The 71848-nt window shown below is 40.0% G+C and overlaps 3 protein-coding genes across 5 annotated transcripts in view; 2 read left to right on the top strand and 1 right to left on the bottom strand.

Annotated features, from left to right (window-relative positions):
- Positions 1-4830: 4830 nt before the first annotated feature.
- egfra (epidermal growth factor receptor a (erythroblastic leukemia viral (v-erb-b) oncogene homolog, avian)) lies at positions 4831-45872 on the top strand. The gene is made up of 28 exons (XM_075483153.1): positions 4831-5101; positions 25624-25775; positions 26275-26461; positions 26606-26737; positions 26858-26920; positions 27220-27338; positions 27685-27826; positions 28374-28490; positions 28950-29076; positions 29187-29260; positions 29348-29435; positions 29588-29787; positions 29923-30055; positions 30482-30572; positions 31163-31320; positions 32115-32153; positions 33298-33442; positions 33531-33653; positions 34019-34117; positions 35279-35464; positions 35748-35903; positions 37504-37579; positions 38431-38577; positions 39115-39212; positions 39314-39481; positions 41842-41889; positions 42008-42101; positions 44026-45872. The coding sequence occupies exons 1-28, from the start codon at positions 5023-5025 to the stop codon at positions 44361-44363; spliced, it is 3579 nt and encodes a 1192-aa protein (XP_075339268.1). The 5' UTR covers positions 4831-5022; the 3' UTR covers positions 44364-45872.
- Positions 45873-49316: 3444 nt separating this feature from the next.
- Positions 49317-67299, top strand: npc1 (Niemann-Pick disease, type C1). The gene is made up of 25 exons (XM_075483152.1): positions 49317-49480; positions 51844-51972; positions 52108-52214; positions 53637-53782; positions 54118-54285; positions 54380-54629; positions 54777-54859; positions 54975-55345; positions 55532-55758; positions 56129-56229; positions 57289-57391; positions 57510-57699; positions 57857-58039; positions 58231-58345; positions 58526-58653; positions 59625-59759; positions 59911-60000; positions 60170-60360; positions 60619-60734; positions 61291-61420; positions 61593-61778; positions 62329-62560; positions 62936-63049; positions 63283-63445; positions 63550-67299. The coding sequence occupies exons 1-25, from the start codon at positions 49403-49405 to the stop codon at positions 63630-63632; spliced, it is 3819 nt and encodes a 1272-aa protein (XP_075339267.1). The 5' UTR covers positions 49317-49402; the 3' UTR covers positions 63633-67299.
- Positions 67300-70665: 3366 nt separating this feature from the next.
- The window catches only part of cables1 (Cdk5 and Abl enzyme substrate 1), a 19356-nt gene continuing 18173 nt past the window's right edge, over positions 70666-71848 (bottom strand). For 2 of the 3 annotated variants that reach the window (XM_075483154.1, XM_075483156.1), the window contains one exon: positions 70666-71475. In XM_075483154.1, the coding sequence (XP_075339269.1) occupies positions 71335-71475 (141 nt within the window). In that variant the 3' untranslated portion in view covers positions 70666-71334. The other variant, XM_075483155.1, reaches the window with a different exon arrangement.

Here is a 71848-nt window from a genome sequence, read left to right on the forward strand (position 1 = left end):
ATCCAGGTTCATTGCTTAAAGTTTTCATGCACCATGGCTAACTTCTGAAAGACCTATCTTAAATCAATAGAATACTTCATATTTTATACATTTTGTCTTGTGGACAACTTTTCAGGCTCAAGTCTTTTCTTGCTTGATTCCCTGCAGGTTCCAGTGACTGAAAGGACGCAGACTTTCTCCTGACACAGTGAGGGACCTGTACAGGAACACATATTTCCGTTGATCCTTATTGTTGTGACCTTTGAGTTAGAACTTCTTTTCATACTTTAGCATTGACACAGAAGCAGTTTAAGTTAGAGCAAATGGACAGAGATCATTTAGAATTTTCCAAACGTTAGGTCATGGCACCCCACTGTGAATATAAATGCATAAACAAATTTGTAACACTTTGCATGAACCATACAATAATGAAAAGTTTGAGTTCAAGTTGTGTTGAATTGTTTAATTATTCATGTTTTTCTTTATGTCTTTATTGGACAAACATATTTCTTCAAAGGCTACTTACCAATCTGAAATATGTTCCTGTACTTTACTTTATCCTGCTGCCAGGTAGGCTTTTGGCTGTTAAGATTGCTCCTGTTAAGATGTAACAGTGAAAAAATAAAATGTAGGTCACACACACAAACGATAATATAGTCACAAAGTATGATGATGCGTGTCGATTATTGGGTTATTAATAAACTGAGCAGGGCCAGTATATTTGTGCTGTACATCTCATACAGAGACAATTCAGCATGCTTTATGTAAACGAATTATAACACAAAGAGGAGAGCATAAATACATGAGGACAGTAAAATAAATGTCATGACATGGCATGAAACTTACGCGTTCAGTCTGTCGGCAGTTGTTTGCCATGCCGTTTCCCTCGCTTTACTGATCACAGCTGTATTACCTCTTGTGGTGATGACACTTCTAAAATCCTCATACAGCTCTATCAGCATTCTTTGTTCAACTGTTGAAAAAATAACAGCTCTTGTCTTGCTCTCCTTTTCTGCCATCTCCGTTTTTCTACCATCCACTCGTTGTGGCTTCCTACGTTCCTCGGGCACTAGCACATAGCCAGGCTATGTAAACCTCGCTTGAATTAGCCTCACTTAGATGCAGCTGAAACGTCTTAGTGGAACGACTTGAGGCTTAATTGGGAGATGGCGTTAGTTTAAGCGAGGCTTTCCTAAAACAGCCTGGCTTTCTTTAGCTACATTCGTGGAACACCCTCCTGATTTGGACCAATAATGTATCATATATTGTTAGTCTATCATATTTCTTTCATACTGTACAATATAAGGAGGAAAACATTACATCTTCACATCTAGTTTTGTTACTGCTCGAGCTATCGTCAGCTTTGTTTATTATCTCACATGTTCTCTGAAACACAGCTAGTGTGATGTTTGTGAGTGTGCATTCAGCAGATGCTGTGCCTTCGAGGGACAGTGGATCTTATAAGATCCCATATGCTGTTCCTTTCTGCCTCTCTGCTTTCTCAGCACAGTCTCATCCCTACCATGCCCAAGAAAAGTGCAGGAAATTAAAAATGGCAGCAATGGTGGCAGTGGCTGTTACTTTTCTGTGCATGTTTTCACAAGTAGTGAGATGCTGCTGGTTGATCGGGGGCTCTGTCATACACCTCAGACAGCAGACCATCAATAACAAACCACCTCACCTCCCCCGGCTGCATAACTGTTCTGCCTCACTGAGCCACTTAATAAGACTCCTCGCATAAACATCAGTTAATCAAATGTTATTAGAAGTTGTGTCTTATACAGTTTGGCCTAGATTGTGATTCGTTCCTAAATAAACTACAAGTATGGGCTGCATTGATTAACTTATTGTTAATTGACCTGTTCTTTCAGGTGATATATACCTGCACGCAGCTCTTGTCAAAAATAAAAATGGAAAATTTGAGAGTGTTGGAAGATGAGATGTTCATTTTCCCATCCAGTAGCTGCAATCTCTCATCTCACCCTAGATATTTTTTGCTAGTGTTCTGAATCCTCAGTAGTCTAGGCATTTTTTTGTGTTTGCTTAGTGTTTTTGCCTGTGTCAGCAATGCACAGACCCCTGCAGTAGGAGTTGAAAGCACAATGAAACACTGTAGCATCTGAAACTTTTCTTTTCTCTGTGAAATATTTCATGGAACATTGGCCAGAGGTTTAGAAACTGGCTACTGGTGAGATGCCGAGGTGATTTCTTTCTCCCTTTCCTTTCTCAATCCCTGTACCCTTTAATGAGCCTCCATTGTGGTTTAGTATGTGGCAAACCTTGGTTTCAAAATGTCTGAAACCAAACCCTCAACTGAATATATGACCCTGAAGTGAAGCTGAAATTTCTTTTTCGTTAAAAGTAAGACAGCGATATTTGACCTCTAATGATCTCCTATAAATCTTAGACTATGCCTAATATTTCAACATCATCTTAGTTGCTTCATTTTAGTTTAACATTTTACTCCTCAGCTACATTGACAACATGCTTTTTCTGTTTAGCAATGATATTAGTTAGAACAGTCAAACTGACAGTTGCATCACATCCACAGCATTGAAAATAGCTCTCTGTGCTGCCTCATGTGAAACGTTAGCCACACATTAGGTAATTTCTCCTCGAGGACAATGGCCATAATTCACTCAACACAATAACTTCTTCCTCCAACAGCACAACCAACAACAATTTGCTGAGCCATTAGGCTGTGCTAATGAAATAAACACCAGTGTGAAAAATGATTTCTATCAGTCCTGTCACCATAGAGTCTGATACGCGTACAACAACAAACGCATTTAAGCAGGTCGACGTCCGCTTAGACTCTGGTCCCATAAGGCCGAAGCTCTGTCAACAACACAGACATTTTGTCTATTCAGCCCCTGCTTGACGCTGATACTGATGACTGCCCTTCATATGTGCACATTGACAAATAAATACGGGTAAAATTGTAATAGGATGTCAGAACTCACAGTTGGCCTTGTTTTTATGGGTCAAATTCAATGATGCCTTGGGAAGTGAGGTTTGACATCTTGGATGAGTCATCATCATGTTGATTTTTTTACATGTATTCATCAAAAAGGGCTCCAGGGACATCAGATTTTACTTGTAGTTATGACAAATTCCCTGAAAAGCAGAAATTTGTCCCAAAACCGTTACTCAATTTCATGTGTGACTCTATACAGTGTGGCTGCAGTATTTCATATCAGTAAGCGTCACTGCTAGTCAGATCTATTTTTTTTTTGTGGAGTTAAAATCAGTCAATGAAAACCAATATTACATTGTAGAAGAAGACCTGCCTTAATGACCTATAAGAAAAAGTATTAGCTGCACAATCAAGTCAAATATTAAAGCAAAAAAAACAGTTTTTTTGTAACTTTGACTGATAGAATACAATTTAACTATTAACAGGCCTGCAGAAGCATTGGTGCCAGTTTGAACTGCTTTATGCACAGTTTAATGAGCAGGAACATCAGATAAATCAGAGGGGTCGGTCATCAGATTACTAATGGAAAAGTAAAGAGAATAAGAACAAAGTTGTGTACACAAATCTTTTTATAGCTTTTTCTTTTCTTTTTTTCATGAGCAGCTAGATAATTTCAACATTTACTGAAACAAAACTATGTAAAAAGTTTGAAGGGGGCAAAAAATTATCTCTGGTGGAGATTTTCCATCCATCCATCCATTTTCTATATCTGCTTAATCCGCCGGTCGGGTCGCGGGGGGGCTGGAGCCTATCCCAGCGGTCATCGGGCGAGAGGCGGGGTGCACCCTGGACAGGCCGCCAGTCCATCAGAGGGCCACACAGAGACAAACGAGACAAACAACAACACACACGCTCACACTCACTCCTAGGTACAATTTTAGAGACACCACTGTTGAATTCTTTAAAACAAATATGTATTTTAAAAGCCTGTTGTATAATCCACTGTGTAAAATCTTCTCTTCATCTTTAAAGCAACTTAGTGGAATATAAAGTACAACATTTCCTTTTAAAATGTACTGATTGTAGTAAAGTGGAAGTACAAACTTTCCAAACATGGAAATACTCAAGTGCAGTATGTGTATTTTAAAAATGTACTAACTTGCAACACCTCAGTTAATAACATTTACTCACCCTTCACCTCTGCCAATATGAATACCATCAGAGCATTATGCCAAAATGAACAATACAGAAAGAATGTGAAGCTTTGCTGGCAGGAAATGAAGGACAACTTGTTCAACCTGAACTAAATCACAAATCTTTGGTTTTCCAACAGTAAAAACAGGAAAGAATATGTTCTTAAGTGAATATTCTTGAAATTAAGTAAATTAATAGACAACTCATGCACTGTAACTGATGATATATAAAATCAATGGTTCATCAAAAATAATTATGTAATATTCTAAAAAAACAAAAAGTTTATAGGATTTATTACTTAAACGTATATGTTAAAGGCGTACAGGCTGGACTTCTCCTGGTAAGTGCTGCCAGTGTTGATCAGATCTATCTCATCCTTCCCTTCACTCAGCAGAGTAAACAGACTATAAAAGCAGTACTTTCTGCTCTTGGTGTATGTTGTTAACTTCAGGAAGTTTATCCAGCTTTTCATTTCTCTGCATCACTAAGCTTTATAAGCTTTTGTAGCACTTAAATGTGATGTGTTCTCTTCCACGCTGGGTTCAATTTACTGAAAACTGTGTGCTACCACACAGCTGTAAAATAAAAAGAAAAAAGAAAAAAAGCCAAATGTTGATTTTTGTCTTGTGTTCACCCTCCGTGTGTACCTGAGCAGCGCGTGAGGCGCATCTGTCCTTCCTCCTGCTGACGTCAGAGCAGCCAGAGGTTTGTGCTCGCTGCCTGTGCCCGTGCTCGGACTTCTGAAGATATCTGCGAGGAGGAGGAGCTGTCAAAGTTTGAGTTTCTCTGAGAAGGAAAAGTCTTCTACTTTACGCGGTTGGAATCAACGAGTTTTTTTTTGTTGTTGTTTGTTTTTTAAGTTTCGTCCCAGCGGAATATTGCGTCTTGTTGGCATGGAATGACATTCACTCCGCTGGACCTTCCAAAACACGATGGCAAACAATTTTCTCAAATGGATCGGTCTCACCTCTCTGCTGTGGCTGGGCTCCTGTGTTCTGGCGGAAAAGAAAGGTATGTTAGGGTGCTCGCAGCTGGGTCGTAAGGGCAAGCAACATTCTTTCGCTTTCCTCTGTGCTTGTCCAGCATTTACATAAATCTCAGAAAATCACAGCCTGGTCACGAAACCGCACAGAAACTTGATCCTGCACGAGAGAAAAGTTTCTCGCAACCCCGCTGCTACAGGCTGTGACCTGGTTAAAGCCTCAGAAAAGGCTGGATTAAAGTCTAGCCTGTAGCGAGAGTCTGGGTCGATATTGATTACGAATACCACCGCTTGTTTGTTGCAGAAACGTCGTTATTAAGTGGCCACTGATGATGAGATGATGATAATCGAAGTTGACCATGAAATTTCGCACCACATTGATGATGATGTAGGTGATGGGAGGGGATGTTGGTTGAGAAATTTGCTGGCATATTTTTTCCACTCCTCTTTCTGCTTTTACCTGATTTGTTTTAGAAAAAAGAAACAAACAACGATACATTTGAGAGGGTTTTGTTTTTGTCTTGTGTTTTGAGTGTGCGCACGGACTGATTTTTATCTGAAATCAACTGCTGCCACTTTAAAAATATCTGGCCACACCAAAAGTGCACTTGGTGAACAATCTTACTGTCCCCCGCTCATTCCTTGATGATGCCACGTTTTCTTTTTGAATCCTCTGTTATCTTTTAGTATCTCACTTTAATGATAATGTTCATTTTTGCAGTATGTATCTGCGCATGCTGTTGTGCAATACATATAAATAAAAGGCTGCTTGTGTTCAACTTGCATCTGGTCCTCAAAGGAAATCAGATCAAATAGTGAGGACAGTGTCTTCATCCTGCTCGCACAGATGAAATAAAGCAGACTCTGGATAGATTGAGTCTGATGAAAGAATGAAAACACATGTTGTTACTTTGTTTGATTAAGTGCCGCCCTTTGGCCCTGAAGTAAAGGACACTGAAATATTTTTTATTTGAATTACATTGTTGTGTTTTGACTGTCACCTCAATGTTCTCTTCTATTTTGGGGATGATGTCTTTCTGTAATTGTTGCTCAGAATGATCCTGCTTCTCCATAGCTCAGCCGAATGTTGGCACCAGATTAGAAACTCAGAAAAGCCTTCAAAAATCCTTCCCCATCGGTTTTAGTCACTCAGAACCTATGAATCCCATATGCCAGAGAAAGTGACCAGTAGTATCGCCTTACTCCCTAATGACTGTAACTTCCTCTTCTCATGAATCATAACAGTCCACACTCTTTGCAGCTCTTTACAGTGTTCCTCCTCATAAGCAGATAAGCATGTCCATTGGGTGCCAGCAGCACACGTGAAAGCTAAATCTTTCTTGTTTGGTCTGACAATTACCAACCAGTGCTGGTTTGCTGAAAGCCATAACAAATCAAGTGTTCGCGAGCTCAAATAGTAGAGCGCTCAGATATTCCTTGGCTCCTAAACAAATTGGTGTATGTCTCATGCCACAGAATGTGTCCCACAGTAAATACAGATTTTTCTTTAGACTATAAAAGATTAGCAATGAGCAGCTGTAATGACAGATAGCCGATGTTATGTTGTACTATTTGGTTTATTACTGTTCTTTTTTAAAAATATAATTGATCCCATTTCCATTCCCAGGGAAATGCCAGCTGTGCTAGTTGACAGTTTAAGTTGGTGTTGTCTCTGTTTTTTGTTTTTGGCCAGTGGGCCTGGGACAGATGTTTCTATGTGGCAGGCTGTGTTTCCCTCGCAGTGTCCAAATGGATTGCAGCAGGATGCAAACATCTATTATGTTCTTTTAGCATCAAAATGGACTTAGAAACCAAATTAAACCACATAACACATTAGGAGACGTTGTACATAACAAAGTTTGGGTAAGACTTAGTTTAATTATTGTTATTGATTAAAGCGGAAGCAGCTAAAAGGTACCAGTGTGTTTTATTGATTTACGCCATGCTCTTTGCAATTGGTTTATTCATTAGCTCTAACTGAAAATAAACTTAATAAAAAAAAAGATTATATTTTGTTTTTTCAAGTGGCACTTTCAAGGTCTAAATGGTTCATTTTATGTTGAAGTTAGTGCTCGATGAATGTCACTTGATGTACAGGTGAGATCCAGCTCTGTAGAAACTCAACTTGCCAGTGTTGTAAGATTTTAGGTTTCTTTTTTTAGATCTGTTTTCACGACCAGCTTCTAACATATTTTCAGGACACCTTAGAGTCAAGGTTGTTTAATAGAAGTTACTGAACCACCTGAAAATGAATCCTTGAGACCACGGTCAAATGATCTACGCTGATGACATCACTGATCCAGATGTCATCATCATGGTAACAAAAAAAACAACAAAAAAAAAAACTTACCGACCATGCTAGAGTCGTTAAGCTTTTGTGCATTGCTCTGTGTTTGGAAGTTTTCTCAGTCTAAACTTTGGCTAGCTCTTGTTTGTTTGGTTGATGACAGAGAGTCTGTCTATTCAAGTGGTTTTGTCTTCTGAGCTATCAGTCTGACCCAACTGAATGAAATTCCCAAAGACCTCAATTCTCCTCTTGTATATGGCCAATGTAGCTAGTATTTGCTTATTTGTTTCGTCCTTTAAGTTCTGTGTTAGGTCAGAGATCATAATCCTGCTTATTAAGATGGTGAAATGCAATGTTGACACAGTGCCATAGCTGTGGAAAAGCAGCTACAGTCTTCACTGTGTTGCTGAGTAATAAGACGAGGTCCAGGGGTGCAAACTTCACAGGTTAAAAAGGTGACAAAGATGGAACCCCCTGCGGAGCTTTTGATGCATAATCTCCAAACACCCTACGCACATGCCCCACAAAATACTTGAAGGTCGTGTTTTACGTCTCATTGTTGTGATTATAATAATTTTCCTCAAATTACAATATCTCAATTCTACTGTACTTGGACATATTTTAAAATTTTAAATATGGAAACCGTGGGCAGGGGACAAGTGATCAGTAGGAGCACTGTTGATGCTCCACATGAAGTTCCATGTCAAAGGAGCACGTTATCAACTAACTATATTAGTTTGCTGGGTCATAGATTGCAAAAACCCTAATATAATGTTGGCACATCCACTGTGCTGCATTTCCCTGCAGAGGGGTAGGCTAATGTCACAGATTTAGGGAAGGGGATTTGAGGCAATGTCAGCCACATCTGCCAAACACATTAACACACAGTAAGCTAGTAGTTCGAACAGATTGCTAAAGGCTCAGACTTTAAAGTAAACAGCAGGTCGGGACTGCGCTCTCTGTTTCTCTTCACACTTTACATCTAAGACCTCCAGTACAACTCAGTCCTGTCACCTCCAGAAATACTCAGATTAACCTGCAGGTGTGATCGACAAAAGGCTGAGCACAGGCTGAGGAACTGGTCGACCACTTTGTGGAGTGGAGTGGGAACAATTACCTCATCTTGAATATAAACAGGACAAAGGAGATGATTGTTGATTTTATGAAGTCCAGGAAAAAAAACAAAAAACACTATTTCTATCCTGGGAGAAGAAGTTTCAGAAGGTGCTCAGTATAGGGGAGTGTGTTCAGACTTAGACATCTTCAGCTTTTTGTTGCAACTGGGTGTCATTTCATTGTTCCAGCAGCAATAATTATTTTCTACAATGACTAATTCCCTATTGTTTTGGCTCTTTATGCAGCAAAATAATTTCCCTTATTGGGATTAATTAACTACTATTTTATCAGTTCAATTTAGTCCAGTTCGTTTGGGAATATTTTAGTTTTTCCTTTTTTTTTTGGTTTGTCAACCAACAAAAAGTGAAAAAAAGTTTGTTTCTGCTTGTTGTTGGTCTGAAATGACTGTCTTAAAGCTTGTAGAGAATTATAATTTCAAACCTGGCATATTTATCTTTTTAAACTTCATATTTGCTCCGCACATCAAAAATAGCTCTATTCAGTTAAAGGTAGGGTAGGAGATCCTGGATTTTGAGTCCAGCGAAGCTGCATTTTGAAAATACACCGGTAAAAAGTCCCAACCCTTTTCTTCACTTTCCCCCAGAAGGCACGCCTCTAGAGTACATGAATGCGCACGAGCACAACGGTGCACGAGCGCTGTTCTGACAGCAAGCATCGATCGTTGCCGTATTTAGTATTTAGTATATGCTAACTATACGTTTAATAATGCTAGGTGCTAGCCAAGCTGGCTCTAGTTTAGCCAGAGCCCGTCTAGTTTAGCTTCCTGCCAAGCTTCTGGACGTTCATGGAGCAGGGTACGCGCACAGGGAGAAGGAGGGGGAGGGAGGAGCAGATTGCAGTTTGATAGACGGCATCAGTATCCAATCATTGTGAACGGTCCGTTCACAATGATTGGATAGTGTTTTTCCTAGATTGTACGTTCTAGAGGCCACTAAAAAATTTCATATTTGTGTCAAAACTTTTAATTAATTGGTTGCAATGGGGGTGTGAAGAGTATTTCAAGCAATATGTAAAAAAATGTTCCAGAAAAAGATCCCCTACCCCGCCTTTAAATCGGGCTTTTGCTGTTTTCTCCAGCTCATCATGGAAATTACTCATACTAATCATGGCTCTACCATTCAGCTCATATGCAATTGCAGACCTGTCATGGGCCAAATGCTGAAGCTTTTTGAAAATGTATTTGAGATTTGATAATGCACCTGGCAGCGAGCACCAAGCCCACCTGTCAGTCCAGTGCTCAGTGACAGCTTGTCAGGGTTTAATGGCTTCTGTGGGAGAGTCAGATGAGGGTTGACGACTATTAGAACTGATCCTCATCCTGTGCACTGGTATGCTCAGTTTATTAGCTGTCATCTTTGGGGAGGTTGCAAATGATGCCCACAGTTTCATCCAGCTTCAAATTGCTCGTAACAACTGTGGTGCTTCAGCTCCCCGATAAAACGCTAAATGGTCTCGCAATGAGCTGGACTTCAGTTTGTGGATTGGAATTTAAGAGCTGATGATTACTTTGTTTATTGTACACCTAGATATTTCTAAACACCTATATTTCTCTGTTGAATGCTGCCAAAGTGCAGATACACAGTGAGCTTGCCTTGGCCAATGAGTTAACCTGTGAAATATCAAACTAATAATCAGAGCCTGTCAACAGCTAAGTCCTTAATCCCTCATGCAAAGCTTGCTTTGGGCACAGAATAACCCGCTTATATCAATATCCTTTTTCAGAGGTAATAGGATATTCCAGTGCCTGACAGAATGAGATTTAAAGATAATGTATGTGTGAAGTTTACTTCCACTTGTTTTCATTTAAGTGTGCTTGCACACCTGCAAAAGCGGAGCTGAATCATTCAAAATTTCACTCCAGCAGTGCATTTCAGCATCCTGACTAAGTATTTTTCCCCCTGTCCATTGAACTGGAATCTAACAAGCCAGCTTTTCTCATAAGTCATCTGTTTTTTTCCATCTTTTTCAGAGAACCAAGCCTTTTCCTTTCATTAAAGCCCACTCTCTGGGAATGGTAGTGAAATATAGCTTATCTTCCTGTGTAATTCTAGAGCCCAGAGTGGTCCTGGTACTGCTACTACTGCCGCCGCTATGTTTTGCAGCTTCTTTGACGACCTTCCCAGACTTACATCTGCTGCGGCCATTGTCAGAAATAAAGCTTTGTAGGTTAGAGCCGTGGGAGCTGGAGTGTAATTTCTGGCCGCCCTCTCTGCTTGCTTTCAGAAACTGCAGCATGTCTGAGTGGTAGAGATTTTCGAGAACTACTGGCAAGGTGAAGGGTTTGGGTTTCACCCCAGGACAATAGCACCTCTGTAGAAAGCAGGTTATCTGGCAGCACTGATACTTTTGTAGCTCAGCAAAGATCTGTGCTGTGCAGCAGACGTGCCCAAGGCTAGACTTCTATGTCATCAAGAGGAAGTCCAGAGGTGAAGCAGTTTTCGTTGTGTCTGGTAGGACACCTTCAAATACAGTGGCCTCTGTCTTTTCTGTAGCTGTAAAATCAAGTAATGCTGCAGTTTCGTAACTGTTAATTATCTGTCTGGTTCCACTACAGTAGTTTGTATACCTCCAGCATGGAATAAGTGAGTGAATGTGTGGTTACTCATTGAACGAATTTGCACCCTTTGTTTGTACATGGTAACAAAGTCATCTACAGCATTTATGGCCTTTCCATGATCGGCCGGTTGTGCATGGAGTATCCAGTGGAAAGAGACCCAGCTGTTCAGACTGGAAAAAGGCCTTCTGCTATCTTCCATCTCATCGGGTGCAGTGTCGTGTTAAAAGGGAAAAGAGGCCACAGTTCCATGTATGTCTTTGTCTTAAAGAAAGTCTCACCGGGGGTGGTGCTGAAGAATGGTCTTTTCTTTTCAGATTTTGCTCCTTTGCCTTGTTTAAAAGAAGACTGAAGCCCTTATTTGGTGAACATAACATACTGATAATTCTCATTGTTTTAAGAACGCACATTGAATTTATCATCAGTGGTTTTCTATATTACATAAACCATCAAATTGTTAAAAGAATAAAACCAACACAGATGTTCTTGTTTTTGAGAATTTGCTGCTTTTGTTTGTTTGATCTTGTATACTAAATACAAAATCTTTTTACTTTTAACGGTTAATTGAATAAAATGTAATTTTAGAGGATAATCACTTGATAGTTCCTGCCATTTTAAAGACAACAACCACTCGTTTGTTGAGAAAATAATTTGCTAGAATAACAGCTGCCTGGAAATGACAAACTGAGACTTGCATAACTGAAAATCTCGACCTTATGCGCATGACACTGTGTTTAAAAAAAAAAAATGAACACAATGTGAAAAGGGCTCAAAACTTCTTACAAATACATATTGTTTTTTTTGTGTTTTGATGACCTGCTATTGCCTTGCTGGACTGAAACTGCTGAAACAATCAGTATGTTTGCGGGATGTTTTAGAAAACTAAATTGTTGTGTCTGAGTAAAACAGAACTTTTTAAAATATATGTAAAAGTTTTTATCTGACATAAATCATCTGAAATCAAACCTCTCATGGTCAGATTAACACACTTAGATTGTGCGACTGGAGGTCAAAATTCTGCTGCACCTTCAGCTCAACATCCACCAATTTGCTGACAGTACATACTGTAATCAATAAATCATGCTGGTTTACTGGGACAAGGACAGCATTACAATTAAATGACCGGATTGAGCTATGACTGTATCTCAGCTTAACTGTGGATATAAACTTTGGGACGTAGTCAGCCTTAGTATTGAAGATAAAGCTGGAGTGTGGATCCATGACATATTGCCATCATAGAGACTTTCAACTTGTACTGAAAGACAGCAAACAGACTTACTTTGAGGCCCGTTTTCTTCCAAACAAATATTTTTTGTTTGTACTCGATTCTAAGCTATATGGATCTTCATCGCCATGCAAATGTAGGAGACATCAAGGAGATGTATGGGGGAGGTGCCCTGATAAAAGCAAGAATTGCAACAGTGAAGTGTAACAAGAAAGTTCGAGATAGACCAATATACATCAAAAAGATGGGGCATGGGATCTTTGAGTTTGACTTTAGGATTTGTGTCATTCGTGTCCTTCTTTAATTGTTCATCTAAGAGGCCTGGGTCTGCTCCTTTTAGCTGCGGCTGCTTCACGTAAGCTTCCAAATTGCAGTCTTTCACCATCATCCTGGAGACCCCCCGCTAGTTTGTCATCTCCTCTAAGGATCTGCAGGTCATGCAAAGGAGCAGTGGTGCAAAATGTGCCTGCTTAAAAAAGAAATCCCCTACAGGGAGGAGAACAATGCCTTTACAAACAAATCTCCATTCCAGAATATTTTAAAAGAAAGCATTGTTTGAAGGGTGGTGACTGATCCCAGAAACGTGCTTCCCTAATAGTAATAAGCTTCTGCCTGTGTGGTCTATTTGCTAGAAAATGAATGTTGCATTTGAGTGGTTGGGCCGTCCCGGTACATCATGGTTAGTTTTTTGTAAATGAATCCTTGCATGTGTCAAAACTAAGAAGGTTCAGGATGTTTGATTTGTGATCTCCATTGTAGTGGGGGGCTTCCTGCTTCACATCCTGATTGAAAGGAACTTGAAGTATTAGGCCTTTTCTCATTAGTTTGGATGGGGCTCTGTTCAAGTCTGCTGCAAAACGGTTTTTGCTGTTTCCACACCTAACACCCGTGAACAATGGATCTTGTCTGAATGACATTGATAGCGCATTGGAGATTGTAGTAATGACTGTCACTGACACGGAAGTTGCAGCTTGACTTGAATTTACTTTGGGCATCCTACTGTGTTTAGCTTGATTTGAGACTGATCATGAAATCCTACTTTATCTGCTCAATTTACAGAAAACATATTTATTTATGCCTTCAGAAGGAATGCTGATCAGGCTTGTTTGGTTGCCAGTTTTCATCTTTTAACGACTCATGAGAAAGAGGGCTTTCTTTGCCAGAGTTATTAAGGCATTACATGCTTCAGTGCAAGGGTGTGTTAGAGTGCCAATCACGACCTAACTTTACAGTATTTACTGAAACTATAGTTCTAGCGAGTATTAACAGTCCAAATATAAGAAGAGGGTGTTTTGCCCCATTTAGTCTGAGGACTGACATTTAGTGTGTCCTTAAAAAAGCAGAAAAGCAGCTTCAGTGGTAGAATACCTTTTATCTTTCTGTGAGCTTCGCATGGATGGGAGCAGCAAGAGAAAAATGACTTAATAACCTCATGTTATTAGTGCATGTGATTAGTGCATAAGTACATAGGAAAATGGAAAACTCTCACATGCAGTACAAAGTAAACGTAGACAAATGTGATAAATCACTTGTAGTTTGATAACCTGAATGGCTTCCAGAGTTTTTTTTATTTAATTTTTTTTATTTCCCAGCATAGACCCCTGACCCACCTTTGAACAGTCCGAGTTGCACAGTTCAAAGTGAGTTGACAGTTTATGGTCCCTATTATGGTGAGCCTTAAGAGAAGTGTCTGGCTAAAAATTTGTGAATATACATAGTGGTTTTGAGGCTGGCCTCCAAATCAGATGATTAAAGATAATAGTTTACAGAGAAGCATGACACAAAGGAAGGAAAAGTTGAATAGACGGTGCAAATGAATGCAGAAAGCCAAAATCTCTGAAGAAAGGGCTTTTTATTGGGGACTCTGTTGTCTTTTTTGACACAGGCTTATCTGTCTTACTTGACCTGAGCTTGCCATGTAGACATGACTTTACAGCCCTGAGTCAACAGAGAGGAGAAAGGCATCCCTGTTGGCTAAAAGTTACGATGCTGGGAGGATAAAAGAATCTTTTTAGCCGCCTGCGCACAAAAGGATCATCAGAGAAACTCAAAATAGCTGTAAGCCACAAACACTGATGTGATGTGATGTGATGTGATGTGATGTTGAGCAGATGTATCGTTTCTGATTATGTTATCATGTAATCATTTAATGATTCTCCTGTGGTTTAGTGGTGCCAACAGTTAACATCATAATAACTGATTTATCTACATAAAAATCTATTGACATTCAGATTATCTCTCCAATTTTCATTCCAGCTAACTAGCCAATCATCCCACTGGTCATCCCACTGCTATCCATTGAGCAGCAGTGCTAATAAGACCAAAATTATCAGAAACTATCAGAAAAATCCAGATTTTCCCCGAAAACTACAAAATCTTTTTAACAAAACAAACCTATATATATATATATATATATATATATATGATAGCTATTTAAGTCTAATTATCTAAAATGAATAACCATCCTTCCTCCTCAAGATGAGGCTTCAACTGAATTATGACAGACAATAAAGCTAATGAGTTTATATTGGGACGTGGTGTCTGACAGAACCAAAAGAAGATGTCAGCACTTTGCTTTCTTTAGTTCTCTCATTTTACAAGCCAGCATCATCTCTTGGAGATCTCATCAGCATTGTAAAACATATTTCATTGCAGCCATTAGTAGATGAGCTGACAGCAATGTTCAGAGTGTTGCAGGAGCAGTAAGGCTGTGTGAAAGAGTTGATCTGTGATTTGTTAAAGTCCCGCAGTTCTAAAGCATAACATGCTCCACTCCCCTTGTGCTGTGCCTTTTGTAATTGACCAATAAATTTCAACAACACCATTGTTTCACTGAGCTCAGAGTTAATTTCCTGGAGGGACTTTGTGCGGAACATCTTCATTACTGCATGTTCCCTGCAAGGGAAACCAGAGGCTTGTGAAAAATAAGAAGGCATTTTCCTTGTTTCACTCGCAGGTTGACTCGGTGCAGTTGTGGCAGGAGCCCACTAAACCGTTAGTGAAGGCCACACATATCTACATATCCACTTCTTCATATTAAAGTCCAATGCCACTTTGAGCATCATCATTAAGATGATCAATGTCTACGGCTGTACTTCAATTTTCATAACAAACCACTTGAGCTTGATAGCTGTGTGGCCTGGTTGAGAATGGGTAGGTTAGAAATACCCTGGAGTGCATAGTTGAAACTGTGCCAGGAAGTAAGGATTAGCCCTCTAGATTTGCAGTATATCCACTAGATAAACAACCCTTCCCTGAGCTGATTAAGCAGCAGTCTGAGATTTTATTTTCAATATGACTCCACTTGTTTAATCTTTATTTGAGTATTATTGCAATAATCGGGCACCGAGAAGATTTACAGAAGATTAAAAGCACTGAAAACCATATTGGGTCTTCAGGACAGTTGACATGTAAATAACCAAGAGAATAAAATCCGAATGATCACTTTCTGTAATCACTAAATAAAAACAGCAAATCATTATATTTTGGAATGAAATGTCTGAGATTTATCCAGGTTTAGAAGGATTGGTGCGTGCTGTCCAATTGAAAAACATCTTTTTGGCGCTGGACACATTTGAATATTTATCTGAGCTTTTTAAATCTAGTTTAATAAGTTGAAATGCGTCTCCCAGTGGTCCAATAATGAGCTCTACTGGAGCTTCAGATTAAATGACACTATCACCCTTTAAAGAATGGAAATTATCATAAAATAGTAGATGTTCGTGTTCCCTAAGAATGCCTGTTTATGTTGGCTTAAAAGTTCAAGTAGTGTCACCTCAGGATCCTTTAAGTTGAATTATTTTACTTTGGAAGTAGAATTTATGTTTGAGCAGATTTCTTCTGTTTGGCTTGTTAAAGACTTCTAATCGATTTTGGCACATAGAAACTGAGAGTTCCAAATTTTACTTGACTTCGAAAATAGTGCTTAATTTACCAATTTCACAACAGAGAGGGCAGTTGAATCTAGTTTTTAAATGGACCTTGTGATGAGATTTTTATGTAAAGTGTAATGAACATTCAATCTCTAAATATTTGTAATGGCAGTTTCTAAAAGAGCTTAAAGGTTAGCCAATTTTTGCCTTCTATCCCTGGACTGGACTTGGGATAACCTTGATGTTGGACAGGTTTTCAGTCCTCTGTTTGTTCACTTTCTGGAGTCGCCATGAGGGATCTTAGTGTGCGTTTCATCCACACTCTATCTGAGACAGGGTTCTTGTGTTCAGCAGTATAGCTGATAGCGAGAAAAGGGTCTTGTCTGCCAAGTCTCATTCCTTTGATGACTGACGGAAAGCAGCCCGGCCTTGGGTTGTGTGAAAAGCTTCTATGTGTCTCTGTAGTGAGGGGGTGGCCTTGAAACAACAACCTTGTCAGTCATAATCGTCTTAAGCAAGCTTTAAACATTGTTGTGGAGCTGTGTTAACCATGTGCCTAATTCATATATATATATATATATATATATATATTCATTTTGTCAGAAACAGCATTACACTTCACATGCAAACAATGGATGCAATCTGAGCCGTGGGGACTTTGGGGAGAGGTTCTTTGATGAAAAACTAGTACAGTTGTCTCTCGGTCCTTGCTGTTTATAGTGCTATTGAGGGGATAGAATTGTTTTGAAGATACGCAGCAGATTGTGACTGAGCTCCCTTGGGCCCCAAGTACTTGGCAGTGGTACCCTGTAGCATTTCAAACATTTTAGTTTTATCAGGACGATGTAACTAAAATCCTCCAAGCTTTCCTGTGCAAATTAAATTGGTCATGCTTTTAGTGAGAACAGCAAAACATGTAGTAAAATACCCTTTCACACCATCAAAAATGACAAGAAACTCCTTTTAAAGTATAAACTCATTCAATGAGCTTTATCTGCCCCTGACTTTTGGCCTCTGCCAGTGTTGAAGAGGAAGAAACTACTCATCAGTGGATTTAGGGGCTGGCTGAGTAAGAACTGAGCAACAGAGTTAAGCTTACTAACTCAAACCCTGGGGCTTTTGTGGAATATTCCTTTTATGGGGTCACTCTCTGAAAACTCCAGTGGGAAGGAGTTGCTAGAGATATGACTAAGGTTGTAAGAGAGATGTTGGCAGTCAACGCTGTGAAACGGTGGTTAGGTCGACATAGAAATTGGCCTGTCAGAAGTAAGGCTAAAAATAAGAAGTCCTTAAGCAAAAAGCCTGCCTCAAAGAGTGTCTATCTCTTTTGTTTAGATGAAGTGAGAGCTATCTGTACTCTGCTTTGGGATGCTCCAACCTGGGTCTGTTGCTCTACACTGGGAACGCTTAAACCAACAGGGAATTCCCGAATCACAGCTGGTTTCTCTTGCCGGAATTATGTGTGAAATGTGTGGGTCTCTTCGCTTGTGGTTGTTGTTTTTCTTTCTTTCTGCCTCTCTCCCTCTGCTCTTCTTTTCCAGGCATGGCTCAGTGATGGTTGCTGGAAGGAGGGTGAGGGTGTGTGTCTGTGGGGGGGGGGGGGGGGGGGGGGGGGGGTATGGACTATTGAGTTAGCAGCAGTGTGCTCGCCGCCCACTCCCTGTCCAGTCTTCCTCTGAGGCTTCCTGTGGGATTGAAGAGGAGTATAGTTTTAACAGGGAAGGAGAAAGAAGAAAAAAAATAGGGGTGTTTGGGGGAGGGGGGGGGGGGGGCTCTTGGCTAGAATGGGCTTCAACGGGGAGAATGTCTGGACTCCAAAGAGGAAGTGGGTTGAACATTGGAACATTTCAGGGGAATGGTGGCTGCTTTATTGGAATTCAAATGTGGCTGCAGTTATGTGAGCTTTTAGTAATAGGAGGGGGATAGTGCATAGCCTTCACAGAGCGCTAATGGACTTTTTAACAGGTCATTAGGGAGATTTCTTTAATTGTGACTTGATTATTTGTTCTGTTCTGTTAGGCTCGTCAGATGACTGTTGAAGCATAAGATTAAAAGCAGAACAGTTGTGTTTTAGGCCTTTTCCTACGCATCATATACCACACGTCATATATTTATTGTACTGTACAGTGGACAGAAAATTTTTGTAACTATTTTTAATGGAAAGTCTAACTTAACTTACAATAAGTTTTCCAGCTCACAGAGTATCTTTTATGAACAAATAAACCTAAATTCCAACTGAAAGTGAGCTGCCGTACATCCCACTTATCCAACATGAAAAATAGCGGAAGAATCTCTTTTCGATGTTGAATTTTGTATCTGGTTTCTGCATGCGCGTCCCACAGCAGGCTCTGCATGAAGACCAATGTTCTTGGGAAGCTTGTTGGATGAAAGTTAGGTGGTATCTCTTTGCTTTAACAAAATTGTAGATTACTCATGTTTCAGTAATGTTTCACTGATGTATTTTTAAACCAAGTAAGTAAGCTTTGTGAGGCAGGTGCAGTACACTTCTGAAGAAAGGCTGCTCTGTTGTGCTAAGTCTGTGTATATTAGCTGTTTCAATACAACCCCCTGAAAACCCGCTGGGCCTCGGCACAGACTTTCTGCTGCTCTGGACCCAGCTTTCAAGGCCAAGAACCGTCTCTTTGGCTGATAAAATGCAAAGAACTCATTTGAAACAAGGTCCTGGCTCCCAGCCGGCACTGCAGCTGTTGAAAATGGGTAATTGTGGACTGTCTAAAGGTCTTAGAAATGCTGATCGCAGTATGGAGTGTGAGTATACATACTTTTGTCTAGTGTTTGTGCAGAACCTAAATTCACAGTTTCCTCACTCTGAGGTGTAGAGTAAACATCATGATGGGCCCAGCCACAGGTATCTGGAGTGTCTCACCGACTGGTAGAGAGCTCTCATCAGAGGCAGGGAGTAAACATCAGCCTTTTTGGTCTTTATTTGGTCACTTTGCTGAGCTTTCAACAGACTAAACTTCACTGACTGTCCTCAAACTCAGGCAGGGCCAGCATGTGCAGTCTCTGGTGTTTTAAATGTTTACAGGACCTGTGACGTATTCAGTAGGATGCTTCATTTGCTTGTGTTCCTCAACTGACCACTCCCAAGTTTTGTCCCCATTGTTGGCCTCAAGGGAAAGGTCATCCACGTTCATGCGTCAAGTGTGAGGCTTTACACCCCCTTTCCACAGTTTGACCCCATTGCTGGCTGCCATGTCCCACATCAACAACTGCTAGCTAAACCACAAACCACTCCCAACTCTTCTTTTTTTCTTTGGGGTTTCCGTTTCTGTCTCACTTCCTTTCAATCAGTTCTCCTTCACAAATAGTACATTGAGTTAATTTAAACTGTCCTCACGTCCTCCCCCCTGGAGACGACAATCAGCTACCATCTGCTTCAGCATTGCAGGGTAGCCATCTGAGCCGACCCTGTGTAAAGATCAACTTCCTGAGATGTCAGAGGGGCTTATAGGGATGCATTCACAGAGGATGGTGGGGGGCTATCCTCCAATCTTTACTGGCCCCTCTTTCTTTTATGAGGCCCCAAGATGTTTTCTCAAAGGAACTGAAGCATCTCCCACGCAAAGGAAGACTGCATTTCCTCTGAACAGAGAGCGGGATATCAGGACTTTTTTAAGTCCTGACCACAAAGTATGTTTATACAAATGTAGCGCACCTCATAGAATACACGTATGACTGCTGATTTGTCTTGAAATGACATTTGACCCCTCATGTCCTCCTGAATAGTGGCCATACGGAAAATATAGGAGCAGGAAGTATGAGCTGAATGCACTGAAAGAATCAAGGAAGTGGCTTTCCCCCATTTATTCACCGAATGCAGGCTTTGGGAGATTTATGTTTCCCTGAAGTCTGAAGGTTTGGGAAGTGGGGAGAAAGCAACCCAAGGGAGCCCCAACTTTAAATCAATAATAATAAAAGATTGTGCATGCTTTTTCCTCATATCACCATCCTTTCAGCATTCACTGGCATAGATATGGAAGGGAGTTAACCATGTTTTTCTTTTAAAAATGGAATTAATCTTGGCATCGATTTCTTATCAGCGGAGGAACACTGCAGATTGAGTTACATAAGATTCTTTGCTGTAATACTGTTGACTTGGAGAGAGAAATAAACAAGTCCTGTCAGTTAGCATTGTTACTTCCCTTTAATCGTGTATAAGTTTTCAGATAATGTGATCACCAGACTCTGGACACAGCATAATTGAATTGCTGGTAGTGAATGAGAGGAAGAGAAAACAGCAGGACCATTTCTGCTGTCTGTGGAAAGGTATAAAGCACAATGATTTAGATGCACAGTGGATGGCTCACTGGGCCTAAAGAAACCATCATTTGGGTTATTGCTAAGTTATTGCTGTAAGGTTTTAAATTTGTAGATGCTAACTCTCACTCTTTTCTCACATGGAAAGTTTCACCCTGAGATGAAATTGAGACCTCAAAATGGGAATTTTTGGCAGACTTTGACTTTTTTTTATTTGGTGGATTTTGTTACATGACACCGCACATTTGATTTTTCCATTATTAATTAATGTGTCTTAAATGTTTACTGTAAATTGTCTCCTGTTACTTTGGTTTTATGCTCTACTGAATTTGAACCCCTTTCCTCTCCAACATAAGTTTCTCATCTTCAACGTTCAAAAAGAAAGTCTTTATTTTATAGTTATGGAGCAACATAGCTTTCATAATGGATGCGGGAGATGTATTAACAAAAAGTTTAATATAAACGTGTACAACAGACTTACAAGACAAAAGTCTGACTGTTCCTAAGCTTAATATTTGCATTGCCTTCAGGAGATTGTTGACAACCTTCTGATTTTGTAGATTCTGTAAAATAAGATAAGACATAAATGTTACAAATTTAGATTTTATTTGTACTGTTTTATGTTAATGACAATATATTGTAAAGTTTTCCTGTGGTTTTTCTCCTTTTACATATACAACTTTACCTCATTTCCAAAATATTGTTGTTTATACACTACATATGGATATAAGTGGCAACTGTGGGTTATTCATCTTTTGAGAATGTATCTTGCGCAGTTTCAAGTTTCAAGTTTATTTATTTAACAAAGGGCCAGCATATATTACTAGCATTTAAAACAAAATGCAAAATATACAAGATTGTAGCCATAAGGCTAATTTCCATCTTTAGTCCCTTGACAGGTTTGATGTTCCTTAAAAAAGAAATAAAAAAACAAGTATTGCACACAATTGTAAAATTAAAAAGTCAAAGATATCTCATCTCATTTTAAAATCAATAATACAAAATACAAATACAAAGTTAAATACAGCAATAAGTTAAGAACAACTGCCAGTACCAACTATATTGAATTATGTTGACAGTATTGTTTATCCAGTAGCCATGATTTTACCTGTTTACTAAATGAATTTAATGTTGGCAATTCTCTAATTGTGCTGGGAATTATGTTCCAGGTGGGAGAGGCTCTGTGGGAGAATACAGCCTGACTAAAAGCGCTCTTCCTAAATGGTATAGAGCAATCACCCCTGGAACTGGCTCTGGTAACCCTGTTTGTGCTTTTTGTAATACATTTCTGTAGAGGAGGGGCCAGGCCATGAAGAAGTTTGTAAAGTAAAACTGAATCATTATATTTAACATAGTTATCCCAGTCCAACAGTCTATGTTTTTTCAGTATTTTACAGTGATGGTATGTTTTGGGTTTTCTATCTAAAATTTTCAGTGCTTGTTTGTATAATGTTTTAATGGCTTTTAAGGTTGTGGCATTAGCTGATGCCCAACTAGTTAGACAGTAAGACATATGTGACATGATCATTGCGTTAAAATACAGTGTAGCTGACTCAAGGGTTAAATTATTCCTAATGTACCTGAAATTAGCTAGGTTAAATTTTATTTTACCTATAGTTTTTTTAACATGCCTAAAACCAAGTTGTGAATCTATTATTACACCAAGGTATTTAAACTCTTGAACAACTTCCAGTTTCTCACCATGCACCATGATGCTGGGGTCAGGTTCAGTAGTACCTCTTTTTGATAAATACATACACACAGTCTTTGACACATTAAGATGAAGACGTGAGTGTTGTAGCCATGTACACACATTGTTCATGACTGATGTTAGCTGTTGTGCAGCTAGAAATTTGTCTTTTGCGTGGATTTATAACACTGCATCATCTGCGTATAACTGGCAGGTTACTGATGCAGGACAACAACTAGACAGGTCGTTAATATACAAGCTGAACAACAGTGGACCTAGTATGGACCCCTGTGGTACTCCAAGAGAGTTCATGCAAGTGCTTGATGTAGTATGTTGCACTCTAACACACTGTGTCCGTGATGCTAGGTATGACTCCATCCATTTCAATGAGTCAGCAGAAAAGTTAAAATAAGTGAGCTTTTGTAACAGTATCTGATGGTTGACTGTATCAAAGGCCTTTCTAAAATCAAGAAAAACAGCCCCTACAACACCGCCAGCATCAAGTTTTGATTTAACATTTTCCAAAAAGAAGCAGACAGCCTGTTGAGTGATGTTTTCTAAACCCAAACTGCATGCTGTTGAGCATATGACTATTATTTAGGTCAATGATATCACACTGTCAAAACTTGACTTCAGGAGCCTTTTTCATACCTGCCATTTGCAGCTAGTAAGATGTGAATGCAGTTTTTTTGGACTCGAACAGTAAGATTATTACTGATTATTTCAAATGATAAGCTGATGCCATCTTTTCTCTGCCGTTATGCAGATCCCGTAGCCTCAAGAAACAAATATCTACCCACACACCCTTGACTTCCAGTACTAGTCCCCATGTAAACATTACAAGAATGATGTGCAACCGCACTTTGCAACAAGCTTAGATGACTAATGATCGGATTTATCAAGTCTTTTGTCGAGCTCTGACTGGCTGCTGATCAGCACAACTCAATCCAGCCAATGTCATGTGCTGCACACGATGTTGCAGGCTCATGCTCATGCCAGTGCACACACCCATACACACACGTGTGCGGTACTGAGATATACCAGACCAGCCACTCCTTGCTGCTAGTTACCTCCTGGACATTTTGTGACGACAGTACAGCTGGAGTAAGTGAAGCAATCGGTAATTTGTCTTTGTCACAGTATCAGTTACGTCATTGAAATCTCCACCCTCGCCCCCACATTTAACAGACTGAAGGCAGTGAGTTGCATTTTAGTACGTTTGAGTCAACTTTTATGGAAAAATGGGTCTCCCAGTGAGTAAACATTGTTTTACTCACTACCTGTTGCTCATATCTGCTTTCATGCTGGTAGTTTATAAGTTGGGCAAACTTTTGTGAGACATCCAGGTCAGATATACGAGTCATTTTCATACTGAGATCAATATGTTGTTAAAGAAAAAAAAAATGATGAAACTATCTTTTAAACAAAACTGAAAACCTATCTTTTTTTCTCGTGTACTTCAGCAGAATGAGGAAGGCAGTTAATGGTTGTGGTATATCAGGTCATTCACCACCTGCAACAGAGTTATGAAATCAACAACTGGACAAGCTCAATGTTTACTGTGGCTGTACGCCTGCGTGCTTCAGCAATAAACTTTTTTTTTCCTTTCGTCCTTTCAGGATTCAAAGTATGAGCTTCGGGCTGAGGAAGTTGTTCCACCTTTAGTCACCTGCCTCATTTGGCCTTTACTGCTTATCGTAACTGTTAACGGAGCAAAACATTGGACGCAGGCTGTTTGACTGCTGGGAGTTATACATATATTGAATGTGGCATAGCAGAAAACAGATTAACTATAATCATGGTATGCATTAGCAAACTCATTTGGGATATTCAAATCGCTAATAACCACAGCTGCAATGTCTTGACAATCTTTTGTTTGTAACAGTTTGGTTTTGCAGTCTGGGTAATAATTATGGGGCTAATTACACCTCACATGGCTCCTCTAATTAAAACAATCAACTTGCTTTTTCTCATCTGCCTCTGTTGCCAGGGTGTTAGGCTGCCGGACACCAGGGTTCATGTCAGGGAGATCCCTCAGGGACAAATTAATGAGGAAGAAGAGGGAGGGCTATAGCCAGCTGTTTGTGCCTAATTCTCACTGATTAGGTGGCTCTTGTTTTTTGTATATATGCGTGCGTGTGTGTGTGTGTGTGTGTGTGTGTGTGTGTGTGTGTGTGTAAAGTCAACAACAAAGGGACACAATATTTTTCACAATAAAAGAGCTGCAACAGTTCACATCATTTCCTTTGAATTGTCAGTTCTGACATGCCTCAGGAAAATACTTTAAACCTCTTTTTTATGTGTTGTGAGGTGTGTCCCAGAATTTGGATTGCATGGTTTGCCTTTCTTTGCCCTCAAGAGCAGACATGTTGAAGAATGCGAGTGAGACATTCCAGCGGCACCGTCATTTCCAATAAATGGAGTTATTAATATTTAGCTTTTCTTAACATTTTTCTCAAGTTTCTCAGGTTTTCTCAAACCAAAAATCAACTTCTTGCTCAATGTATGCGCTTGCAGAATGTTTGCCTGTAACTATGGCTGTGTGTAGGATTAGAGGCACGGTTTTTAAAACAGCTGACTCCCTCTACATTGCCAGTCAGAACCTGTCAGACTAGCTCAGGATAAATGAACACGCACACCATAAGATGACATGTTCTCTAAACACGCACATTTTTTATATTAAGAGCAAGTCTATTGCGTCTTCTTTTTTTTTTTTTTTTTTTTTATCAGTATGACTGCCTTCCTTATCCTGATGGTCTGTTACGAAACACTAGACACACTATATTATCAGCACACACTTGTAATCCTTTCTGTCAATGTTGTTTATGTAAGTGAAAATTCAAAAGTGGATTGAACAGTATTTGATTCAAGCCCTTAAGTTCTTATTTTATCATGTCTACAATTTGCCCTGGATTGAATATGCTTATGCTGGGCCTGTTGTTGATTATGAGATTTACATAGTTGAATTTACCGTAAGAGAAGCACTCACAACTTTCATGGAATCTGTGACACACTGAACTTTTCTCTCTGAAATACCACAATTGGCCTTCATTTTCTGGTCGCAAGGGTTTTTTGAACTCGTCTGCATTTCCGTGCAAAGATTTTGGCCTTTGCCAGAATAAAAACAGCCACGGCTCATTTTGACCCATGAGCCAGAAACTCCTTCGTCACTGAGATTTGATTTCCATCCTACATGCAGCCCAGATCTGTTATTTTCACATTAAAGCTTGCCAAGTTATGACAGTGCAGACCTGATACACTAGTGAAGGTAACGACACACAAAGTCATACATTTAGCCAGTGTTTTTAATAAGCAGTGAATGTTTGTGATTAATCTCTCTGTGGACCTTTCATTATTGATAATGATAAGAATTTGTTTTTATGAAATTGAAACAATAACTAACAAAGTGCAGATAAAAACAACAATAAATCGTTTTGTGGCTGGTGATTTCCAGTTTGTTACCTTTGAATCAAATTCTCAGATAATGTTTTTGTCTTTCCTGCAGTATGCCAAGGTATCACCAACCGTTTAAACCTTCTGGGTTCTAAAGAGGACCACTACCTGAATATGGTGAAGACTTACAGCAACTGCACCGTCGTCCTGGAGAACCTAGAGATCACCTACATGGATGAGCACCGTGACCTGTCCTTCCTTAGGGTAAAGTAATTGCATTCTGTTAGTGATTGATTGGAAGCCAACAAATCTTATTTTTAAGTTGACTTTTTCATGGTTTTAAGTCAGTTTTCCAAGCAGTCCGCCTGAGTCTTTGCAGACTCTTCGTTGCTCAAATGACTGAGGTTCAGAGAGTCAAAACCAGTGGAGAATGACTATATACAATGTGTTCACGATGCTCTAGTTGGAGCATTGTTCAAAGCTCAGCTGTAGCTAGACGTTTGTGAGCATTGGGCAGATGTGATAAAGGACCACACACACTCATGCTCAGGCTTGCCTATACAAACACAGAATAACATGCAGTCAGCAGATATGATGCAGCAGTTCAGATTTTCCACTGAGAATGAGGGGACTTTTTAACATCCTATTCCACTCACATTCAGTTTTCTCTTTAAATTTTAACACTTTCCCTGATGGCTTAAACCAGATTAGGGACTCTTTGCATTGCATTGTTTTCAATGGGATTCTTTGATTTCCTCCGTAGTCTATTGAAGAAGTGGGTGGTTATGTCCTGATCGCCCTCAACAGTGCCTCTAGGATTCCTCTGGAGAAGTTGCGCATCGTTCGAGGTCATTCCCTCTATGAAGGAGCATTTGCACTTGCTGTGCTCGCCAATTATGACAAAGCTACAGGTCAGGGCACCACAGAGCTTCTTCTGACCAGCCTCACAGGTAGGTGCAGCCCTTAAAGAGCCCTTAATCAAGTCTTCCATGACAGGATACCATCCAAAATCTTGGTATTACTTGTGAACAGTTAAACAATTAAATGCACAACTGTTCAGTTTTACTAAATTCCCAATGCCCATTATTTTGCAGAAATTCTTAAAGGAGGTGTAAAGTTTGGGAACAACCAGCTATGCAACGTGGAAACAATACAGTGGTATGACATTGTCAATGCTGACGCCAAACCCGATATGGAGTTGCCAGTGGCGACCAACAACCCACTCTGTAAGTGTTTCTCAGCAAAAGGCAAGCTTTACTAAACTAGTCAATATGTGTGTTGATTTCTGTGTTTTTAAAGGACTGAAGTAAACATTTGTCATTGGTTCTTTTCATCTGGCTTTACAGGTAAAAAGTGTCCCTCGAGCTGCTTCAATGGTTCGTGTTGGGCTCCACAACACTGTCAGACCTGTAAGCTCTCATCTATCTTTTGATCTATTAAAAACAATAGCAACAGTAAAAAGTGGTATTTATAGACAATTTTTATACTTATTTGGCTGATTATATAACATATTAATTGCATATATTGATGCAGTATATATAATGAGGGTGGAACAAATTTTCACACATGCTCCATCATTTTTACAATCTTGTAAACATTTGAAACATTTTAGGATTTACAGTGCTGATATAGTCTCCAAATCAAAAGCAGAAAAAATGACTTTCTGTCGCTGGTCAACCCACTGAATTTGTGCTGCTCTCGTCTTTAGTAACCAAACTGAACTGCGCACAGCAGTGCTCTAAGAGATGCAAAGGGCCTTCACCGATCGACTGTTGCAATGAGCATTGTGCAGCAGGGTGCACAGGACCAAGGCCCACCGACTGTCTGGTGAGACAAAGACACCCTCATATGCTTGACAGGAGTAATGAGCACACTGAATAGTTCATACCAGTCCATTAAATCCAGCTGAGAATTCTCCTATAAAACAGATCTCTCACTCAGCAGTATCTGCTTTTATGATCAGAGGTATTGTTATTGGTTTTAGAACAAGTAAGACACGCAACTGCTGACTGAATCTTTTATTTGGCAGGGTCTTTGGTATCAGAGTCTGCTCTCCCTCTCCATGCAGCTTTGAGAATTAAGCCAAGGCTGCGATAGAGGAATGCAGTGTTATCATTAGTGAGGGGCTCTGTTTTGGTCCCAGTGCACTAGATGACTGTTGTTTGTGCTGCAGGCCTGTCGAGAAGTTCAGGATGGTGGGGTGTGTAAGGACTCCTGTCCAGGCCTCATGCGCTACGATCCCAACCTGCACCAGCTGGTTCCTAACCCACATGGAAAGTACAGCTTCGGGGCCACCTGTGTGAAAAGCTGCCCACGTAAGAATGGCTACAAACACAGATATTTTTCTCATTTCTGTGAAATGATCTTTCTATCCTTACAGAGAAGCACACACAGTATTTGTGTTGACAGTGAGGATGAATAAAAAGTAGTTGGGTTGCAAATATGAAATACATAATAGATGGTTAGAAGCATAATTTCACATTATGCTACCCTGAACACGTGATCAGGTTGTCCTTCAGGGTTGTTAGACATTCAGTGGTTACAATTTGTTCAAGTTTAATTATAAACTGTATAAACAGGGTAAGAAAATGATTGAGTTGCAGGGTGTGTTAATGCAACAACTTGTTATTGTAAGTTTAACTTGAGTTTAACATCTGTCCCTGCTTTATATAATGTATGACATATACTAAGTACCTCTTCTCATACTGGTGGGACAGCTAATACAAGTTATTACTGCTCAGATGTACATTTATAATTGTATATGTTTTGTCTCTGTGTCCTAATGCTTTATAATACTCAGCCTGTGCATGATAAATGTGATATAATCATGAAGTGACAGCTCATATTTTATAATCACTCCAGATAATTATGTTGTGACTGATCATGGAGCATGTGTGCGGACGTGCAGTGGTAACACATATGAAGTGGATGAAGGAGGAATCAGGAAGTGTGCCAAGTGCAACGGACTGTGTCCAAAAGGTTGGAGGCTAAGCTGTTACTGTGCAACCCTAAGGACATATTTCTGACCATATACAGAAAATAACTTGTAGTGGGGGAACTGATATATAGAGAACATAGATCTCTGAGGGTATTACTTTCTTGTACAACGTTAAAGGTTTTAAAAATGGCTAATATACACCTGAGTTATATCAGCACAACCTAGCCAGGTTGATGAAGTTTTGAATCGTAAATACATTGACACAACTGATCCCAAAACGAGCTGAAATCAGAAAATCTGCTTCAGCTTCAGAAACTATATATATATTATATATATATAATACTATATATATATATATATATATATATATACTATATATATAATAATATATATTTTCCCTCTCTTTCAATATAAACATTTTTTTCTCCCATTTAAGCATTGATATCAGTGAGAATAGCAACTGACTTCCAAACACTGTTTATTTCTTTTCTTGTTTACAGTGTGTAATGGACTTGGAACAGGAGACCTAACTCACACCCTGTCTATCAATGCCACCAACATTGATTCCTTTAAAAACTGCACTAAAATCAATGGAAACATTGCTATAATCCACACATCGATTTATGGGTAAGTTAAGTACAGTAACAGTGTTACAGCCTTCATGCCAGTCAAAACCAACTGCAGTAGACTGCTGCGTCTTTGCCAATTACCGTTAACACGTGTTTACTTACTCGTAGGGATACGTATACCAAAACGCCAAAGATGGATCCTGCCCAGCTGGATGTGTTTAAAACAGTTAAAGAAATTACCGGTGAGATCACATAAGACATGAGTCATGCATTACACACTTTATGCACACTAAAAATCTTCACAATTAACAAAACATTTGTTGCTTCAGGATATTTGTGGATTCAAACGTGGCCAAAGAACATGAGCTCACTCAGTCCTTTTGAGAATCTGGAGATAATTCGAGGGAGGATAAAACGGTATGTTCCTTGTAAAGACCCCCTGTAGATTCACATCTGTTGGATCACAAGGAAGACATTTGTTTCTTGAGAGTTGAGTGTTACTTAAGACAGTCATAAAACCTTTCTTTTTTCTCCATTTTGTCATCCTGTTCCACCTTTACCCCGGGTAGTGGTAGCCGCAGTGTGGTTATGACTCAGCTCGATATCAACTACCTGGGGCTTCGGTCCCTCAAAGAAATCAGCGATGGAGACGTGGTCATCATCAAGAACCAGAACCTCTGCTACACAAAGAAAAGCCACTGGAAGGGGCTCTTCAAATCAAAAAGCCAAAGTGCTACTGTAGAGGAAAATGCTGATGCTGACACCTGTGGTAAGTTCAGTTTCCCACAGTGAATTCAGTCAGATGCCTGCTGCTTTTGAAACATTTGCTTATGCAATCGACAAGTTCATTTCAAAATGGGATAATTATCAAGTACTCTGCTTGAAATTGTATGTCTGGTTTCAGCTCTGAAGAACAACACATGTGACCGAAAGTGTACCACAGACAGCTGCTGGGGCCCGGGCCCGAACATGTGTTTTGCCTGCCGAGACTACAACCGTGGTGGGAGCTGTGTTGACTCCTGCAACATCCTGGACGGGTAAGGGAGGAACTTGGGTTTGCTTGCCTTTTAAGCTCTGAAATGCACCGTTCTTTATTTTAAACAAACGGTCTAAACATCACATCTGTGTGTTCGACACTCCTTTAAAGTCTGTTTTCATGCCAAGAGCATTTCCAGACAGTGTCATTAGATGAATTTGGGGATTATTCAAAGAAAGGCTAAAATCCAAGGCATTTTGGAGTTACATGTCTGGTTGATAGAAGACAAACATTGTTGGAGAAATTGCAAATACACACACATCTGTTTATCTTTGGAGACCTTTGTCAAACATTGAATCTTGACATGCTTACAATTTAACTTCTGCCCTCAAAAAAAGCGATCAAGATTTTTTTTTGTCACATGTAAGTGTTTGAAATGAAGCTGCCCCGCAGGGAGAGTCAGTCAGCTTTGTTATTGTTTTTGCAGAGAGCCACGGGAGACAGTCGTGAATAAAACCTGCATGGAGTGCCACCCTGAGTGTCAGCGCTTGAACGAGACTGCAACCTGCATGGCGCCTGTATGTGTATAACCAACACCTAGTCTTATCGAAGAGCTTTGTGAACCTGATTTATGGACAACTCAGCATTTACTCAGCATTAAATACTTCCCAGTTGTGTCAGTGCTAAGGATTTCTCCATCAGCAGCAGCCTTAATGGAGCCTAATGCAGTGCAGCCACAAGACATTTCTTTTGAATAAGGGGTGTGGCTGTGTGATGAAGTTGGTTAGCTGTCTTATTTTTTGTACTCATAATCCCATCTTTGATTTTTTTTTAAAAACAAGTTCAACCCCCTTTTTTTTAAGTAACTGGGAAATATCGGGCATAATTATCAAAAACAGAACGACAGGTTGAGAAACACACTTATTTATGGTATTAAAGTCTTAAGTTACAACTCTTGTGTGCAGACGGTGTGTAGGAGAACAAAACTGTAAATTAGAAACATCAAACATGTCTGAATGGGTTTTCATTGCCAAACATTAGTTTCTTAACGAGGACGATGGATGCAGCTTGCTTTGAGAAATTATTACTATGAGACAGTGTTAGTTACAAAATATTTATAACTACTCTCAATAAAGTTGTAAACACCACAAGTCTTCTTCACCTCCAGGGTCCTGGAAACTGTACGAAGTGCGCCAACTTCCAAGATGGACTGTTCTGTGTGTTCCGCTGTCCCCAAGGTGTGCCAGGAGACGACGACACGTTGGTGTGGAAATACGCTGATGAGAGGAGAGTGTGCAAGCTATGCCACAAAAACTGCACTCAAGGGTAAACACACTCAAGAACAGAGAACTGGCAATACATTTCTGTTTTGCAAACATCTGTCTGTTCTAACACAGAGGGGTGGGTGGGGGGTCAGCTGGGGTTCTGCTGGCACAGACTGAGTGTAAAGATCAGACTAGTATTTTTTCTTTTTTTCTTTTAAACATTTTTCCACATACAACAAATAAGATATGCTTTTCATTATTTATTCTTGCTCCCACTGGTTTCCATTCATTTCAGTGTTCAGTTACAGTGGTCTGTGTTCCATTATGGACGAACACAATAATGATTCAAACAGAACTGGGACGAGACCAAATGTTCCCAGTGATATACAGTCAACATTGAGCCATGGTGGTATACAAATGAGTGACTGGGGAAATGGTTCTGACATACCTCTGAACCACCGAAAGCAATCATGTTGAGGGGTCTCTTTAAATGTCTTATGAAGAAGAATATGAGACATGTTTCCATAACTTTTCAGTAGTTGTGTTTTATAAATACATCATTGGGAAGCATGGAAATAAACATTTCCCAGCTGACCCCAGTGATTGATGCATCCATTCAGTATTTAGAGTATTTAGTCATGTAGAAAATTACACAAAATTTCAATGCTTTGACTGGCACAGATAGAATCAAATATCTTGGGCAATGGAGAAGTGTGGCAACAGTGATCGGTTTTTGATGGTCACTGATTGCATTCCATGTTTAGCTTCACAGGAAAACTGTTGCCTGATGTTGAGAGTGAAAAAGCTCAAACTAAATGGTTACATTAGAATCTTTATGTTGATCTTTGTTTGCAGATGTATGGGGCCTGGTCTCGAGGGCTGCCACATTAAAAGGTGACTACTGCTGTGCTTCACAGTTTGTAATCCTTTTACATTTATTTTTTATTATTTCTGGATGAATACGATTTAAAACATCCTCAGATTTTCACATGACTCCTAAAAGTAGATGAAGAGAACCCATTTGAACAAATAAAATATTATACTTGGCCATTTACTTATTGAACAAACTGACCTATGTATTTGTGAGTGGCAAAAGTACGTTTACCTCCAGGGTGAACACCTAAACAATAGAATGACAAGCAGGTGTGAGACAGCGCCATTTTATTTATTCATCAGAGCCTGATTTAGCACATAACACATGTTTATGGAAATGTATCACAGTATGAACAAAGGAGATTCATAAAAAGTACAGTTATTGTTAATAATGCTGGAAAAGGTTACAAGGCTATCTCTAAAAAGTTGGACTACCAATCCACCCTCAGAAATTGTTCTCTTTCTTCGGAGTAGCAAAGATTATACAAATAAAAAAGTGTGTAATCGTCCATAGAACTCATGGTACTTTTTGGTGCTGTGCTGGGGAAGTATAATCGTTTGGGCCTATTTACCCGTAGGAAAAGGTTGCCTGTGCCCTGTGACGCCTGTCCTAAGCGCACAAGCCATTTTTACAAAAGAATGACTCGAGAAGAGTAAAGTTAATGTTTTTCGAGTGGCCAAGTCAAAGTCCAGACTTTAATCCCATAGAGATGTTGTGAAAGCACCTGAAGTTGGCAGTTCATGTGAGGAAACCAACAAACATCTCAGAGATCAAGTGTTTTTTCTGTTCAGAACAATGAATTAAAACTCCACTGGACTGATCAATAGATAAAGGCACAATAATCGTTATTGCAAAGGGGGTAACACGAGATACGAAATGCAAGAACAAAAGTACTCATTTTTTTCCACTCACAGACGGGTGATGTATGATCTCGTCTGTTTAATATGGTTCTCGTAATCTTCATTTAGCACCTATGAAAATCTGATCGTGTTTCAAGTTTCGCATAGATGTAGAAAGTCTAAAAGCCTCTCAAACTTTCAGACACCGTTGTAAATGGAGAAAGATGTATTTACTTCGCCCAAGCTATATATACCAACCCTATGTCTCCTTGTTTATTGAACATTATTTGATATTTCTGTTCTTAATCAGCACCCTATCTTTCAGATCCTCAGGTCTTTCCATGATTGCAGCTGGTGTAGTCGGTGGGCTGCTTGCTGTTCTTATTGCAGGCCTGTCTGTCTTTGTGTTGCTACGCCGACGCCACATTAAGAGGAAGAGAACCATGCGCAGACTGCTCAAAGAGAGAGAAGTGAGTGGAGGCAACTTGCACGAAAACATTCAGAGACAAACGTTCGGTTTTTAAGACAGTATTAAAGACTTTTTTTTTCCCCCGCCAGCTGGTTGAACCTCTCACTCCAAGTGGACAAGCACCAAACCAGGCTCTTCTGCGGATCCTGAAGGAACCTGAATTTAAGAAACTAAAAGTGCTGGGATCGGGAGCTTTTGGTACAGTTTACAAGGTAATTACGTGCCTCAAGTTTCTGTTTCAAACCACCTTATTGTGAAGAGTAAACTCCAGCTCTGAGCTGTGCTGAAGCTGGAGCTGGAGCTCTGCAGTGCAGTAAGTGCAAAGTGTGCAGAACCAACGCCACTCGGTGTTTTCGCTCATCTACATCTGTTGTCAATTTTTCAATTACAAGAGACATTTTTAACTTGTCAGATGGACTGTATGCTTTGTCTGCAGGTGGGGGTGCACTCAACAAAAACATGCATGACAATATTTGTAACTGTATTGTACATTCATGTACATGTGCACGTTTGCCTGTGTGTTAACTTGAGGATTCATTTGAAAGTTTAGTTGAGTAAAACAATTGTGTCTTTGCAGGGTCTGTGGGTCCCTGAAGGAGAGGATGTGAAGATCCCTGTGGCCATCAAAGTTTTGAGAGAGGCCACATCACCGAAAGCAAACAAGGAGATCTTGGATGTAGGTTCACTGATTTATGCTGATTCTGGTTAACATGTTTACTGTAAAACTTAGTCAGAACTACAACAGCCATTCATTTCAGACGTTATTTCCGAGCCTACTTTGGTTAAGGTTTTGCTGCTTGTTGGATTTGAAAGTGGAAATATGATGTTAGAACCTTTTGTGTATTTTTAGCATGCACCACAATGTTTCCATCTAATCAGAAAAGGCCCAGCTGTATCTTTATGTGTGTCAGTTGTTGCTTGCCGGATGTCAACTTAACTCTAACGCAGCCTGTAATTTATAGCACACAGAACTTTGTTCTAAAGTACTGAGCTCTTGTTTGCCTTGTAATGGAGAATGTGTCATGTTACAAAGTGACTGCCGTATGGGGTGGTGGGAAATGGGATTAATTCATTAGAGGGGCAATATGTAGGCGTCGCCGTGTAATCCGAGGCTGAGGTGTTCTGGAAAGGAATGCAGTCCTGAAGCTCCGGCCTGTTCTATGCATCTTTGCAAACAGACAAATGTGCATCTTAGATCCTGTGATTTTGTGGTTGTGCTGCTCTGTCACTCCATGCTGCGGTGGACACGCAGGTCCTGTGAACTTCCTCACTTGAGGGCAAGCTTGCACTTAAAACAAAACAACAAAAAAAAAAAGATCAACAACAACAAAAAAGCTTCTCTCTCATCTGAATGTCAGAATGACCAAGCTCCAAGTAAAGTGGTTATTTACTGTACAATGTTGATACTGCGAAAGGCATGAAGGAAATATTTGGCCTGCATGCAATACACCCTTGACAGGAAACATTACTAAGTAAAGCTCAGTCTAAAGTTCTGTTTGCTTAGGTCTTCTTGCAAAAAGCTTTTTTTTTTTTCCTGGCCAGAGCCGATTATACCCATGTTCCTGCCCGTTTTTTCCACTCAAAGGCAATAAAATAGAGCTGGCTGAGTATGGTTGATGCAAAGAAATCTATCGTCCAACAATGGGTTCACCACAGATGTTTTTCAAATTATCAGTTGCCCAAATAAATGTACACACATCTGTCCGCATTTGTAGATATAGGCACATTCCTGCAAGGCAAATATACAGTTCTATTTCTTTTGCTTTTGAACTTTTTGGGCCAAAAAAAAGGACAAAAATTTAGATTTTTTTTTACATTTTTCTAAAAATTTTTTTAGGAAGCTTATGTGATGGCCAGTGTGGAACACCCCCATGTGTGTCGTCTTCTGGGCATCTGTCTGACCTCAACGGTGCAGCTCATAACACAACTGATGCCGTACGGCTGCCTGCTAGACTATGTGAAAGAGAACAAGGACAGTATCGGCTCCCAGCACCTGCTCAACTGGTGTGTGCAGATAGCCAAGGTAAGACGGAAAACTCACTGAGGTATTTAGTCGCATGGTATTGTCAGTCGCATTAGGCAGCAGTTGTTGTACACAAATATACATTTTTCAGTATCAACACACTATATTCCATGTGTTTATGCTTTTTTTTATTATCATTTATTATTTCTACAGAGCAAGTCAGGTTTCTTTTTAAACACCTGTTTCAAAGAATAGTTTACTTTATTGTGTCTGACCAAACAGGGTAATCAAACAATCATTCAAAGCACTTCTGTTATGTAATAACCCTTTTGTTTGACAAAAGGGTATGAACTACCTGGAGGAGCGCCACTTGGTGCATCGTGACTTGGCAGCCAGAAATGTCCTGGTGAAGACTCCTCAACATGTTAAGATCACAGACTTTGGTCTGGCCAAACTGCTAAATGCTGATGAGAAAGAGTACCACGCTGATGGAGGAAAGGTTGGTTTAAGATTAAAGTTGTCTTCAGTGTTGACGAGTATGATTTAAAATGGCCCTCTGTTTTAAGCCAGTTGCATATCAAAGGAGCAGTGTGTACAATTTAGTGGTATGCAGTGTCAGTTTACAACCAACTAAATACCTCCCATCTCCTCATAAGCTTGTATTAAAAACTGCTGTGGCCCTTGAAGAGCTCAATGGACCCACGGCATTACATCTATTCCTTTTTTTCATGTGATTTCCACTAAAACACTGTTATAACATTATAAATGTTATACTTAGTTTCTGCTGCCTGTAGATCCCCATATTGTCCAAAAAAAACAAAAATAGACACTTAGATACACATTAGATAGTGCTTTATGTTTAGTATAGTCTTACACAAATACACCTTAATTGAAACACCTTGTTTGTGTGTTTATATTCTGTGAGTTTGGCAGACAGACCACCTCCTGTACAGTAAACACACAAGCTCCATTTAATGAAAGATGGAATCTATTTTCTCTTAGTTTTGCTCCAGATCTTATGTAAGTGGTGTGTTATATTAATAGTCCTCTTAGACCTCAGTTCTAAGAATAATAATAATTCAGCTTTACCTATTTTCATACATAAATCCTTTGTGTTGGAAGTACTGTTTTCTATTGTTAAAACACTTCTAGTAAAGTATTGAATGTACTTTCTATGAGAAGCATACCCAAAATGCGATGATTCTCAAATGATTGTGTTCAGGTTTTTGCTCAATTTAGTCATGTGTTCTCTATAAGATATGAAGATTATTTGGAAGGATTTTGTAACGTAATTCTCTTCTTCGGCCCAGATATCTGTATTGCCAGTTAACACCAAAGGGCAGATTTGAAGACAGACTGTCGAGTACTTTGGGAAAAAAATCAGTACAAAGTTGAACTCGAACATGAATTCACAGTAAATCACTGTTGTTAAATGTGTAGTCACACTGAAACATGGTGGATCCGAGAGTTCATATCTCAAGTAGATATTTAGTGAGAATTTAAGAGAAGACATAGTCTTCAGCAACTAATAACAACTAACAAACATACACACACACACACACACACACGCACGTGTATATATACAGTATATATATATATATATATATATGTATCTGTACAACTTCAGAGCAATATTTGAAGCTGCATAATGAATTGTGACTGTTGCTGTTCCTCACCACTGGGAGACAGTACAGTTACATCATGTACCAAATGTGGCAAACACAGTGAACTATATCAATCTAAGCAAGTGCTTAAGTACTTTTATTAAAGAGGCCTTATTTGACTTTATGTTATTGAGGTATAAACTGAAGTATCCTTCCTTTTAACAGGCTGTTACAGATATTGCTCTTAACAGAATCAGTAAAGACTGCAGACTCTGTAAACTAATAGTTATCAGACACCCCTTTGTTTGTCTGTGATAACACCCCTGTAAACACAGGCATGAGGCATCTGAAATGTTGTTGATAAAACATACCAAGCATGTAAACTGGTGCTTCAGCCCAGGAAACATGCTCACGGTAACATTATAAACACTAGAAGTTAGAACCATTCTGGTGGTGATTTCACTCTTTTTATATTACAATGCGGTTTTTCTACAGGTGCCAATAAAATGGATGGCTCTTGAATCTATCCTGAACAGAACGTACACTCACCAGAGTGATGTCTGGAGTTATGGTAAGTGTTAATCTCTATCTTGTTGATATGTGCTCTGCTTTTAACCCAGTAAGGCTGAATCGTGATCACACTGTCCCAGATTGATCTCGAGTCCTTGTGTAGCTTCAGATGTGCAAAACAGCTGGGGCCATGCGCTCCTTCTGAGCATTGGTGACAGTCTCACTGGAGAAATATTTATTCATTGGTAAATAAAGTGTTTTCACAGCAAGTGGACAGCCGTTTTGAAGCTTCGCAGAGGATGTTGTTTTTGGACCCAACAAAGCTACTAAGCATTTTAGAAAATCAAAAGGGAGAATATTTTTGCCAGCATCTGCGATTTTAGGGCACAGGTAGCACACACCTACACACCAGCAGTCTTAGTTGGACAATTTCACGTCAGGAAAGATTGTTACCTCAACCCACTCAAGCCATTCTTCCAGCCCAGGAGTGTGCATAGGGAGAGATGCTTACACACACACACACACACACACACACACAAACACATTGTCGCGCATACAAACCAAACACAGCATAGCTTTTTTAGAGTGGGCCTGCTTCCAAATCTTCTTTTCCCAAGGGTTTGATTATGCCTTCTGCTCAATCTGGCAAAAGCATCAGTAGACCCTGGCAGAAGTGACGGGCTTCCTTTCCTCCCTTTCCCCTCTTCAGTTCCTCCAACACAGAGATGCATCCTGCTGACTCCCACTCCTGAAGGCAGAGCCAATTTGTCAACATTTTGATACTGTTTGATATTTTAGAAGCTTACATCGTGTCACACTCGTTTCTTCTCTCTTCTCTATTGGGAGCAAAATAACGTGAATGACAGCTCATCAGACTGACATTTACCAACTGCCTTCCTTCCTGTACTGTAGGTGTAACAGTCTGGGAGCTGATGACCTTTGGGACCAAACCCTATGATGGGATTCCAGCCAGTGAAATAGCCAGGGTCCTGGAGAAAGGAGAGCGGCTGCCTCAACCACCAATCTGTACCATAGATGTCTATATGATCATGGTGAAATGTAAGCTTTATGGATGGCTTACATTTGCACTTATTGTTGTAGATATAATTCACAGAACCCATCAACATTTAGTGCTAAAGTAAGGGCTGCATCAGTTCATTACTTAATGGGCAGAAAATGAACCACTTAAGTGGTTTTTCAAGCAAAATGTGTCCAAATTAGATTTTCATCTTCTCATGTGTCAGCATTTGTTGCTTTTTCTTAAATCACAAAGAATGTAATAGCTTCGGTTTTGTGGACGTTGGCCAGGCAAGAACAGACATTAGATGAGTCCACACTGGCCTCTGCAATCTCATGTTTGAATGCTTTTCAGTGTTTTCTTTCTTTGGATAGACCAAATGTTTAATCAAGACAATTAATGGCTAAAGAAACAATAAGAAAAATATTTGCCAGTTACAGTCTTTATTTATTTTTAATGCATTCACTACATAGACAATCTCCTTTTCTAATTTATTTTTCTGCTGAAAGCATCACAAAGAAGAAGAGAGTTTCTTATTTTAAGTCACCCCGATGATCCCCGTTGATGTGTCTGTGCAGGCTGGATGATCGATGCAGACAGCCGGCCTCGTTTCCGGGAGCTAGTTGCCGAGTTTACAAAGATGGCGCGAGATCCATCCCGCTATCTTGTCATTCAGGTAAACTTCACCTGACAACTGGCTGCCTAAATCTCAGTTTGATGCTGAACTGCAGTGATGTGTTAATTCAATAAAGTTTAGGGCAAATATTTCTTTTCCAGGGTGATGACCGCATGCATCTACCGAGTCCAGCGGATACGAAATTCTACCGCAGCCTGATCAGTGGAGAGGATATGGAGGATGCTGTGGATGCAGATGAATACCTGGTGCCACAACATAGCTTCTTCAGCAGTCCGAGCACTTCCCAAACTCCACTACTTCACTCCATGGTAAGCTCTCCCATATCAGACATGTAAAGCTTTTAATATCTGTCCATATGTCTTTCCTTTAAATAGAACATTCATGTTACTACTAGGGATGCACTGGTAGAGAAGTTATGGGCCGATAAAGATAAGGATGGTAAAGATAAGAATTTGACCAAGAGCCCCATTGATGTTTGTGCTATTAATTTTCCCTCTGATACAAGGGAAACAATGTCATATACATTATAGGATATAACTGAGGAGTTTTGCTATATTTGAGCTCTTTGTGCTACCTTTCAGTGAACAAACTGTTTTATACAAATGAATAAAAAATCCTTTATTGTAACCTTTCGCGTAAAGAGATCCTTTGCTTTAAAAAAGAAGCCTTGCAAAAAAGCCTATTCATCAATGACTTACTCTGTGACTTATAGTGATACTTGTGCTATATCTCCCAATTTTTTTTCTTTTTTCCCAACAAAACTAAATGTTGATTGATCTTGTTAGTTTAAGGCCGGTATATCGGTGCGTCTGCATTTACTATTAAATGTTTTGTGGCAAAAGCCTTGAAAGCATGCATCTGGGCACTAGCAAAATAAAGAGCTGAAATGTTTTTTCTTCAGTGCCACTGCGTATGCTGTATTTGGACCCATTCCTGCTTTGTTGTCGGTGTGCTATGATTTAAACACACGATTTGAACGCTTTAAGAATGCCCTACTGCGACGCATACTGACCCAGCTTAAGTGAAAGCAGATAAAGCAAAGGTGCTGCGTTGTTGTTAAACATTTACAGCAGGAAAGTCTTAAAAAAACAGAAATGTTGAAGACAAACTGCTACTTTTACTTCTGTTACTTCCACAAGATGGAGAAGTTTTACTGTAACCTCACCATGATTTGGTTGTTTTAATTGTGAACCCCCTATGATATTTGTCTGAATGACCATCTGCAGGTTAATGGTTGGCTGTGATTTTAAGACACTATAGCTCCACTGAAAATGATAAGAAAACCGAAGTGCGCATTGCCAAATGTTATGTTTGATGTATTCTGCAAACAAGGGGATAAGCACAACATTTAAGCTACACAGGTGTGGAACACCTCAGTAGCTTAAGTAGCTCAGAGAAATGTTTTTTTCTTAATTCCCTCCTATTATGATAAGTTTGCACAAAAATCCGAGATCTAGAGCCAAAATATTGTTACAACATTTTGTTGCTCTGAGCCTTCAGCAAGTTTTCTGAACAAAAGCACATGTAACGATGACACCTTTTATCACAGAAACACACCAGATTCTATCACATGGACCATCTCTGTCCAGATGTGTATTTTTTTTCCAGAAGAAGCTGCATTAATTTAGAGAGTAGAGGGGGGAATTGGAACACATGCTTCAGCAGTGTACCGACATGCAGTCGAGTGTTTGAAAAATTGAATAGTGCTAATTTAACAGTGTTTAGGGGGAATGGAGTTTCTGCATAAATCATTATCCTGTGAGTCAGAATGTAAATAAACACTGTCCTCTTTTAGTTAGTTGAAAACGATTACCTTTCACTGCAGTCAGCAGAGAGAGACCATCAGCCTCCGATCTGTGCATCAATGATCGTACAGTGCGGAGAATTTAAAAAGCGGCCAGCGTTACCTGGCCTGAACCCTTCTTACTGCAGCTGACCTCGCTCTGACAAGTGTCCTGTCTTCACCTCACCCACTCACCGTCCTCCATGAACCCCTCTCCCATGTTTCCTCCCAGTTGGCCTTTGATTGATGAGAACTGAGTAAGAAGAACTCTCCTACTTCAGGTTAAGTGAAGGCTATGCGTAGGTTTGGCTCTCCTACCTGAACCACCGACAACATGGTTTGCCCATATGGGCTTTCAAGTTTGATTATCTTTACAGGCGATCACGGAGGCTCCAATAAAAGCTCAGAGCAGACCTGCTTTTGTAATATCACTGCTGGGGTACAGCCCACTAAGGGTGGAGATTTTTTTCACAGATGGTTGCTGCTGCAGCGTGTTCCATTTCCTTTTCTTGTTAAAAGTAATTGCATTGCCACAGCTGTCACTCTGTTCTCTATATTTGCTCACTTTTCACTGTTCACAGTTTTTTGACTTTAGAGTCTGACACAACAAAGCTTGTAAAATTGCCCGAATGAATATGAATCTGCTCGGTGGACACTTTTGGATCCTCATCAGCTTGTACTGAGGATGACAGCTGAGTCTTCTTCTAGTGTGCCATAGAAACACGTTATTATTAAGTTTCAAAAGGTTTTTACTGTACCCTGAGAGGCTTTAAAATAAATGTCAACAACAAAAGCAAAATTGCATATTAAAAAAATATGAATAACACAGGAAGTTAGGTTCAAATACAAAAAAGGACATTAAAGTTTGAATTATTTGTGTTTCAGAGCCTCAACAGTAGCATTGGAACATGCAATGGCAGAAATGGACTATTGGTAAGATAAAATTAAACCTTTCAAAAACATCCTTCTTTGTCTTGAGCTGTTTCTATGATATTTTTTCAGGAATACCACAGCACTCTGATTCTGATTCTGACTCTCTCCTTTCTTACAGAACGGACTCCCAAGCAGAGATGGAAGCATGGTTCTCCGATATATTCCAGACCCCACCGACAAACTTTTTGAAGAGGCCTTCCTGCCTGCTCCAGGTGAGTATCTCTCAAATTTAAAACAACTCAGAGACATCATTGTAAAGTCAGTCAGTAGAAATCTCATGAGGTTTAGTCCCCTGGCCCTTTGTTTGATTCAGTGAGGAAGGGGGACATCTAGTGGACCAAAAGGATGCAGTCGTATTTGTTGCTGGACTGTCCTTGCTGAGGAACATATGGCATTTGCTATTTGAATGGCAATGGGGGGGAACTGTAATGTGGAAACATTTATTATCAAAGCTCTGGTCATGACAAAAAACATTATATATGTGCAGTATCCATCAGTGTGTTACTTTTTAGACCTTTAAAGGTCTGTTTGTGTTTGGTCCAGGTATTACTCATGTTTTTGTGACTTAAATGTGTTCACATTATGTGCATATATCTTCTTTATGGTTTAAAAATACAACCCCATGTGGTAAAGTAAATCACGAATCTTAAGGGAGGAGTTAGTTACAAGGTTACTGTTAGAGTTAGGCAATGAATGGTTTATACAGGAGTATGTCACCAAGAAATAAATCTATGTCAGTGTGATTTCCTTTAAAGTCATGGATACACATCTCTGTGTGCATTTCTGATGAAACACTTGCATCTCGGGTTTTTAAACTTAAGCTGCTGAACAGAAGCCGACACACAGCGCACGCCTACAGAAACTATTGAATTTACATCGTCGATATCCGGCTCCAACGTTGAGTGGAGCAGGATAAAATGTTGTTATTCATCGATGTGACAAATCATGGATGTTCAATCAATCAATCAATTATACTTTATTAATCCCCAAGGGGAAATTCCACATAATGAAACGCTGAGAATATAAATACACAAAATGAAAAATGAAAATGAAAAACCCGTATTTAACAAAGAAGCTGAGGAATTGTAAGACATGTAGAATGAGGTCTTGCATTATCCTGATGACATAACCACGGACTTCCCAGGAAAAAATGGCACCTTTTGGGTGACGCGTGTCAATCCAAAAATTCCAACATACACCTCTGCATCAATGATACCTCCACTCATAGGCAAGTCAGCCATGCTATGAACAGTGATGCACCCACATACCGTCGCAGTCTCTAGCTTCTGCACCTTTTGCTGAAAACAGCCTGGATGGTATTTCTCATTTTCGCCATCTTGAACCCATGTTCTGTCTATCTGAGACGAGCTTGTGCACAGAAACCTCGGCGTTGTTTCTGTGCAGAGAAATAATACAGTAATAGTTCCCGGTTACATTTCTGCATGCAGTGCCAATGTTTTTACAAGGTTTTTTTTCCTGAACTCATGTGGCTGTATTAGTCATGGCAGCTCTTTCTACAGTACTATGAACTGTAGATGTTGAAAGATCTCACTGCAATTTTACGTTGAGAGATATTTTATTTTGACTGATTGATGATTCTCCACCAGAGTTTGGCACACCATGGTGAGCCACATCCCATACTTGTTTGGAGAGACTAAACCATTGGTGGATGCACCTTTTATAACCACTACTGGCACCTTGTTCTAGAATATTCTTGAATGAGCTTACTTGTATATTGTCTGAATTCATATGTCTGCCTTTGCCTCTTCTCTAACTTTTCTTTGTAAGTCTCTAGTCTCTGGCATCTGATTTTATTATTTGTTACACCTTGTTGTGGTATGTACTGTATGTGAGAGTGTTGTCAGTAGCAGTATTATTGACTATGTCTGTGTTGTTAATATGCCGAGCTCAACAACAGTCTGGGCATATTTGAGTGCGTCCATAAGAAAGGGGACTCCAAACAGTCCTTGCCTAGAACTGTCTTACAACATGATGAAGTGATGTTAGTTTTGTCCAGTTAAATATTCAAAACCACTCACACCTTAAGAGGCCAAGATGTTAAGACGATGACTATGAGCGACGTCTTCTCCAGCGTCTATCTAATATCTCTTGTTAATGCAACTGGCTTTCTTGCAGACTACATGAACCAGAATGGAGTTTCCGATGTGATGAACCCCATCTACCAGCATCCCGGTCCACCTCGCACCCTTCTTCCCACCATCTCATCAGACAATACAGAGACAGAGTACCTGAACTGCTTTAAGAATGGGGCCAACGGACCCGAATACCTCAATGAGTTCCCTTCCCCCGCCATCTTCCCGCATGCCTCCAACGGCATGGGCATTCAAAAGTACCAGCTCCAGAACAGCATGGACAACCCAGATTACCAGCAGGACTTCACTCCCACCTTCAAGACTCACACCAACGGACACATACCAGCAGCAGAGAATGCGGAGTACCTGGGCCCAGACTGAGGACTTTGTGGAATAAGACAAAAATAATAAAAGACTGTGTTTTGTTCCATTAAGAGAAGAGTTTTCTATGGCTGGAAGCACCTTGATAAGTGGTACCGTCAGTTATCACATATGTTGTCTTTTGGAGTCAGATGACACTTTGTGTCATTCCAAAGAGTTTTTCCTCACCACCAAACAGTAAATGACGTTTTACAGATTTACTGATTTAAAAACAGGATGGAAGCAGAGTTGATCATGCCTCAGTTCACCTGAAAGCTGCTGGACAAGATACACTCCACCCTATTGATGTTACCCTTACCAGAAAGAAAAGAGCTTTAAATATTTTGCTCAGAATGCTTAAAGTTATCCAGTTTTTTCATTGGAGGAAAGCTAAAAGTCTTCAAACACGACCATTTCTTACGAAGCAGAAACTGACAGCTCAACTCGAAATTACCCTGATGTACAGGTGTTGTTGCAGAACTGCGAGTTATGCACTCCGAACATTTTTCTTTTGTGAAGTCAAGAAGATTAAAGACAGTTTTTAGGAGTAAGCAGCTGGTTCAGTTGTTGGATTCTTCAAAAGCCTGACAACACTCTTCCTGAAGGATGAGTCAATGAGAAAACAAAACCTTGCAATGTGTCGGTGTATAGGGGAGCACTGGTGACTTGTATCACTGAACTGTTCCCTGAATGTTCTAGAGCAGGTCTGTGTGCATTACGACTCAGTTTGGAAGAGTAGTTTCTTTTTTTTTTCTTTTTTTCCTGAAGTGTCGGGGACACTAAATATGTAGAGAATGTGAACAAACACAGCCAGTGTGACTGTGGTCATGTTCACCTTGCTGTGTTTTGTTGCTCAGAACTTGCAGCACTTTTGTAATGTGAGTCATATTTGTGCAGGCCAACAAAGTAATCTGACTTTTTTTTATATCAGTATGGCCTGATGACTGATTAGTTCCCAACACTCCTGAATGCGCTCGAAGCTTATCTGGGTTTTCTGCTCGGCACACACACACACACACACACACACACACACACATACAAGAGTATCATTGTTCTGTTCCCATATACATATATATATATTTTTTTCATTATGTATTTTAAAAATGCTGGCCATGTTTGTACATTTTAGTTGGAGCACTTCCTTGTGGTGTATGTCAGAAATTATGTCAGAATATTCTCTCTTTATTTTTTTTGTTTGTTTGTTTTGTTTTTCTTTTTTCTGTAGGCTGTTTCGCCCAGGGTGTTGACGCCATATCTCCTGCTCCTAGCTTTAAGTCTTTTAGTCGCACAAGAGCATTAACCCTGCAAATATTATTCCTAGTTTTAAAGGAATGTTTTATTGTAGCAGCCTGTAAGCCTACTTTTGTAGATTTTACACAGGTACATGTATAGACAACAGTGATTATCCTGAAATGTACCCCAAAATAGTCACCTGTACTCAGCTCACAGTTTTGTCACACTGTATGTGAATATACACTTATTCCTGATTGTGATAATATCATTCAAAAAATAACATGAATAAATCTTTTCTATGGAAAAACATTTTCTTTGTCCCTTTCCAGAGCTTTACAAGTGAAGGGGTAAGATACAGGGGGGGAAAGACAGAGCCTAGTGATTAACTCATCTACTCAATCTTTTTTTTTATCTCAACACCACATAACATCAAGTAGCAATCCAATGAAAGGCCTTCATAAACATTTGATCAGCTGAGTGAAACCTGCAGCTACAGCATTGCTGTCTGTTTGTGTCACCAGAACCTGGCCACCAGGAGTGCTAATACTTACTAAAAGGCACTTGATCGAGCACTAGCAGTGCATATGATATGTACTACACAATTTATCAAAGGCCAGATTTATATGTGGCTTATGCGCTGCAATATGTGCTTAACTGATTATAATGTTTAATTGCAGGGTCAGGGTTCGGCCTTTTAGGACTATATGTAGTGAAGTGAAACTACATGCTATATTTTCCTTAGAGGTTTCATATACTCAACTTGAAATACAACATTTCCCACAGTGAGCTGCTTTGTTTTATTTAAGAGCACTAAAAACACTGAACCTTTCAAGCTGACCCTCAGATCATTGACTTGATAGCCAAAATCATCACAAGGAGAGACAAAGAAAAGAAAAATAAAGCCAAGACAAGAAGAAGTGATTTTGGTATAATTTTCAGGAAAAAATAAACTATTCAGCTGGAAGGAAGACTATTTTACATTCCATCATTGTAGCCACAACTGCAAATAAGAAGGAACGAGGAAAAAGTTAGTTAATCATTTAAATCAGGCATGAGGACTTTCCCATCAAACTGCTGCACCCACCTGGGCGCACCTCTGTCACCTTTTATCTGTACGCTCTTCCTGACGCTATTAGCTGCTGCATGAACATTTCATTTTCATGGCTTGTAACCCTAAATCTGCAAGACTACTTCCGTGTCAGTCACTATTTTGTTCTCACCGCAATGTAATACAGTCAACTGTTAAAAAAAAAACAGTTGCTGTGCTAAAAAGTGTCAAAATAAAGTACCATCACAGCCAAAAGTCAACGTGCTACAAAAGGTGAAAATGAGATGGTCCAATGTTTTTTTTTTTTTCGAGAAAAAGTAGAAATTTCTTTTAAAAGAGAGCGATTTTTTTTGTACATTTGTTTGTTGGGAATCCTCAATCATATATATGTAATGCATTTAATATATGCGTGTTAAACCACGGATGGAGCTAAGCCGTAGAAAATATCATATGAGCAGGCGACAAAAAGACTGCAGGGGACAGAAAAGTTATCCGCACAATGGGAAAAGACTTATTTTTCTCCCAGTTAGGTAAATGTGGATAAAAACCTTTCTACATGAACTTTACCTGTTGGTATCTGCTGTTGGACTATGGAGTTAATTGACTGAACATCTGCATTTTCAAGACCAGTCCTATTTGAATACAGTGGACCGTAATTAATAATCTGCGGTGATTGACGTCTGTATCCTGCCTGATGAGAACATCCTATTATTTAGTAAACAGCATGGAGTTTTATACGGTAAAACTATCCACACTTATGAAGCACTTTTTAACCCCGTCCAAGGTCTTTATGTCCAGTATGCAGTGCCTTTTCTCTACAGCCATACACCAGTGGGCACAATTTGGGGTTCAGTGTCTTGCACAAGGACACAGTGGGGATCAAAACACCAACCCTCTGGTTAGATGGCAAGAATTAGAGACCAATACTACCATAATACCAGGCTCAAAATTCTAGTCTGATTTTATTGACATATTTAAGGATGTCAACACCATCTTTTGTGTGAGAGATAGGAGAAACCTATCTTTCCTAATCACACAATAAAACAGACAAACACTGTCAGCCAGAAAAAACAACAGATGAAAAACTTATTTCACCCTTATTTTTGGTCTAAAATGTTCTATAAGTCAGGCTATAATTAAATATGCACAAACGTATAATTAAATATGCACAAACTCTTCTGTGACAACCATTTGGAATACATGAATGTGGAAGTGGTGACACCAGAGTACGAGAGGAAAAAAATAAATATAAGAGAGAGAGAGAGCAACCAGCCTTTTTAGAGTTGTTGAATGTTAGCGTTAAATACAGGGGCTAAATGCAGTTTGCACACTTTTTCAAACTTTCACTTGTTGAACTTTCACCAATCTGAAAAAAAAAAAAAAGACAAAGTCAACTCCCGTTTTCCACCTCCAGAGGCTGGTTGGTCAAAAACTGTAATCAGAGACCAGTGGTGGAATGTAACGGAGTATTTTTACTTCGTTACTGTACTTAAGTACATTTTTCCGTATTTGTACTTTACTTAAGTAAAAATAATAATGCATACTTTCGACTTTTACTCCATTACATTTTGCAGCTATTATCTATACCAGGGGTCTTCAACGTTTTTCAGGCCAGGGACCCCCAAACTGATGGAGAGTTGGAGCAGGGACCCCCCTACTATTTATATGGCATACAATTGTGTTTTATATTTAACAGGGCCTAGTACCGTGTATAAACATAGCTACTCTGTTATTGTACATTCAATACTAAGCTATTCAAATAATACACAGGTTAATATATTCATGTTTTTATTTTAAACATGTGCAAGGTACAGGGTGGCCGTGCCACTGCCATTTATAAACAAACATCTTGCATACAAAACTGAGCCATTCAAATAATCCACAGATTTTAACTTTAAACATGCATGTAGATGGGACAATGAATCCTCAAACCATCTGTGGAGGGCACACGTTTGCACACAATTTGTGAGAAAAAACTGTTTTTTTTTTTTAAATGTTAAAAATTGTCTAATCAACCAAAGATTTCGCGACCCTCCTGCAGTACCTCCGCGGACCCCCTGGGGGTCGCGGACCCCCTGTTGAAGACCTCTGATCTATACTTTCTACTCCACTACATTTCTACAATATGTGTTGTTATTCGTTACATTTTATAAATGCAGTTTCGCCATAAAGTTGCCTATACAAAAATATGTTTAAACCAATCAGGTGGCTCTGTCAGCTTCAATGTTGCTTATAGTTTTTACTAACAGTGACTTCTGTAGAGGCTTAAGTATTACCAGTAGCTATACCTGCATTCTTCATCAAAATGGCCTAGACATTGAAAGACAAACAATAGCGCAAGTACTTTTACTTTTAATACTTAAAGTAAATTTAAAAGTCAGTACTTGTAACTTTTACTTAAGTTGAATTTTTGATGCAGTACTTCTACTTTTACTTAAGTATATATTTTGCTGGGTATTTATACTTTTACTTAAGTAGGATTTTTGATGCAGTACTTCTACTTTTACTTAAGTATATATTTTGCTGGGTATTTATACTTTTACTTAAGTACTACACTTCAGTCCTTCCTCCACCACTGTCAGAGACTGATCTGAGGACAGAATTGCTCCTGGCGCTTTGGTTTTGGGTGTAGCGCGTACTCAATATCGCCTGGTGGCAGCACTGAGGCAACAGCTTGTCTCCGCCCGGAACAAACAGTAGTAGGAAGAAGAAGACATCAACAAGAAATGCGAAACTTCACCTGAGCTGTCACTTCGATTTGATCTTTTCATTAAGAGGGATGGAACCCCTGGCGAGGAGACCCGGTTTATATCTACTTTTCTTCATCATACTCTTATCTGAGGGATATTTTAGATGGGTAAGTGTGACTTGACGTCTGTGCTCTCGTGACTATTACATGACTCAGCCCTGGCTACCGTTGCTGTTTCAATGTTTATCTAAGATGAGCGCTCCGAAACCAGATTTAGATCTGTTCAGCGACGTAGCACTGCTCCTCCTAATATAAAATAAAGACAGCCATAGTAAGTAATTGGCTTTATACTGCTATAACCATGTAGCTAGCGTGAATGCTACCAAAAAGCAGCGTTACGTTACTGAAACGCTAAAACTGAAAACTTGAAGTCGTTTGTAGAGACTGGCAGTACTGGTCCGGGTTGTATCCTGTTGGTGTCGAAACCGATTTCTTATTCTTTTCTTATTAAAGGGGCAAAACAGGTTCTTAAATGCATCTCAGCTTAATATGTTGTACCCCCCCAGCTACGACTTTAACACTGTCTAGTGGCGCACAAACAAAAGCAAAAAATCTCCGGCCAGGGTTTGGTCAGCTCACTGGTACTGAACACGAATTAGATTAAGCTTTGTTGGAGTTGGTAACCTAATTTGTTTAATTACAGAAAATATGATTCAATCTGAATGCTTCAGGATTATTCGTGCATTACTTGGCATTCAAACATTTGAATAATTGCAACTTTTTCCTGTGCAAATGGATTCTGAAATAAAGGGTGCAGCTGATATTTTTACCCTTGAAACATCTGGACTCCGTCTTCAGCGCAAATAAAACGCGTTTTGCACGTTCGGCACTTGTTGATCCAATCGGCGCATCGTATGCAAGCAACAGCCGGGACGCTTCATCTTTTGTGCAGTTTTCTGTTGCACGTAAATGGTTATATCCGCAATATTTACTTCACATCAGCCCAGCTAAAAACGCGCTGAGATCAACTTTTGCAGTGCTGTTATGTAACGTTACCTTGTGCGAAAAATGTTGTTACACATTCAAATGCATGATTAAGATGGAGTCGAGCAATAAATGACGGTGTAACTGTCAAGCCTAGGCATATTGTAGCTGCCAAACTCCAAATAATTTGATTCTGTAATCCGGATTACCTTCATCCGTTTGTACTCAGCCACATCTGGAATTTATTTAGCTAGAGGGCTAAGAGCACAGACAAAGTGTAATGAACCATAAACTGGAAACATAAGGTTACATGAGAGAAGAGAGAATTATTGGGTTTTCCTTATTGGTATTGATGAGTCCACTAAAGATGCACACATTGAACAAAGTAATGGACATAAAGCTGTAACTTTGGTATAGGTTTTCCGCTCCTTGATAGTTCTGTTGCAGTCACGTTGTGTTTTTCGTGTCATTCTAAAGATACCATAAATACGGGACAAAAAGTAATGTCATAGTAAATCCTGCTCCATCCATTTGCTTTGATGTAATGATTTAATCAGATGAAGATCATGCTCACTTGCCGTGAGTGGCCTCTAAAGTCCTGTCATTGCATCGGTTGCACTCTTTTTCTCATGATGCAATTAGGTCAGTCCACTGCAGCGCACAAACTACTTTGAAACCTTGGTAAAACATCTGAAATGTGATTAATCATTACATTTTCAGATAAGATAGCTGTACCCCAGGAAAAACAACAAGAATGTTGGAATCTGTAAAAAAATATTGATTCTTTGGAGACTGCTGTGGGTTAGCAGAAAGTCACAGAAACTTGTGAGTGGGCCTTTTTCTTGTTCTAGGTTAGAGGTGGAATTTCTGTTCAAGGGCCACCGCAGGGTTCAGATTTTCAGCCTAGATAAACAAGTCTCAGCTAGGTAGTTGCATGGTTAGGTTACTGGCCCAGTCTACAGCTAAATAAAACTTCATCAGCAGAAACAATGATGTCCGAACACTGCTCAAGACCTCGAAGAGGAATGTGAAAAACCGTTTTATGGTGTACCTCACTCAACTTCCCCCTCCCAACACGAGGCACGTGAGGACGGAGGCTGAAAAGACAGATATAAGAACGTCCTTAGTTTCAAAGAGTATTTAAAATCAACAAGTTCCGTTTTCGATCGTATATCTTCAAATGTTCTATTTCAACCAAATAATTAATCTGCTTTTCTTTTGTCCACCAAACACAGGAATTGTCATTTTTACAGTAGTGAAAATGATATTTTCGGGCATGCAAAGCAAGAGTTTCTAGAAACACGGGAAATGAAACATGAGCAGATGCTTTACATTGTCATAAAAAAATGACCTTGTGATAAATATCCATTTATGGCATCCTATCAATAGGTCACTTGGGCCATTTTTGTCTGGTTTAAGAGCCACTCGTGATTCACCCGACTCTACAGTCAGCATGCAGACCAGCAACGTGAAATTCAAGGGCCAGATGACGTAGTTCTTCGAACGCTGTACAGATGAGGGCTGTGTTTTTCTTGTCTTCCTGTCAGGTTGGGGCCCAGCACTGTGTATGGTACGGTGAGTGTGGCGCATCTGTGAAGGTTCCTGAAAAAAAGTACAACTGTAACTACACCGGTCCCGCTCGCCCACTACAATCTGAGGGTTATCCGCTTCTTAAGGTATCATCTTTATATTATTATTGACAATTAAACTTCTTCATCTTAAGTTTTGTACAAATTCTTTACACTTGTGCATTATTTTGATACGCTAAAGCCTATCATAGTGATTATTATTCAATATTTGATTCTATGCAGGAGCTCTGTCCTGGGTTTGACTACGGGAGCCGAAATCTCTGCTGTAATGCTGACCAGCTGCGGACGCTCAAAGGAAGTCTCGAGCTGCCACTTCAGTTCCTTTCTCGGTATGCGGTATTGCTATAACATTCACTGATGGACATGAAATACCTGGAAGGGCATCATCTCTCCCCTTCTGAATTTTTGATACGGTCACCTGAAAAGGAACGTACACCTTTCGATTCTAAGCTTTTACGTACTTGGGCTTTTTTTTTTTTTTTTAGCGTTAAAGTAAGACGAATACAACCTCAAAGGAAACAACAACACCTGACATATTACACAGTGTTTCTTTGTTTTTTTTTTGTTTTTTTATTGAACAAAAACTAAGTTGAATGCAGAAACGGTGTGCGCAGTCCAGCTCATGACTCAGTGGTCTCTAGAACCACATTCTGCATAAATAACTTGAAATAATCGTTTTCTGTGTGACATCATCGGTCTCTGCGACTGTTGCGGAGGTGTTTGGGCCCACTATTCCTATCAATGTTGGTTTATTACATTGGGGTTTACGGGCATTTGCTTTAACAGCTATCCTAAGGTCCCACCAAAGCATTTCCATCAGGTTGAGGCCAGGACTTTGACTGAAACATTGCAACACCTTGATTCTTGATTATTTCCCTCCTTCCTGCTGTAGATTTGCAGCTGTGTTTGGTATCATTTCCCTGCTGCATGACCCAGTGTCCCCCAAACCTGCCGTCAGGCAGATGGCCTCACATTTGACTCGAGAGTAAGAGAACTCAAAGGAGTTCATGGTTGACTGTCAGACTGCCCAGGTGGAACGCTTAAAGGTCTACTCTTGGGAAAATGTGTAAATAATCTTTTGCACTGTAGAATGATGGACTCCACACCATCCCAGATAGAGAAGCAACTGTTGCTCTAAGATCCTTGCTGATGTCTCTCCTTCTTGGCTTTGTGTTGACACACACCTGAATGCTTCAGTCAAGCAAACTGCCAAAACTTCTGCTTTCATAGAGACGCTCAATGATTAATTAATCAAGTGCATTTGATTAGCAGCACCTGGCTGCTGATTATAATCTTAATTGCTACGGAAGCAGGAAGGGAGTGTTTAGTTTTTCACACACTGCTTCTAGATTTTGGTTTGATATTTCTGAAATGAATAAAGACAGTTTTTTAATCTTCTTTTTAACTAGTTCTAAGTCCTGGTAAGGACCAGGTGATTGATTTATGTATTTATTTTTCTTCTTCTCTGTCCTGATACATAAAAGCTTAGACTTCACAGAGGGTGTACTTTCATTTAGACCTTTAACGATTTAACACGCAAGGCTTTGCATGTTCCAAATAACGAGCTGGAAAGGCACGAGGTCATGCAGCAAAATGATGTTTTTGCTGAGGTTGGCATGTTTTCTTATCTTTGTAGATTGTTTTACTTTACCATTTGAAAATCGAGCAGGTTTTCTTATTGTGCTCGTTATGCAACAGTTCCTTGCTGTTTTATTCCTCTGCTTCTCAACTCTCTCTGCTTCTGTGTGCAGGTGTCCCGCCTGTTTCTTCAATCTGATGAACCTCTTCTGTGAGCTGACATGCAGTCCCTACCAGAGTCAGTTTATGAATGGCACCCAGTTCAATGCCTCCAACGTAGTGGAAGTGCAGTACTATATCGGACAAACATTTGCTAACGGTGAGTTCATTGCCAGAACTTGATTTAGATGCAAAGTCAAATTGTTCATGACATTCTGGTGTGGAAGGCATTGGCAGAATGTGCAAAGCATTTTCAAAAAGTACTGACGCAGTTAGCTTGCACAACAATCCCTGCTGAGTAATCTTTACAAGTTCCCTATTCAGACACAAACTGAAGTTGTCAGTTGACTAATCCTGTGGATGACTAAAGGTCATTGCTTTTAAATTTTGAGATGAAAACAGAAGTGGAATATGTCTATATATATATATATATATATATATATGTGTGTGTGTGTAGCATGACGTCTTTCTTTTTCCTCATGTGTCTTTTCTCAGCTATGTACAATGCCTGCAAGGATGTCCAGTCTCCTTCCAGCAACATGAAGGCCTTATCGCTGCTGTGTGGCAGGGATGCTCGGGACTGCAATGCAACTAACTGGATCCAGTACATGTTCAGTACTGACAATGGACAGACTCCCTTTCCTATCATCCCAATATTCTCTGGTAATACTTTTTCTTTGAGGTAGGAATAGTCTTTATGGCTCCTTTACCTGTGGTTAATCCATCTTCCTGTGTTCTATGCCATCCTTACTTTCAGATTCGCCTGTATCTGGTTACACTCCAATGAACAACGAGACGTATAACTGCACAGAGGGCCTAGAGGACGGTTCAGGTCCTTGCTCCTGTCAAGATTGTGAAATGGCCTGTGGCCCCAAACCTGTTCCCCCTCCTGTCCCCCCTCCCTGGACCATCCTCGGTATGGACGCCATGTCTGTCATCATGTGGATTTCTTACACAGCCTTCTTGCTTATCTTCACTGGAGCTGTACTGGGAGTGTGGTGTTACAGGTAACAGGCTTTTGGTTTCTTACAAATATTTGTACCAATATCATACAGCACACATTGTATCTTCAATAATATTGTGGTTCTACACCTTTTTTATTTTTTATTTTAAATTGATATCTAACTGACATATGTGGGTCCTTATGTCTGCAGGAAAAGAACTGTTATGTCAGAGTATGGCCCCATTTTGGACAGCAATAACCCATTGTCTCTCAACAGTGATAATCCTGACCAAGGTACAGCCATACATGACAATATAGCAGTAACTGCACAGCTCGTAAACCATAATAAAAGCAAAAAGCTTTTTGTTATTGACAATCAAGCCAAACTCTGTTGCTTTTCTCCTCTCAGTAAATGCATCTTGCTGTGAAACACTGGGTGAACGGTTTGAGAATGTCCTACGGACAAGCTTCAGCTCCTGGGGTTCCTTCTGTGTGAGGTATCCATCTGTAGTCATACTGGGCAGCCTGATACTGGTGGTGGCCTCCTCAGGGGGCCTGTTCTATATGCGCATCACCACAGACCCGGTTGACCTCTGGTCGTCTCCCACAAGCCAAGCCCGACAAGAGAAAAACTACTTCGACAGCCACTTTGGACCCTTCTTCAGAACTGCGCAGCTCATTATAACCACTCCACTCAATGACACCTTCCTCTATTCTCCGTATTTCGGAGGGTCAGACGTCCCATTTGGAGCCATCTTGGGCAAAGACATCTTGCATCAGGTGGGTTCGTCAGAGACCCTGGAAAATAATAAGCAGCGTTGCTCTACTTCAGCGAAACTCTTGTTCAAAGAAGTAGTTCTGCTTTTTCTGAAGAAGATGAAGACCTTACATGTGAAATGCAGCTGATTTTGTGAAAGCGTAGTTTAAAGGTTGTCCTTTCTTTTTCTGCTAACTTTAACCAACCAGGTGCTGGACCTGCAGCTTGACGTCGAGGGTCTTGTAGCCACATATGAAGGCCAGAACGTGACGTTGGAGGACATCTGCTTGGCTCCGCTGGCCCCGTACAATAACAACTGCACCATCTTAAGTGTGCTCAACTACTTTCAGAACAGTCACGCTGCATTGGACCACAGCGTAGGGGATGACTTCTTTGTCTACGCTGACTTTCACAGCCACTTCCTCTACTGTGTCAGGTGAGTTTTATTATTCCTTTTAAAGCTTGCTAAGTTCATTGGTATGTTTGCCAATAAACTGGCACTTGTGTTTATCTTGCCTCAATGACTTGCCCACACCTGCCTCGGTCTGAAGAATATTATTCTGGTAAAATTGTCAAAACCTCAACAAAAAGTTTTGCTTTGAGTGTGGTGCCTGCCGCCCACGTAGGTCTGTTATGTGCTGCAGGTGTCTTCATTTTTAGAGTAAAGTTAAAATAGTAAACTCAAACTTCCTCATACACTGTCACGTGTCTGCAGGTCGATTTCTGTTCTTAGTTACTGCAATATGTTGAGGTTCGTTGTCGTGATTTTTGAAGACTGTACCTGACTACATCTCTTCCTTCCACAGTGCACCGGCATCCCTCAATGACACCACTTCCCTCCACGATCCCTGCTTGGGAACGTATGGCGGCCCAGTCTTCCCCTGGCTGGCGCTCGGGGGTTACGACGGTAGGGATTTTTATACTTTAGACTGTATTGTTTGACAAATCAAAGCGTTCCAAGTTGTGTTATGTGTCAAAACGAATTGCGCAAACCTGCCTGAACTGGATGTTTCGGCTTTTTTTTTTTTTTTTTTTGTTAGGTGGGGACAGGTGGTCATTTACAGTCAGCAGAGTAGTGTTCTTTGTGTCACAGTGTTCACACAGAGTTTTCTAACTACCACCAAACATTTTATTCTTTGCTCAATAAAAGATACATTTTGGTGTATATAGTATGTTGCTTTTCTAAAGCAGTTTCTTTACATGCGTGCTGTTAACAATCAGACCAGACTTGCAAATACATGCTTTATTTTCAGGCTTTTATTTGTTGAAATTTCTGTGGGAGTGCCTCAGCACACCTCGCTGAGAAGGCCAGCCTACTCTGATTGGCTGGCTTCTCTGGCCTGATTCTTTTCAGGCACCGCCCACACATTTAACAATGCGCTTCATTGGACACAACAGGGTTCAACTGAGTTTTTAAAAGCATGACAAAGTCCAGAAAGTACTTTCTTTGTAGTATTTTCCTAGTCTTGAACTGTATTGAAAAAAAAACAGTTGTCTTTTCTACTATTTTCTCTGCTCTATTTTCAATTCTATTTGCTAAAAAGAAAATATGTCTAAATTTGTAAAAATGAATTGAGCAAGCTCTTCACAAAGATTCTAGATCATACATAGAATATTATAGATGGAGATTAAATCCATAGAAGTTAGACTCTTTTTAAGTTTCTAGTTTTCAGCCATCAATCTCCTGGTTTTTAAGAGCCCGTGTTTAGGCTTGTCCACTGAGAACTCACAAACTGCTGCAAGCTCATGTGGCCTGAAGGTTGCAATGAGATGTTGACTGTTTTGCTCACTGTTTCAGTATTGCAGCCTGAATAAAAGCCTGCACTGGGAAAAAGATAATGTGCAGGAACTCTGCAGTAAGCATTTGGCCCCCACGAGGGTAATAATATAAGACATTTTGCAGGAAACGTTAAAACAACAACATCCTTTGGCTATTAATACAATTCTGCATTTTCTCACATTACAGACACAAACTACAACAACGCCACTGCTCTCGTTATCACCTTTCCACTCAACAATTACCTGAACGACCCCGTCAGAAAGGGCAAAGCGCTCGCGTGGGAAAAAGAGTGAGACACCGATCGAACAGCTCGTCACCTCAGCAGAAGTCACAGTTTGTGGTGCTGTCTTTCTGTGTACGAACAGTTTATTTATTTTTTATTTTTATTTTTTTTGGGCGCATTTCAGATTCATCAACTTTATGAAGAACTACACAAACCCCAATCTGACCATAGCCTTCAGTGCCGAGAGAAGCATCGAGGATGAAATCAACAGGGAGAGCAACAGTGATATCAGCACCATAGTGATCAGCTATGCCATCATGTTCATCTACATCTCCCTGGCCTTGGGTCACATCCACAGCTTCAGAAGGCTGATGGTATGAAACCGTGACTCAGTGCCATAAACATTTCTATTCAGTGTGTCCGCACGTTCTTTGGCTAGGTGTTGGCTACTATAATCCCTGCCGAGTGTAACTCGTCTTTCCCGCTGATAACGCTAATGATAATTAATCCCGTATGTTTTTGTCCGTGCAGGTGGACTCAAAGATTTCTCTAGGCATAGCAGGAATCCTGATTGTGCTCAGCTCCGTGTCCTCCTCACTGGGAATATTCAGCTATGCTGGTATTCCACTCACACTCATCGTCATTGAAGTCATCCCCTTCCTCGTGCTGGCTGTTGGAGTCGACAACATCTTCATTATAGTGCAGACATACCAGGTAAACACTTTAGCACGAGTCCAATAAACTGGTAGTGATTAATTACTCAGTGCTTTGTCCTGTAGTTCAGGGCTTGGATACAACTCGAATCTTTGTGCAAATCATCTTTTTCCTCGAGCCTTGACATTCTCGTTTTTTTCATTCCACTACGATGTGAAAATTGATAAGTTTTCTTTTGCATTTGTAAACAGAGGGATGAGAGGATGCCACAGGAAGAACTGCACCATCAGATTGGCCGTATTCTGGGAGAAATAGCCCCCAGCATGTTTCTCTCCTCCTTCTCAGAGACGGTGGCCTTCTTCCTTGGTAATATAGATCAGTTATATAATGCAGTCAGTGTGTTCTCAACACACACACACACGGTGTTGATTAAACTCTGAGATGTACAATTTTAATTAGGATGAATCAACTTGTTTTTGTTTAGTGGATTGTCACAGTGTCCTGCTGTGCCAGAAGCTGATAGACTTATTGTTTTTCTTTTCCCAGGGGCCCTGTCCAACATGCCTGCTGTGAGGACTTTCTCTCTGTTTGCTGGCTTGGCTGTTTTTATCGATTTCCTGTTGCAGATCAGTTGCTTTGTCAGCTTGCTGGGCTTGGATGCCAGAAGACAGGAGGTGAGACTGAGGAAATGAGGGAAATCGGTCTTGATTTTTGGAGGGGGTGTAAAAAGGAAGCAAATGAGCCCCTGTGCAATATCACTTGAATATCAAATTATTGAAAATTGAGTGACACATAAATAATAGTTTTATTTCAAAGTTGAACAATTAGCTAGATTAGCTAAATCAGATTTGTTTTCAGACGTGTTTGAGTTTTGTGACTAAGATCAAGCAGGGATTTTATTTTCTTGGACATCGTCCATAGAGTTTGACATTATGCAATGTCCCGCACACTGTGGGAGCCGTCAGAGAAAGTCCTGTGCCAAGTCTGAAGTACTTGCCCATCTGTTTTTCAGAGCTTAGTTTTGCAAGTAGCTCTGTACCTTCGGTGTTGTTTTAGGAGGACAGCCATTATAGCTTCACTTGGTTGTACTATGGTTTCTTCTTAACATCCTGATTACTGCTGCAACAGTCCAAAACTAAGAAAGTTCTGGTGTTTACAGATCATTTTGTAATTCTGTTTATGCAGTGAGTTTGTACTATAGAGCCTGTATTTTTAATGTTGTCTCACTAAAGTATTTGTTTTTATTTCCTCCTCAGAGGATAAACTCGTAAACTTGCAAATGAAACGATCATTTAAAGGTTATGCAATTGAAAAATATCAGATATTTAAGTAATATTACACAGATGTCTGCTTTCATCTGTTATAAGCTGTAAATGCTCACAAACTGCGAGGGTTACAAGAAGATTCTCAATTAACTTAAGAGCTGTAAGTTTAAAGCTAACAACTCGGGCATCTAATTGAACTGTTTGGTTCGTTGGATGAGCTGCATGTCGTTAACATTTTCCGTGGCAGAGACGGTAAAAGAAGCTGATGGGGCCCCCGAATGTGTGTGTTTTGAATGACTTAACCTTCGTCACAGTCTTACCAACATGTTGTCACGTGCACTTTTAAAAAAAAATGCTGGGTCGTCTGTTGTGTTTAAAAGGGAAATCGACTTGACATCTGCTGCTGCGTGAAACTGCCAGAAGGTCAGGAAGTCAAAACACACGGTTTCCTTTTCCGCTTTTTCAAGAAAGTCTATGCACCATTCATCCTGAAAGAGTGGGTGAGACCGATCATCGTAAGTACTTGTCACACTCTGGCAGTCATGCACATCTGCCTCTTGTTAACTTTCTCTTGAACTTGTTTAGACTTAATCAAGTAGCATATTGTTTTTTTTTTTTTTTTTTTTTTTTTTTGTCTCCATGTGATGATCATGTTTTTTGTGGCAGGTGGCAGTGTTTGTAGGCATACTCTCCTTCAGTATTGCTGTGGTGAATAAAGTGGAAATTGGACTGGACCAGAAGTTATCTATGCCTGATGTGAGTTTCGTGGTTTCTGTACTTGTTGTGTGTGAGATGTTGTGAAAGTAGTCATTCTTTGAATATGTCTTGTAACCACTGCTGAGAATCTACATCAGTTGCCTGGTCAAGTGACGTTTTTTGCTTTCGTATTGCTCGGGGTGTTCTGACAGTTTGTCTCTCCATCTAGGACTCGTACGTTCTGGACTACTTCAAGAACTTGAGCGAGTACCTTCACACTGGTGCGCCTGTCTACTTTGTGGTGGAGGACGGTCTCAACTACAGCAGCCTTGAGGGCCAGAATGCTGTGTGTGGAGGGGTGGGCTGTAATAACAACTCCCTGGTCCAGCAGGTCTACACTGCCTCACTTATAAGCAACTAGTAAGTCGGAGCTATGAGAAAGAAATAAACTATTGTGGATTTCTGTTTTGATGGGAAAACCTGTATGAAATTCTTTTTTTTAAATTAGATAAATTTGTGCCACTTAAATCTGTTTGGCACCCTTATATTAAAAAAAAACAACAACAACTAAACCTTAAGTAAGACTGATACTATTGAAGATCAAAAATCTTGCTCGATGTTGTGATGTCACTATACGATCTATTCAGTTTAAAAATGTATTTATTTTATTTCCCTTAGCACATCCATTGCCTACACACCATCATCCTGGCTGGATGACTACTTTGACTGGGTGAAGCCTCAGTCGACCTGCTGTCGGTACTACAACACGTCGGGGTCTTTCTGCAATGCCTCGGGTAATATAACATAATGTATTGGATACTTGTCTCATGGTGCTTATGTCTCAATTCCACAAATAAAAAATAAATAAAACCTTTTAACCAGTTTTTCATACATAAGGTACAGTTGAACAATAGTGTTATCGGGCAAATTCTTGAAAAAAAATGCAATTAAGAGGCAATGCAAGTAGTTTGAATATGTTTATAGTTAATTTGTATAATTGAGCACAGTGCCTTAGTGAAGGTTGACAGGCAAGTTTGTGTTCTTTCATCGCAGCAAAAAGAGCCCGGGTTACAATCTCGAAACCCACCTGGGCTTCCTCTATGGGGTTTGGTCTTCTCTGGAAGCATTGGGTGTTATAATCATTCAAAGTCACAGATGCAGAGAAATTCAGGTTTAACAGCATCACGTTATCCGAGCATGAGTTATCAGCACGTGGGATAATTAAAAGTATTCCGAGTCTTTTGAAAACAAACCTTTATGGAGCAGGTTTTTTTTTTGTTTTTGTTTGTTCTTTCTAAATTAAATTTGTTTTTCTAAAAGGATGATTATATTCCTAATACTGCTTTCCAGTGGTAAACCCATCCTGTGTACCCTGTCGGCCTTTGACTCCCAGTGGAAAGCAGAGGCCTGTTGGAGAAGAATTCATGAGGTTTCTTCCCATGTTCCTATCGGACAATCCAAATATCAAGTGTGGAAAAGGGTAATTAATCTACAAAGATTTTCATTTAAAAACAGTGCGTGTCATTAGCTCCTTTCACTTCTGTGGTCTCGTGTGTTTGAAAGAACCCCCTCACCATGTACCAGTTTTTATTTAGGTTGTGATGTTCCTCTTCTTTGTTCTTTCCCACAATTAATCTTTTTTTTTTCTCCAGCGGCCACGCAGCTTATGCCACAGCCGTCGACCTGCATCCCAACAACACAGGAGTCGGAGCCACTTACTTCATGACTTACCACACCATCCTAAAGGACTCCCCAGACTTTATAGAGGCTTATAAAATGGCTAGAATTTTGGCTGCCAATATCAGTCAGTCCATGGGCCACAAAGTTTTCGCCTACAGGTAACATCGGTTGTAGTGGCTGTAGCACATTTACCGTGACTTCATATGTTTTAAGAATCTGTATATAGCTGTAGAGCAGAGTTGGCCTTGATATAAACATATTTGTTTCTGAAGCAGCTTTAGAGTTTTCTGAGTAAGTTTACCGCCTGTGACGGAGGTTTTGCTTGTTTTGCACAAAGGGTTCAAGGAAATCGGAGGAAAAAAAATAGGTCACAGATAAGAGCACAGCAAAGACAACGTTATAAATGGCAATGCAGCTAATGTTTGAACTGAACTACTGCACCAGAGTTCCTGTCCTTTACATCAACACCAATGTGCAGCATTCGGTATTAAGATAGAACCCTAAATTCAACATAACAGTGGTTTGTCTATACAATGTTAGTTAAACAATAAGTCTTGATTGAAACGGACAACATAAGAGATCATTGGCTCCTCTTGACTGAAACGACATAAATGTCGACTCGCATTTCAAAGGAAAAGTTCCCACTGCACATATTATAGGTTAACCACATCCTATTTGTTCACTAATGTACATTTTTCACCGTTACAGTGTCTTCTATGTGTTCTACGAGCAGTACCTCACCATCGCCTATGACACAGCTCTGAACCTTAGCTTGTCACTGGTGGCCATATTTGTGGTGTCGACAGTGTTGTTGGGTTTCGAGCTGTGTTCGGCGTTGCTGGTCTGCATTACGATCGCCATGATCCTGGTCAACATGTTTGGCGTCATGTGGCTGTGGGACATCAGCCTCAATGCAGTATCCCTTGTGAACCTGGTCATGGTAAGAGGAACGTGAAACAACGTGGCATTTATTTTGGGGTTAAAGGTTTCCTTGCGATTCAGTCTGAAAATCAATAACTTTGATCTGAGAGTACAGCAGCATCATATGTAACCTTGAGCGAGAACTTAATGTAAATGAATTTGTTTAACAGTATATTGATGATTTGGAACATTGGTAAACGTGCATAGTTCTGGATTACACACAGATTAAAACCATTTATTGCATAACCTAATTGATTTTTAGCTTTAGTTTGAAGTCACTTTAATGTGTTGTTGCAGTGAGCATTACGTAGTGTTTAAAGATATCTTATGCAGATGCCAGCTGAGTTGGCTTTCAGTCCTGAAAACACTGATTTGTTTCTGTTCCTCCTTGCAGAGCGTTGGTATCTCGGTGGAGTTCTGCAGTCATATTGTGCGGGCGTTTTCCATCAGTGTGAAGAAGAGCAGAGTGGAGCGGGCAGAGGAGGCCCTGGCTCACATGGGCAGCTCCGTAAGTTGCACTTTACTAAACTAATTCACAACAGGAGGCCAAGTGAAGAAGCTCAAGAACTGGGTTGGAAAAAATGATTTTGGTGTGCTGCTTGTGTGAATGTTCAGTTGTTTTTACACATCAGCTTATATAAGATTAAGTTCTAAAAAAATTTTTTATGTAGAATCTGTTGTGGATTGATTTAAATTCACTAAACATTCATATTAATTTTAGTCTTCATCACATTTCTTCAGGTGTTCAGCGGGATCACATTGACAAAGTTCGGTGGTATCTTAATTCTGGCACTTTCGAAGTCGCAGATCTTCCAGGTCTTCTACTTCAGGATGTATTTGGCCATCGTGCTGCTGGGGGCAACGCATGGCCTCATTTTTCTTCCCATTTTACTCAGCTATATAGGTTGGTGATGTCGCATATAAAAGGAAAAAGATTACATAGAAGCTTAGGGCACACTTCATATGCTGTTTTCCATTAATTGTAATATTTTTTGTTTCTTTCCAAAGGTCCATCAGTGAACAAAGCAAAAGTGTTTGCTGCTAACCAGCGTTACGCTGGCACAGAAAGGGAGCGCCTCCTCAACTACTAGATGGCTGTCTGGGACAGTGAACAATGAGCTAACTATTTGTCAGTAAAGGACCGTGTGGGTGTGAGTGCGAGCCGCTTCTGTGATCACTGACACACTCATCATCAACGCCACTGCTATGCATGGAACTAACTCAGGAATACTTGAGAAGGGGAGTGCCAGAGGCTTTCCTCCTCTGCGTACGTATTGATTTTCCTCAGCAGACTTCGAACCTCCGCCAGTCGTCCTCTTTGTCCTCCACTTCACACTACAGGAGAAGCATGAGCTTCAGTATCTGAAGCGTGAGCAACGTACCACAGAACAGACACTTGACCCGAGCGGTTGGGACATTAATTTTCTTCCAGCATTAACTGACAACCAGTTCTTTATGGTATGAGCTATTCAATTTGGGAAAGATTCAAAAGGGTAAAACTGATCAGTTTTTTTTGTGTATAAGAATCGACCACAGAAATGTGTGAAATGATTTTTTTTTTTTTTTGGACAGGAAAATGTTAGACTTTTTGTATAACTGTTTGATATTCTGAATAATTTGATGAGTGAAATGGGATGCATAATGGCGCTAACAGTAACAATAATGGCATCACAGGCCTTTATACGTGACTTTACCATGCATCTTATCCTGGGCTCCGTTCGTCTCTGTATAAGGTATTTTTACGTAGGGCAACTAATAGTGCAATTTTCTTTGCATCTTTTAAGCATCCAGAAAGTGACATTTTGACTTGGGAACACTGGATTTGCAATCAAAAACAACCCTTTTGAGGTCTGTGGGTTTTTAAGCATGTCCACATCCACGTTGGTATAATGGCTGCAGCCCACTTTACCAGCACGGAGGAAGATGCCAATTCTTTTTCAAACAAAATCACATTATTTGTCCTCATACTTTCAATTTGGGCTTAAGGTGCTGCTTTATTTATCCCTGCTGTTTACATTTCCCCCATTCCCAAATTCGTTTTAGAATAAGCTAATTTACTTTCTTTTTTTTCTTTTTTTGTTAGTGTTAGCATGACTCGATCGTCAGCTCATCTCCAACCTTTAAGATGCATGTTGATGTCGGGTGTAAAGGGTGCTGTGGTGCTAAAAAAAAAAGGTTTTAAACTGAAGTGAGTCTTTGGCATTTTATAGTTACTGAACAAAACAAGAGTTTAAAACAAAGCTTTACTTACAACTGTTTTTGTTTTTAAAAAAAAGAAAAAGATTCTCACGCAGGACTTCTTTAGAATTATTCCATGGTCATTTTTAGTATGTTGATACATAACACTGTAGAATTTATTGCATAATATTACAGTTCTGGTTTTCATTTGTTTGCCTTTAAATTATTCTTATTTTTTTAACTATTAACACTGTGTTGCCATGTATCGCTGTATGTAAACCACTTTCTGTCAGAAATCCCCTTTGAAGGAATCGCTCAGTTTTCAAGTAAATGCTAAAAAAAAACCATTATTCGCCCCAATCAGAACATTACTTTTCATCCTTGTCCTCTCACATCACTTTTGTCCTGACATGTTTGAGATTGTAAGTGGTTCGTCAAAGTGGCGTGATCCCACAGGCTTAGTTTGAATATAGCTGTTGTATCGTCAGTAGATGTCAGCATTGGACCCGGTGTGCGTTCTGCTGGAACAGTGAAACATTCCATGTTTTTAGTTTTGTTTTTATCATCATGAATCTGTAGTGTTGTTTGGATGTAAGAAAGAATAATTCAAAGAGCTCGAGCCTTGATGTGGTTAAAACGCTCGCTGTCCTTGTTGCAGTAATTGTGCTGCGCAATGACCAATCACATCCGACTCTGAAGACTACCTCTGTGGAAAAGCTGATGAAGGCAAGTTTTGGATACTTTAGTTTTTAAAATTTTTTAACACATTTATTAAAGGATACTGTAAGAACCATTCAGAGCTTACTTCTGCATGTCATCTTCCAAAGGATATGCCTGCCGTTTTGCCATTGTTTGGATATGGGACCTGTAAATTAGATGGAGCCACATTTAATGTCTCTATTTGAAGGAGGGGGGTAATCCTGGATAAAGATGTGTGGTAGCTTTGTTAATTTGCTAAGAAATCCTGTGTATTACAGAGCAACATGCGGTGCTCTGTTGCTGAACTTGTTCAGACGAACCACAGTGTGGCGCCTGAATCATTCACTGAGCAGAGTCTGTGTTGTTCTCTCAGTAATGAAGTGGGAGTGACCTCAATTTTGTGATTTCAGGAGCAGCATCCTTGCAGTGCTTTTACTTTTTTAAGTTGATTAATTTTCTGCAGGGGGTGCCTGTCTTTAGAATACAAAGTCGGCAACGGTCTGTTAACTAAAACATCAGAACACAGCTGGCTGTTCTCCGTGTATTCTGGCACCGTTCGGAGCTTTACCCCCAACACTTGTGAGGCCATCATTCACTCACATCCCATCCGAGAGTTGCTGCCAAGATGAGAGCTGTCTGCTTCCTCCCAGCATGTGTTGTTGTGACTGCCTGCTCAGCCCTGTTGTCACACAAACCTGCAGCTCATGACTTATTTATCCGCTGGCCTGTGAGAGCGAGAACTGTCCTATGAGTGCAGCTGAGAGATTAAAATATTAATTTCCTCTGCAGGTCTGTTGTGTTGCCTGCAAGGCGGAATATGCAGGTTGTCGGAGCGCTATTATGTAAGATGTGCAAGGCTCTGCTCTCACTATTCGTTGACCTGTCCCCGTCTTCCATTATGGCAGAGACGGCGTGCACAGCAGGGGTGTACTAGTTCAGTGAGGCTTGGAAAACATTGAAGGGGAAGAAGAGTAACCAACACGGAGGTTGCAGCCTTTGCTTCCAGTTGTATAAAATAAAATCCGCATTTTAGATTAAAATCTGTAGGTGTTGGGTTTTAAAGGTTTGTAGAAAGGATGTTTTTTTTTTTTGTTTGTTTTTTTTTAAATGCTATGTTAAATATAGGACAAATGTTGCTGCGTAGGAAGTCCTCTCATAGATTATTTAGGAATATCCACATGTTCAAACTAAAGTGAAAGCGAGTCCTGGTCCAGAGGTGAATGTGAGACCAATAATAACAGTTCTACAAGTCACAGAAAGGGTATCATAATCTGGAACCTAAAGGCCTGGCTGCTCAGTGGAGTTAGGGGGATTTAAAAAGGATTTTTTTATTGGATTTTACAGATAGTTATAGACACTCAGTTTAGCCGCAGACTTGTGCATCATGTTTTGGCTCACCGAATGTAATTTTCTGCCAAAGTTAAATATGTTTGTGTTCTATGAAAAGGTTAGAGGATATTGTGTAATCTTCTGTATACAAAGTAATTTTGGATGATTTTATCATCTGATGTTGTCTGAATAACTGTGACCTTGGATTTTCTTGGATAACAGGACTAGTCTCCGAAGTATCGTTGGGAAACTGCAGCTCAAGAGCTAAAAGCTACATACAGAAATAACATGGGGAGAGATTAAGAAAAGCACATTTGTAGAGAAACTATAACAGTCACACAAGTCTGTTTCAAAAAGCCTAACCCAAAATGACCCAGAAAGCTAATAATTTTTTTATTGCAGCCATGATTAACTCATATGCACTATGATATCTGCTTCACTTTCCCTATACTCGCATTGGGGCTTCCACTGCCCCTACTTAAAAAAAAAAATTGTTGTTTTTTTTTGTTTTCAAGATCCATCAATAAATAAGTGTGAGAAGCGTTTAATGTCCTGCTTTGCGTCACTGGTTTTCTATTACAGTGGGGTCACTTGACTCTTGGGTTGGAACAAAAAGGATTAGGTAGCCTTGTCAAACACGGAGAGAGGATCAGATTTTCAGGTCCGCCTGCAGGTCCATTCAACAGCTAAATAGTCTTTGAAAAAAAATGAAAGTGGAGGATTTGAACATACGGAATCACTTGTGCACTTTCGAAAGCAGTCAGAACTTTGTGAAAATAACTAAAAGTTGATCAAGTAATCCTATTTGTTACTGATAAGAAGCCAAGATCAGTGGAAAACCAGTTCTTTTGGCAGCTGATTTGTTACAACAACAGAATTCACTTCCTTGTTTACAAACTGTAAATGGTTGAAAAACCCTGAGTCACAATATCATGACAGGAAAGGTGCAAAATGCAGTTTCAGCCAAATGTTGTCATTTTAAAGGGAAGGGCAACGGACTGCGGCTTGCCCCAAACGATGCTACACATATTTTCACAATGAGGGTCACTTATGTGTGAGCAGGGCTCAGGAAGGGATGTCAATAGACCCCTTTATGAGACAGAGAGGGGGGAATTAGGCCTTCAATGGAGGGGACTAAGCCATGTATGCCATGTGCCCACACTCAGGCCTGGCCTGTTTGTTTTGATCGCAGCACGAGACTGGCGTGACTACAGGCCTTGTTTACGTTGGTTATGTGTCAGGCGGAGGACAGTTCCCACCTGGTGAGAAACTGACCTCTCAGATTGCATCAGAGCAACATGTGCAGTCATTTACAGTAAAAGCTCCTGAAATCCAAACTGGTTTGTCCTGGCAGTTCGAAAATCTGAGTTATGCACGTGGAAGCCACAGGTATATCCCATAAAGGTGGCTCACAGGTATACGGCGAAAATATAGTTTTCACCGAGTCACTGCTGAGTCATACATGTGAAACACAGGCATAAGGTAACTTGTATCGCACAGTTAACAATAAGCTGTAAAGACAAAGTTGTGTTGCTTTATTCAAAAATGTGAAAAGAAGATTGAATAGCATGTTGGACAAGCAGCATTAAGCTTATATTTTGAGGTAAAGTCGGCCCGACCAAATTGAATTGTTTGCTCGGTTTGTTGTTGAGCTCTGACCTCTGTGTTTTGGGGCTTAAAGAGATACTGCAGGTTATGAGCTTAGGTTCAAGTACACAACAAGTACAGCTAAAATGTCAAAATGTGGCAAATGTAACTTTTATGATTTTGACAAGATAATTCATATTTACAATGGAACAGCCGGAAAAACAATTATAATTTCCAAAAAAATGCTTTGGAGAAAACTGTGAGTTTCGGTGTACCAGAGAGCTGTTTCAACTTGAAGTGATGCAACATCAAGTCTGAAAACGGGTCCGATCGAGACCTGGCTTTTCAGGTTTGTGTGAGGAGTTAAGTTTCCTTCATCTGGAAGAAACTGCTTCGACTACAACACTACAGCTGAGGCTGCCATTAGTTCTACAAGTATTTGGTCAAATGAAAAAGTATTTGACGAAGTACATTTATAAAGAACAATATAACTGTAAAACAGTTCAGGGTAGTCAGAGTGATCACATTTTGAAGTGAACATAACTGCATGTAGCAAGTTTTCTTACAATCCATGTTCCAGTTGTTGAGACATTTAACTCAAAGTGGCTCCTGAGGAAAGATTTGAGGATCTCCCAAGTTATTAGTGTCCTCTGGACGAGACAAATCTGGACGAGACGCAGGAATAATGCACATGGGTTTTGAGTCTCTTGGTAGTTGTGTGTCTTTGATGTGGTTTTGTGAGTGTGACCATTGAGCAAAGAGTTTTACTTGGTTCCTTCTCTTTGTGCTCATTTCTGTCCCTTTATTTTTCACCTTGTAGTGACAACAATGGTAACAAATTACTTTGGGCTATTTGTGTCTCCTCTCTGCCGCAGCTTGCATCTTTGTGGTTGTTTTTCATTATTTGTGGTCACCTAAGGGAGCATGCATCTTTTTGTGGTCAATTTGTGGCCATTTTTGATGCAGACTTACTTTAGTATGTGGTCATCTTGCATCTTTTCACAGTTCTTTTGATACTTTGTGTCTCATGACATTTATTTTAAGCCTCTCTGTGCCTCTGTGGTTATCTTGGCTCCCTTTGTTATTTCCATGTTACTTTTTGAGGTTATAGAGATTTGTCATCACCTTGTTTCATCTCACTGGAAATTTTGTGACTTGCATGTCCTCATAACCCTTTAAACCATTGCTCATGTGCCTGCTAGAGATGCTCAGTCATCCTCCCATGCCTCTGAGAACCCTGAATGTCAGGATATTTCCGTCTGTAGCAAAGTAGTGAACTGACTGGATTAATAACTGCCTAGCTGCTTGTGCGGCTAAAAATAGTCAATTCAGTCTCTGTTCGGTAAAAAGATTTGGATGAACAATAACAAAAACTAAAAGTTCTGTTTTGATTGAACAAGCATAGCAATTTATTTACAAACATACACAGGTAATAAGTGTCACCCATGAATCTTTCCTCACAGAGTACTTTAGGTGCATCTTACAGCAAAATCTTTGGGTTTGCAAACAGAAAGAAGCTCAGTGTTTTTCACCTTAAATCAATACAATCCATGCTTTTCTGATGACAATTAGTCTTGTGATCATTTCAGCTCCAATACCATCAATACGCAGAGCAGCATCGAATGATCCTTGTGTACGCTTCTGATTCAGTGGCTGCTGAATACCGTGGTAGTGTGACTAGAAAAAGATTAAATACATGCCAAGAGAATTGTTGCACTGCTAAAGTTGCTGATTTTCATTTTTTTTTTTTTTACATTTTAGAATTCAAACCAAGAAATTCCAGTTGAAAGCAGATGCTTGATCAGTCACTGATCCCCGCCGGGCCCTCGCTTTAGAGGCTCTTACCCCTCACAGAGGTCAGCAGTCAGTGTCAGCTAAAGAGAAGTGTCCCTGTGGCCTGTTAAGAACTCTGCGTCTTGCTCAAGGACACTTTACCAAAGGAGATCGGTACAGGCACAAGGTCTTAACCCACATTCTTCAGGCCAAACATGGTTCCTCCTTACCCTACCACCAGTTCTGGTCACTGGTTTCATGGCATTTTGCACTCACGAACAACTCTCCCATAAGAGCACCGTAAATGTGCTGGCAATACACTCTAACATAGAGCACAGGAAATTTGACTCTGATAAAAGTGGGTCTGGTCTCAGGGAATCCATAGCAAGCATTTGACTGCTACAAAACAAATGGAATATTTCGGTGAAAATAGAATGTCACATCTTTTCTGCAAGTACCTCTGTGCAAACATTCATACATTTTCATGCGGATACTTGTGGTTAGAAAACTGTCTGGAAAGAAAAAGAAATCAAAGGTCCACTTAAATGATGTGTGTGGTGCTTTTGAACACAGCTTTTTTTTTTTTTTTTTTTTTTTTCAGAGAAAGTTCCCAAACTCGTTAAAGGTCTGAAAAATAGTCCCCCTTCCCCCGATGTCATTTGCAGTATGCAAAAAGTGCACTTTTAAGACAATGACTTGCAAAAAGATGAGTCGCCCCGAGGAATAACAGTCCAGCCAAAACCAGCCACTTAAAAGGCTTTTGTTAAAATCTTATGTAGGTCAAGAGGTAACCAATCATACCAAAGTTTACAAAGAGGAGATTCATGAAAAGACGAGATAAAAAGAAGAAAAAAGTTAAAAATCAGATTCAAATGCAAAAGATCTCCTAATCAACAAGAGAAAATATACTGTATGATGGAGACAAGGAGATGAGAGACATGCAAACTGGAAAAAACAGCTAGTTTGCTGACAGTTAAACACTTTTTAAGGGTCCACGTAGTGACAATGAATGTAGAAGTCAAATAAAAGGGAAAAAGTGTCTTTAAAAATGTGTCCCTTTGGCTGATTGCAGTTCTGTGAGAGCAAAGAGGGTAATGTTGGTAGTGACGAACGGCTGCAGCTCAATGACAACCAAGAGAGACAAAGAGAGGTCGGAGGATGGATAGTGTGGGGAGCAGAGGATCAGGAGGAGGAACCGGCGGTTGTCCTCCTGATGGGTCACTATTGTTAAGAGGTCTGCAGCAGGCGTCTGTAGTGGGGCATGATCTCATGTTCTGGGAGGTGCAGGTTGAATTCCAGCGCCACCAAGACGGGAAACTCGAAGGCTATCAGCTCTCTGCGGTTCACTCTGAACCTCTCCTCAAGTTTCTGCCAAAAGAATATCATGAGAGTTAGGATGAGACAACAGATGTTGTAAGTTATTTTTCCATCATTGCCGTTAAAGCTAGCTAGGTAACCCCAAATTAATTAAAGAAATGACTTGCATCCTTCTGTTTTTTTCATTTAAAAAAAAAAAATTTGTTAAAGCTGCGGTCGGCAACTTTTTTTTAGTCATATTAGCTTGAACTGTCATGGGATTCTGGAAGTAGAATATTAAATAGGCTGTTTAGGAAAAATAACAAAATCTGTAGCTCCCTCTGAAGCCTGTAATCATGCTTGCAAAAACCGAGCGCTCCCGGCTGTTTTTAACCAATCAAGTTAGGGTGGAGGAATCCTACCTGTCAATCACAGCTTGTGCACA

The sequence above is a fragment of the Odontesthes bonariensis genome, chromosome 14 (genome assembly GCF_027942865.1).
Source record: "Odontesthes bonariensis isolate fOdoBon6 chromosome 14, fOdoBon6.hap1, whole genome shotgun sequence".
Classification (NCBI taxonomy): domain Eukaryota; kingdom Metazoa; phylum Chordata; class Actinopteri; order Atheriniformes; family Atherinopsidae; genus Odontesthes; species Odontesthes bonariensis.

What these genes read in the sequence shown, in the direction of transcription:
- npc1 (XM_075483152.1), top strand. Translation starts at nt 49,403, where the DNA reads ATGGAACCCCTGGCGAGGAGACCCGGTTTATATCTACTTTTCTTCATC. An exon ending in TTATAGTGCAGACATACCAG is followed by an intron (nt 58,040 to 58,230) that starts GTAAACACTTTA and finishes ATTTGTAAACAG; the next exon opens with AGGGATGAGAGGATGCCACA. An exon ending in GACGGTGGCCTTCTTCCTTG is followed by an intron (nt 58,346 to 58,525) that starts GTAATATAGATC and finishes TTCTTTTCCCAG; the next exon opens with GGGCCCTGTCCAACATGCCT.
- egfra (XM_075483153.1), top strand. Translation starts at nt 5,023, where the DNA reads ATGGCAAACAATTTTCTCAAATGGATCGGTCTCACCTCTCTGCTGTGG. An exon ending in AACAGTTAAAGAAATTACCG is followed by an intron (nt 29,261 to 29,347) that starts GTGAGATCACAT and finishes TTGTTGCTTCAG; the next exon opens with GATATTTGTGGATTCAAACG. An exon ending in CTCCACTACTTCACTCCATG is followed by an intron (nt 39,482 to 41,841) that starts GTAAGCTCTCCC and finishes TTTGTGTTTCAG; the next exon opens with AGCCTCAACAGTAGCATTGG.